Source organism: Apium graveolens, unplaced genomic scaffold (assembly GCF_009905375.1).
Source record: "Apium graveolens cultivar Ventura unplaced genomic scaffold, ASM990537v1 ctg617, whole genome shotgun sequence".
Lineage (NCBI taxonomy): Eukaryota > Viridiplantae > Streptophyta > Magnoliopsida > Apiales > Apiaceae > Apium > Apium graveolens.
Window position 1 is genome coordinate 81,788 of NW_027419250.1, and position 72,089 is coordinate 153,876.

Consider the following 72,089-nt stretch of genomic DNA (forward strand, 5'->3'; position numbering starts at 1 on the left):
CTTTACTCGGCAATTCTTATGGACCTAGGATTACAAATGAAATGTTAGATATCAGATTTTTTTATGACTTGATAAGGTAATAAAAAATTTAGATTTAAATTCTAATACAAACTATCATATCAAATTTGAATACAATTTATGGTTTCAATAACTTCACACCATATTCTGATAAAAAAGTTGCATGGGCCTAGTGAGGTCAAATTTTGATTTATTGTAGTATAATTCTGAACCTTTTCTACAAAAATAAAATTTGAAAGAAAAATCAAAGAAGCCAACAAATTTAATAAAAAATCTAAACTTAAATTTCAATATATATTTTAGCCTTATCAGTGTAACAACCATCTATCTCTTGTTTGTTCTTCCTTCTATTTCATATATTCTTGAGCCAACATTTCTCCATAAGCAAACATTATATCCCTAGGTATAAATTAACAATATCGTCAACCAAGACTAGAGGTTAGTTAAATTATGAATTTAAGCACGCGAGCTCAAACATACACACCTATACCCTTTAGATTTGTGTGATATACAAACATTTTATTTTATTTGACATTAGATAAAAATCATGTGTAAACTCAATATTTTTTGACATTTTGTTCACTGATTTTGATGACCGGCTGACTGCAGTGGAAAATGATGATGCTGATGAGGCTTCTTCTCAGAAGAGAAGAAAAAATACTCACCAAGTTGGCAGTAGCAGCAAAAGAGTAGCCCTAGAACTCCTACTCATAATAAATTAGGTAATCTTTCCCAATCCCCTGCACTTAATCATGATTCAAATCATGGTCACAATAGGATTTATTCTCCTTCTAATATTCACTTCAAGTTTGCTAAACAGTGGTCATAACCAAACACGTGTTCAATCAGTTGCGGTGAAAACACAGGAAGATCCTTTTGATAGATTATTCAAATCTCAGGTGTGTTTATGTGTAATTTCAGTTTTTGTAATTTTCACATTTATTTTCATTTAATTTGTTTTTTTGATAAAAAGCTTTGTATTTTTTTCTTCTTACTTTTTAAATCACATCTATTATAACAGTTCTTGTAAAAGTAAAAATTATTTTTCTACTTGTGCATGCAGTATGAAGAAATGAGAGAATCTTGCAAGCACTACTTGAAAAACAAGTACAATGATTTAATGAGACAAGCAGATGAGCGAGCCTGGATGATATGTATGGAGAAAGATGTGAAAATGGCTCGTATGAAGAGTAAAATATCTTTTCTTGAAGGAATGTTGGCTTCTAAGAATCAGTTGATAAACAACCAAAACACACAGTTGGACAACAGCAGAAGGAGAAACATAGAGCTGGAAGAGCAGGTAGTGCAGTGCAAATCTCAGGCAAAAGTTTGGAAAGAAAACGCCAGGGGTGCAGAAGAAGTGTTGTAGGCCAGGCCCCTTGCTTTGAAGAGGATGATGATATGGACCATGAGGCTATGTCTCTGTCTTCTGTTGGTGGGCCATGACAGGAGGTTAAAGTGGGTGGGCTAGTTATAATTAGGTGTGTTATTTGCAATTCTTTTGAGCCCAAGTAGGTTTTAATAAATAACAAGTAGGAATATCTATGTGTAATTCCAGTCCAATTATAATAGACATTAATTAGATTTTTGTTAAATATAAATGTAACTGTTGGAATAATCTTAAATTTAGTTATTAATTTTTTGGGTTATTTATTTAAGTTATGTTTTAAATAAGATGTGTTTTGTTTTATCTGTACCAAGACTAGGTCAAGTGGGAGTTAAGCACTATTAGGAGTATTTGAATAAGTCGGGAGGGATGGAGATAATGTGGGAGTGGATCCTATTTACTAGCCCATCACAGCATCTCCAAGGGTAAAATATAAAACTGTTAGCTAAAATAACTAAAATTTTATTGAACCTGTAAGCATTTTTACTCCAGTGGCATTAGCTATAACCATTAGCTATATTCATAATATTATTTTTTTATTAATTTTAAATATATAAATAAAAAAGTTTAATTATTTCTTTTTTTTTAAAAGGAGTTTAATTAATTATATTTTATATCAGTGGAAATAAAATAATATATTTAATAAATAGATATTTATTATAATATTATAACATTTTTATATTTATATCATTATTTTAAAGTAAACATTATAAAATAAAAATGAGTAATTATTATGAACATTACTTACATATAAAATAAAATATATGACTAGAACATATATTAATATATTAGAATTTTTATAAATTTAGTTAACAATAAATTATTTGTCACACTTAATATTACATAATATTTTTTTATTAAAAAAAATACATCTATACATCTATACATATAATAACTATGAAGATATATACATCATTTTCATATTATAATATTATAAACATGTTATAAAAAATTAAAAATAATAAAATTTAGAACAAAATTTAGGCTAGATTAGGATTAATATAGGCAGGAGATGAGGTGGAGTATTACAGATGATGGGTGAACAATCAACAAATGTGGGCTGCTTGTTTTTAGTTATTTAAAATTATACCTAACAGGTGTTCCCGTTGCAGTGTTGCATACCTGTTGGAGTGTTCCATTTTTTACCTGTTATGTATAATAGAGTGACACGTAGACATTATAGATGCTCTTAGCTCTGTTAGTTAGTTCTATCAGTTCTATATATTTTCTAGGCTTAGCATGAAAAAACTTTGCACGTATTAATTATGTTTTCTCTCAATTTCCATATATTAACAAAATGAGCATTTGCTCACAGCTGTCTCATATTTATATATTTATATAGTTTCAGAACTAATTTTCAACATGGTATCCTAGCTATGTTCCATTGAGTAACGGGGCGTCAAAAATTGCTGCTAATAAAAGAAGAAATGGAAGACAACAGATGGTAGTGCTGCTAGAGATTCATGACGAATGTGTCTCAAGGCCTAAAAAATACATATTTGTTTTGAGTTATTGGTGATTATGTGCACCATGAAGAAAAGTGGAGAGAGGGGCTCCAATGATGATGGGAAGTACATTGGTGAATAGGAGAGAAGTGTTCCTTGAAGAAAAGTGGAGAGAAGGGCTCCAATGGTGATGGGAAGTACATCAATAGGAGACAAGTGCTCCTTGAAGAAAAGTGGAAAGAAGGGCTCCGTGATGGGAAGTATATCACTAGTCAATAGGAAAGAAGTGCTCAAAATTATTTTGAATTAAGAGGGAGTGTTGGAAATAATAATTCAAAATTATTTGAATTATTTTTTGGATTAATTTTGATGAGGTTTTAGAAATAGTGTTTGAATAATTATTAGATAATGTATTATTTGAAATTGGGAGATGTTAGTGGGATACGGTTAGCTATTTGTTAGGTGTATTTGTTAAATGTCTATCCTATATAAATAAGGCTTACATAGTATTTTAATGTATGGCATCTGATAATAAAATTTAGTTTTGTTTTTAGTTTTACCCTTTTAGAATACTTTTATGAGTTATCATTTATTAATAAAAAAATATAGTAACTAGGTTTATTGGAACTTTTATAACTATGTATATGCTAAAAAATTTGTTGCTCCCATTAACTCATGTCACTGTTGGTTGGAACCACAATGTTGTTGTATAAATGTGTTTTAACTAGCAAGAAGAAAAAAGAAAAAATTGTAACTATTTTAAGATGATCACCTAAGCATTAAAGCATAGCTATTTCTAATTATTAGTTTAAAAAATAAATTTTAATGTTGGAACATAAGTCAAGTTAGCCAATTTTTAGTTACTAAACTTAAAGTGTATAATTTACATACATTAACCTATTTGATGCACAATATGTAGCAGCAAATGAGTTGATAAACAACAAAAACACAAAATTTTACAAAAGTAGGAGGAATAGTATATTAGAATTGGCAAAGGAGGTAGCAAACTACAAATCTCAGTCCTAGGATCGGAAAGAAAAGGTCCCAACAGCAAAAAAATTGTGTGCAAAGCGGGGGTGAGAATGCCAATCCAACCAACTTTTCTGGTGTTAAGACTAGGAGGGTTGCAGCTATTCCTCTAGACCTGAAGGATTAAGGTAATGAAGTGTAACTCAACCTGAAATATTTTTGGACCCTAATGGTTGGTTGTGCTTTTCTATGTATTTAAAAGAGCTATGTGTAACACAAATATTAAAATTGATATAGCTAGCTATTTTGTAATACTATTAAATAATTATTATTTCTAAAGAACTTGTGATCCATTTTCCTATGCATAGTTTGATTGAAATTAAAAAAATTCCAAATAAAAATTACTTAATTAATTATTTGACATCTATAATAAAATGAAATATATGTTTTTTGTTTATTTTTTATAATAACATATATGATAATAGTTTTTAATATATTATGATTTAAGAAATCTAGTCCTTAATATATCCTTCCGTATTTCATATATGCATCATAAAATCTTTTTTTTTAAGAATCGAATTACAACTTGAATTATCTTTTTATAAATAATTTTAATTGCTTATTTTTTGTTAGGATTGAAAATTGATTAGATGGGTATATTTATGTCTCCAAGTCCCCTCATTCTATCTTAATGACCAGTGAGCCACTCTCTTAATATAAGTGCTCTTGCTCAAAGTCATGTTAGCAAATCTATGGTTATAGTATTAAAAATACCTCCATGCAATTGAATTGTTGAACATATTTCAAATATTTTCTCACATAATTAGCATAATGTTATCAATGGATGGTGGGAGTATATGTAAAAGTGCATTAAGTAAGAAAGAATAACATACAAGAATTGATATAGCTACTATATTAAATAGTAAATCTTGTACAATCATGATAATTTGAAATTAAATGAGAGATGTCATGAGCCTTTTTAATCATGCACCTCATGCTATTCAAGAATATGTTTTAACTTTTAAAAAATATTTCACCATAAAGGATAAGAATAGAAAATATTTATGAATCATTTTTGTTATTATGGAAGGCAAACTATAATCTTTTTAACAAGATTTCAAAACAAAAAAATCAACTCAAATATAAAAATCTTTTTGATTGAAATTTATTAATTTCTTTTGTTTTGAAATAGTTCTTATGATAGTCAATTAATTTAGGGTTTGGATCACAAACCAAATGCGACCTAAGTGTTTTTTGTATGACTTAGTAAGATAATAATGAATTTAGATTTAAATTGGAATACAAACTATTATATCAAATTCAAATACAATTTATGATTTCATTAAATTCAAACCTAATTCTGATAAGAAGTTGCATTGGCTTAGTGAGGTCAAATTTTGATTATGTGTATATTTTTACAAAAAAAAATGTTTCATAGAAATTTTCAAGAAGCAAACAAATCTATGAAACCCTAAACTGAAATTTCAATGTTTGTCCTAACCAATGCTCTTTTCTAACTTTGAGGAGCTTATCTTCACTCATTTTTTCCTTTTCTACATACTACAACATATTTTCAATCACACAATGGTTGACGAACAACAGTTAAAAAATACAGTTGCCCTAAAAAATACAACAATGGTGAATTGGTTTTGCAAAAATAACTGTTGTGTGAGTTTGAGAACAAACAATAGTTACCCATCAGTTTAAAAACAGTTGTCTTCTTTGTGTCCTCCTATGGAATCAGACAACTGTTGTATTAGATTGCTAAGACAACACCCTAAAATCATTATTAAATAGCAATCATTTATCAGCTTAGAACAATGGTTTTGGTGTTTATGTTCTGTAATTTAGACAAGTGTTTATGGTTACCCATGTCTAATTAAGCATCAAACAACTGTGCATATATACCATTGTTAAAAGGAAAGGCCACAAACAATGGTCTTTCACAGCATTATATTTATAAGATTCACACAAGGGATTTGTAAGGCGTTATCTAAACACCACATTTAAAAAGATACTTTTAGAGGTTGTGATTTGAAATTGTTTTTTTTCATTCTCCCTCCTATTTTAATTTTATCTTCCCCAAAATGTTAATAACTCACGAGTTTAGTTTCTTCATCTCTCAAATAATAGACAACGTTTTGAGATGAAAAAAACTTGTTGAAAACTCAAATACACAATGGTTTGGTTCTTTTGGCATGTTGTCTAAACTCAAGGTAGAAGGCGATTTTATAGATTATTAAAGTAACTGTTGTCTCTGAGTAATGTTAAAAAGAAATATTGACTTGTATATGTCAAATCCCCTCAAAATTAATCCAAAAGCATCCATCCAATGACTAGCTAACAAAAATCATCCAACCAATATAGACCAGCAAAAAAACCTCAATCAAGTTGGCAAATAAGAATGTTTTCTCAAGTCAACAACTAATTTTAATTGGATAATTCACAAACCAAATTCTATTACAATTTGACAAGATAATTAATCGAAAAACATATAATCTGATTAAGCTCTCATGATGCCATATAAAGATTTCAGAACTAAGCGACCAAATATAACAATCTGTTGGCTAAGAAGAAGTAGTGTATCATATATTGTACACCTTATTCGATCCAGAATTCTCACCAAATCTCACTAAGTCCTCACACACAAATGCACAGTTCATATTGTAGCCGGTATTCGCATAACATCCATCCATCTCTTCATTGTTCTTCCGTATCTTTTATGTCCTGGAGCCAACATTTCTCGGTAAGCAAACATTGTATCTCTAGCTACAAACAATGTTGTTAGCCAACACCAGAGGTTAGTAAAGTTATGTATATAACGGCTAGCACAAGCATATACACATATACACTTTTGATTTGTATGATATATCAACATTTTAATTTATTTGACATTTGATAAAAAATATGTAAAGTCGAAATTTTTTGACATTTTTTATTGATTTTTATGACTGCAATGGGGAATGATGCTGATGGGGTGGCTTCTTCTCAGAAGAGAAGAAAGAATACTCACCAAGTTGGTCATATTAGCAAAAGACTAGCCCTCAAACTCTTTCCCACGATCATAACAAATTAGGTAATGTTTCCGAATCTCCTGCACTTGATCATGATTTAAATCATGGCAGATTTCGTCTCCGTGTAATATTAACTTGTGTTTACAAGTTTGCTAAACAGTGATCATAACCAAACTCATGTTCAATCAGTTTAGGAGGAAACACAAAAAACTCCATTTGATAGGTTTTTCAAATCTTGGGTGTGTTTATGTGTTTCAGTATTTGTAGTACATTTATTTTCAGTTAATTTGTGTTTTTTCTTGATTAAAAGCTCTGAATTTTTTCTTCATGCTTTTTAAATGACACGTATTATAACAATTCTTGTAAAAGTTATTTGTAAATTTGTGCATTAAGTAAGAAGAAATGAGAGAATCATGCAATAAGTACTCGAATAACAAGTACAATGATTGATAAACAACCAAAATACACAGTTGGATAATAACAAGAGGAGAAATATAGAGCTTGAAAATCCGGTTGTGCATTCCAAATCTGAGGCTGAACTTTGGAAAAAAAAAGGCCACGAGTGCAGAAGAGATGTCGTGGTTTATGAGTCGGGAGGCTAGGCCCCTTGCTATGAGAGGAAGAGGCTATGTCTCTGTCTGTTGGTGGGCCATGAGAGGAGGTTAAAATTGTGTGGGTTGGTTATGGTTAAGTGTTCTATTTGCAACTCTTTTAAGCCCACTTAGGGTTTAATTAATAACGGGGATCAAAATGAATATCTATACCTTGTTTGTGTCCAACTATAAGAGAAATTAACTAGATTTCACTACAAGAAATTTGCAATCACACAACACCTATGAAACAACGGTTGACAAAAAAATTGTTGCCCCAAATTCGTAGACAACTGTGAATTTCCTTTCCTCGAAAAACTGTTGTTGGAGTACATGTAGAACAACGGTTATAGCTATTTTTTGAAAGACTTGTCTCTGTGGCATCCTCTTACCGAGATAGACAACAGTTCGGATTATGCACTGTTGTCATAAATCTTTCACATAACAGTCAAAAACCGTTGTTAATAAGCTAACTTATGGTAGTGTGAGACTAAAGTTTTTGGCCTTATGTTGTGTAATTTAGACAAGTGTTTATTATAACACTTATCTTATTGAACATCAAACAATGGTTTTTACATACCATTATTAAAAGGAAAGCTCACAGACAATGGTTATTAGTAGTGTTGGGTAAATGAGGTTCAAACAACCGGTCTTGTGTCTTGTTGTCTGAACACCTTATTTAGATGATTGTTTTACACATTGTGACAGTAACCGTTGTCTGTTGAGTAATGGTAAAAAAAAATTGACTTGCAAATATGCAAGTCCCCACAAAACAGATCCAAAAACATTTAACCAAGAAATTTCCAAACCATGAATCATTCGACCAACAAACTAATAATCAAAAAATCATGAGCCAAATCAAAAACCAAAAATACTACCTCAAATGGACGAGTTCAAGTATTAAACTAAAAGTTTGGCGATAAATACATACAAATCAAAGTGTACTCTCTTTATAGTAATACAAAGCTGTAAAATGCAATCTCCATTTCATGGAGACCGCATTTTGCAGCTCTTGCATTACTATAAAGAGAGTAAACCTGGACACGTATACATTCATCAACAAACTAAATATTTTTACAAATTTACAAGTTCATCTATGAATTAAAAAATACACAAATTAATCACAATGCCATAATACTACAAGTCCAGTGAAGAGCCTCCGTGTAATATCCCGTAATTTTTTTAGAATTCGATTAATAATAGAATAATAGAAAAAAGTATTAAAATTTGATTAAGATTAGGATTTAAAATTGAATTAGAATAACATGCCTAAAATTTGGATCAGATTCTAATATGGATAACTTGTAGGTTAAGAAATAGGGTTTTGTATCGTTATAAATACACCATATTCGTATTCTTTGTTTTTATTCATAAAATTCGTAGGGCTCTTCTCAGCATAAATCAGCAATCTTGTAAAATTCGTAGAAAATTCATCGTAAGTCAGAATTCAGTGATCCTGGACTTTTCGGAGAGGTCTTTTCGTTCTCTACAACTTTCGTGTTTCGTGTTTTTCAAGAAAACGTCGTTTAGAGGGTCAAAAAGGCTATATTCAGATCTGGTCAGTTTTAGAGGTAAGTTTTCGATCGATCTTGCTAGATTTTCAAAATTATGTGATACGTGTATATTTGATTATCAAAATTTGGGCTGAGTGATTATATATTTGAGAGTATTATGTCTTAAGTTATATGTATCGAATATATATGTGATGTCTAGACGATAATTTGAGATCTTTGATTTGTGCCATGGTTTGTGAAAATATCGAATAAGAACTTAGGACCGCAGTCACCGGATTGTAGTGACAGTTTTTTTGAAAATTTAGGACCGTTATCACCGGGTTGTAGTGGTCTTGGCATGGATTAAGGATTTTGAATTATTGTTGTGTATGTGGTATGTGTATTGTGTGTATCGAATAGGAATAAGAATAAGAATATGTATCGAAAGTGTGTGTTTCGTATATCGTATCGTATAAAATATCATATTTTGTTATGTGTGTATAAGTTGCTTGGCCTACTAGTTGGATCGATTGATTTCTTGCTGGGCTGTATAGCTCATTACTTACAATTTCAGGTTTCGCCTAAGAGTTCGAGTTGGATAGCATTGAAGTTAGAGGACTTAGAATTGGAGTTGTTTGACTTTTAGACTTCTGTTAGCTGCGCTTTTGTAATAGTCTCCTTTGTAATTGAATTTTCGATTAGTAAATTGTATTTTTTTTTAGTTTTGATTTAGAATTAATAGTCCGGATGTGCGGGCTGTTACAGTTGGTATCAAGAGCAGGATGTTCTTCGGAGTGTATTAGGTATGGGACTAGTACATTCCCTAGGATTCGATCTTGTGAACCATAGTTTGACCTTTGGTAGATCAGGGGGTAGATGTGTCTCGAACTTTAGGATTGTTGTGAATTTGGGGACCAAATTCTTTTTAAGGAGGGAAGTATGTAATATCCCGTAATTTTTTTTAGAATTCGATTAATAAAAGAATAATAGAATAAAAAAGATTAAAATTAGATAAGGACTAGGATTTAAAATTGAATTAGACTAAAGGGCCTAAAATTTGGATCCAATTCTAATATGGATAACTTGTAGGTTAAGATATGGGGTTTTGTATCGTTATAAATACACCATATTCGTCTTTCTCGTTTTTTATATAAGAATTCGTAGGGCTCTTCTCAGCAAAAATCAGCAGTCTTGTAAAATTCGTAGAAAATTCATCGTAAGTCGGAATTCAGTGATTTTGGACTTTTCGGAGAGGTCTTTTCGTTATCTTCAACTTTCGTGTTTTGTGTTTTCCAATATAACGTCGTTTAGTGGGTCAAAAAGGCTATATTCAGATCTGGTCAGATTTTAGAGGTAAGTTTTCGATCGATCTTGCTAGATTTTCAAAATTATGTGATACGTGTATATTTGATTATCAAAATTTGGGCTGAGTGATTATATATTTGAGAGTATTATGTCTTAAGTTATATGTATCGAATATATATGTGATGTCTAGACGATAATTTGAGATCTTTGATTTGTGCCATGGTTTGTGAAAATATCGAATAAGAACTTAGGACCGCAGTCACCGGATTGTAGTGACAGTTTTTTTGAAAATTTAGGACCGTTATCACCGGGTTGTAGTGGTCTTGGCATGGATTAAGGATTTTGAATTATTGTTGTGTATGTGGTATGTGTATTGTGTGTATCGAATAGGAATAAGAATAAGAATATGTATCGAAAGTGTTTGTATCGTATATCGTATCGTATCGATTATCGTATTTTGTTATATGTGTTCATGTTACTTGGCCTGCTAGTTGGATCGATTGGTCTCTTGCTGGGCTTCGTAGCTCATTACTTACAATTTCAGGTTTTGTCCGAGATTCAAGTTGAATAGCATTGGAGTTCGAGGACCTTAGATTAGAGTATATTAAATTTTGGGCTTCCGCTTTTAGCTGCGCTTTTGTAATAGTGACCTCTGTAATAGACTTTTTAATCAAGAAATTGTATTTGCTTTTAGTTTCGATTTTAGAGTTAATGGTCCGGAAGTGCGGGCCGTTACAATACCCAACCTTAGGTTGATATTCTGGTACCGAATTGAAGAGGAAACTCAGGGCTTTGATATGGGATCAATATCGGAACGAACGGATCAGAAATCAGTAGTCAATCAGTCGATTTGGCTCAAGAACGAACCCTAGAACCCTAAATCCCCAATTTTGATTTTTCCTAAATTTTGGTTTTATTTTTAATAATTTCTAAAATAAAAATAAATAAAATACAATAAATATGCTATTTATACTTATAACAAATTATATCCCCAAAATTATTTAAGGGTGTTTTTATACTTAAATTACAATAATTAAGCCCCAAAATAATAATTACGGGGAATAATTTTAAAATTGATAAAATATAAAATTAATGTCAAAATTTCCCAAAAATTGGGAATAATTCGAAAATACAAAAATAATGGGTATTTGAAATACGAATAATTTTATAAAAATGAAAACGCGGATTTTGTGGGGTTTGATGTCCCGGTGGGGTCCCGGTCCGTTGATTTTTGAAAAACGGAAACAATCCCTAAATTACCAGAAAATCCCGAAAACACGTAAAATACAATCACACGTATAAAATCAAATAAAACAGGTATCCTAATGAAGATGCTGATAATTACGCGTCCCGATTGCAGATAGATTCATATAATTGCAGTTTAAGCATATTTTAATCAACCGAAAAATTTTCTGGCCCGTACAGAAACATACATAACAGTTATAACATCTCATATCATAGCAACAATTACTTTAAATTTATAAAACACACAATATTTATTTATTTAACATATAATATTCACATAATTTTCCGGATATTACAGCCAATACCGGAGGTAACTGGTAACATCATGAATATAAACACCCCAGTACACATAAAGATATATATACACTTTAGATTTGTGTGACATATTAAGATTTTAACTTGTTTGACAATTGATAAAAAATAAATGTATAGATATAATCTGTTATTTGCCATTTTTTCATCTATTTTTGTGATTGCAGCCGGCAGGGCTGCTCCCGTGACTTCTGGCAAGAGAAAAAGCACTGCGGATGAAGTTGGAAGTAGCTCCAAAAGAGTAGCGCTTGAACTCTTTCCTACTCATCCGAAACAAAATGAGCTTAATATTCAGTCCTTTGCAAGTTTGGTAAACAGAGGTCTTGATGACGATACCAACGTGCAATCAGTACCACAGGAAACACAAGAAGATCCCTTTGACATATTATTCAAATCTGAGGTGGGTTTACAATGTATAGCTAGGTTAGATATTACAATAATGTTGTAACACATAGTTATTTTTTACATAATGCATATGCAGTATGAGAAAATGAGAGAAACTTGCAAGCAGTACTTGAATAACAAATGCAATGACTTACTGAAGCAAGCAGAAGAACAAGCATCCCGGATATGTAGGGAGAAAGACATGAAAATGGCTCATATGAAGAGTACTATCTCTTCTATCCAAGAACAGTTGGCATCTCAGAATGAGGTTCTAAACAACAGAAACATAGAGTTGGACAACAGCAGGAGGAGAAGTATAGAGTTAGAAAAGCAGGTAGCATACAACAAATCTGAGGCCGAGTTTTGGAAAGAAAAGGTCCAGCGGGCAGAAGAGATGTTGGTGAATGCCACTGTGTGTAGGCAACGCCAGGCCCCTTGCTGCGAAGAGGAGGAAACGGCATCTTCCTCTGTGGGGGAGACAAAGGAATGAAGGAGGTGAAGGGTACAATTGTACCCTGAAATATTGTTGGGAGGGCGACATTGCACTTTTCTGTATGATGCATGTGCAATATTATGCTAAAAAATATGTTGTAATACTAAAAAGTGATTTTTATTGTGACATTTATGAGTGTTTGTATACAAAGAAACTTTTATTTTTATGTAGGTGCTTAGTATTTTATTACCTTGGTCATTGCACATGTACAAAATATCAAAGTTATAAACATGTATCATATTTATTTACAGAAATTTAGCTTAACTTTCAAATTTAAATAAATTACGCAACCGGAGTAAAATTAATGATATGGATATGTGTAGGAATATGAATATGCATTAATATTTATTTTAATTTTAGTCCAATAGTTCTTGGACATGTCGTATTCGCTCGAGTCATATTAAGTACATCGGCTGTATTTAGTATACGAGCGGCTAAACTCGACCGAAAACGGTCAAATTTGTTTTTCACCTAAAATTTGAATATCTCGCCCAAAAAATTGAATTTTTGGAAAAATTTGAAATGTCCACCCAGTATATATTTTAACCTTATATGGTTAAAAATATTGTTCTAAATTCGACCGAATGCGGTCGTATTAATGAGAACCAGTTTTTTTAAAAAAAAACTTGCCGAAAAATTATCAGATTCCGGTGAGCTTCAAAACATCAGCCAGCCATTCCGATAACTCCTTGCCAAATTCAACACTCCTAACTGACTATTACTACATGAACTCCTAACAGACTATTACTACTTCAACGTGTACACATTGATTTATTCAAATCAATATTAAACAAAACAAATAAATAAAATATGTTTTGAATTAAACCCAACAATATGTACATGCTCTAAGTGATAATATGGAAATAGTAATAATTTTTTTTCCATTTTTCTTTCTATAATATGGAATTAGTTACAGTTATTTTTTTTAATTTCTTCTTGCTAGTTAAACACATTTACACACCAATATTGTGGTTGGTTCCGACCAACCCTGACCCGACTAAGTGGAATTTTTTTAGCAAATACATAGCCATAAAAGTTTTAATAAACCTAGGTACATTTTAAGTAAACAAAATCTAGTTAATTTCTCTTGTAGTTGGACACAAATAAGATATAAATATTTATTTTGATCCCCGTAATTAATTAAACCTTAAGTGGGCTTAAAAGAGTTGCAAATAACACACTTAACCATAACCATCCCACGCAATTTTAACCTCCTCTCATGGCCCACCAACAGAAAGACACATAGCCTCCTCCTCTATGGCAAGGGGCCTGGCCTCCCGACTCATATACCACAACATCTCTTCTGCACTAGTGGCCTTTTCTTTCCAAAGTTCAGTCTCAGATTTGGAATGCACAATCGGATTTTCAAGCTCTATATTTCTCCTCTTGTTGTTATCTAACTGTGTGTTTTGGTCGATCATTGTAGTTGAGTTAATGGGAGCACCAAATTTTTTAGCATATGTATAGTTATAAAAGTTCCAATAAACCTAGTTACATTTTTATTTAACAAAAATCTAATTGATGTCTATTATAATTGGACTGGAATTAGACATAGATATTCCTACTAGTTATTTATTAAAACCTACTTGGGCTCAAAAGAGTTACAAATAGCACACCTAATCATAACTAGCCCACACACTTTAACCTCCTCTCATGGCCCACCAAAAGACAGAGACATAGCCTTACCAACAGAAGACAGAGACATAGCCTCATCGTCCATATCATCATCCTCTTCAAAGCACGGGGCCTGGCCTACCGGACTCATATTCCACAACACTTCTTCTGCACTCCTCGCCTTTTCTTTCCAAACTTTTGCCTGAGATTTGGACTGCACTACCTGCTCTTCCAGCTCTATGTTTCACCTTCTGCTGTTGTCCAACTGTGTGTTTTGGTTGTTTATCAACTCATTCTTAGAAGCCAACATTGGTTGAAGAAAAGATATTTTACTCTTCATACGAGCCATTTTCACATCTTTCTCCATACATATCATCGAGACCGGCTCATCTGCTTGTCTCATTAAATCATTGTACTTGTTATTCAAGTAGTGCTTGCAAGATTCTCTCATTTCTTCATACTGCATGCACAAGTATAAAAATAACTTTTACTTTTACAAGATTTGGTATAATAGATGTGATTTAAAAAGTACGAAGAAAAAATACAAACCTTTTTATAAAAAAAACTATTTAAATGAAAATAAATATGGAAATTACAAAAACTGAAATTACGCATAAACACACCTGAGACTTGAATAATATATCAAAAGGATCTTCTTGTGTTTTCACCGGAACTGATTGAACATCTGTTTGGTTATGACCACTGTTTAGCAAACTTGTGAATAAGTGAATATTACAAGGAGAATAAATCCTATTGTGACCATGATTTGAATCATGAGTAAGTGCAGGGGATTGGAAAAGATTACCTAATTCATTATTAGTGGGAAAGAGTTCGAGGGCTACTCTTTTGCTGCTCTTAACTTGGAGAGTATTCTTTCTTCTCTTCTGAGAAGAAGCCACATCAGCATCATCATTTCCCACTGCAGTCACCCAGTCTCCAAAATCAGTGAACTAAATGTCAAAAAATACTGAGTTTACATATGTTTTTTTATCGAATGTCAAATAAAATAAAATATTTGTATATCACACAAATCTAAAGTGTATAGGTGTGTATGCTTGCCCTGGCGTGCTTAAATTCATAATTTAACTAACCTCTAGTGTTGGTTAAAGACATTGTTAATTTATAGGTAGGGATACAATGTTTGCTTATGGAGAAATGTTGGCTCAAGAATATATGAAATAGAAGGAAGAACAATCAAGAGATAGATGGTTGTTACACTGATAAGGCTAATATATATATTGTTTGTTTGTGTGTGAGAAGTGTACAAAAGGAGTGATAAGTGAAGAGACGCCGACTGACTGTTGAAAAGGCACATCCCCGTTTGTTTGTTAGGTCAAAAATTGAAATTTAAGTTTAGAGTTTTATTAAATTTGTTAGCTTCTTTGATTTTTCTTTCAAATTTTATTTTTGTAAAAAAGGTTCAGAATTATACTACAATAAATCAAAATTTGACCTCAGTAGGCCCACACAACTTTTTATCAGAATATGGTGTGAAGTTATTGAAACCATAAATTGTATTCAAATTTGATATGATAGTTTGTATTCGAATTTAAATCTAAATTTAGTATTACCTTATCAAGTCAAAAAAAAATCTCATATATCACATTTCATTTGTGATCCTAGGTCCATAAGCATTGCGAGTAAAGTTGGGATAAATAATTTGTCAAGTATCATATATCATATATTTAGAGTTTTGTTTTGAAATTTTCAATTTTTTAATACAAGTAAAATTACTGTCCAGCAGTCCAAATAAATAAAGGGCTTTTAAAAAAAATACCTAATGTCAAAACTATTTTTGAAAAAAAACTGTTATTTTTAACAAAATTGCAAAAATATTTTTTCGATTCAACTAAATGCAACATTCGTTGAATTTCTGCAACTAATGCAAACTCAAATGCAACCAAAAAACTTTATTCAAATAGTTGCATATATGGATGATTTTGATTGCCCCGTATTTTTCCAAATATTTTGAGAAGATAGTAAAATCGCAAAAAAACTTAAAAAAATAGTATTTTTGATAATTTTTCAAACAAATTAAATTCAAAGGTTGAGACTATAACCAACTAAATTTGATACATGAGATAAATTTACATCTTAATAATAAGATGCTAATGAATTTAAATTTAAATTGGAATAATTAAAAAATGATGTCAAATTCAAATACAATTTCAAGTTTTATTCATTTTCACACCAAATTTTGGTAAAAAGTTGCATGGATTTAGGCTTATGCCAAATTTTAGATTATTTACATCATGAATTATTTTGCAAGAAAATAAAATGTTTGAAAGAAAAATTTAAAAAGCCAACTTAGGAAAGTTTGACACTTAGGAAAATTTGGCCTAAATAGCGTTTTTTAAACACAAAAGTGAAGATGCGTCTTTTCAAACTTAGGATGGGTCTATTCTCACATTTCCTTTTATACACTTCTCACCCAGAAAACACACGTCTCTTCTCACATTTCCTTTTATACACTTCTCACACAGAAAACACACAGTATGTATATATCATATCTTTGAAGCGGCATGGGCTTAGCATCCATCTATTTTTTCAGTATTCTTCCATCTCTTCCAATTCCTCCCCCAAACATTTCCCTGTAACCAAACATTACATTCCTATAAACAATGTCGTCCGCCAATACTGGAGGTATCTGGTAACATCATGAATCTAAACACCCCAGTACACATAAAGATATATATACACATTAGATTTGTGTGACATATAAAGATTTTAACTTGTTTGACAATTGATAAAAAATAAATGTATAGATATAATCTGTTATTTGCCATTTTTTCATCTATTTTTGTGATTGCAGCCGGCAGGGCTGCTCCCGTGACTTCTGGCAAGAGAAAAAGCACTGCGGATGAAGTTGGAAGTAGCACCAAAAGAGTAGCGCTTGAACTCTTTCCTACTCATCGGAAACAAAATGAGCTTAATATTCAGTCCTTTGCAAGTTTGGTAAACAGAGGTCATGATGACGATACCAACATGCAATCAGTACCACAGGATACACAAGAAGATCCCTTTGACAGATTATTCAAATCTGAGGTGCGTTTACAATGTATAGCTAGGTTAGATATTACAATAATGTTGTAACACATAGTTATCTTTTACATAATGCATATGCAGTATGAGAAAATGAGAGGAACTTGCAAGCAGTACTTGAATAACAAATGCAATGACTTACTGAAGCAAGCAGAAGAACGAGCATCCCGGATATGCAGGGAGAAAGACATGAAAATCGCTCATATGAAGAGTACTATCTCTTCTATCCAAGAACAGTTGGCATCTCAAAATGAGGTTCTAAACAACAGAAACATAGAGTTGGACAACAGCAGGAGGAGAAGTATAGAGTTAGAAAAGCAGGTAGCAAACAACAAATCTCAGGCCGAGTTTTGGAAAGAAAAGGTCCAGCGGGCAGAAGAGATGTTGGCGAATGCCACGGTGTGTAGGCAACGCCAGGCCCCTTGCTGCGATGAGGAGGAAAGGACATCTTCCTCTGTGGGGGAAACAAAGGAATGAAGGAGGTGAAGGGTACAATTATACCTTGAAATATTGTTGGGAGGGCGACATTGCACTTTTCTGTATGATGCATGTGCAATATTAATGCTAAAAAATATGTTGTAATATTAAAAAGTGATTTTTATTGTGACATTTATGAGTGTTTGTATACAAAGAAACTTTTATTTTTATGTAGGTGCTTAGTATTTTATTACCTTGGTCATTGCACATGTACAAAATATCAAGTTATAAACATGTATCATATTTATTTACAGAAATTTAGCTTAACTTTCAAATTTAAATAAATTACGCAACCGGAGTAAAATTAATGATATGCATTTGTGTAGGAATATGAATATGCATTAATATTTATTTTAATTTTCGTCCAATAGTTCTTGGACATGTTGTATTCGCTCGAGTCATATTAAGTAAATCGGCTGTATTTAGTATACGAGCGGCTAAATTCGACCGAAAACGGTCGAATTTGTTTTTCACCTAAAATCTGAAAATCTCGGCCAAAAAATTGAATTTTTGGAAAAATTTGAAATGTCCACCAAGTATATATTTTAACCGTATATGGTTAAAAATATTGTTCTAAATTCGACCGGATGCGGTCGTATTAATGAGAACCAGTTTTTTTTTAAAAAAACTTACCGAAAAATTATCAGATTCCGGTAAGCTTCAAAACATCAGCCAGCCATTCCGATAACTCCTTGCCAAATTCAACACTCCTAACTGACTATTACTACATGAACTCCTAACTCACTATTACTACTTCAACGTGTACACATTGATTTATTCAAATCAATATTAAACAAAACAAACAAATAAAATATGTTTAGAATTAAACCCAACAATATGTACATGCTCTAAGTGATAATATGGAAATAGTTATAATTTTTTTTTCCATTTTTCTTTCTATAATATGGAATTAGTTACATTTTTTTTTTAATTTCTTCTTGCTAGTTAAACACATTTACACACCAACATTGTGGTTGGTTCCATGACCTGACTAAGTGGAATTTTTTTAGCACATACATAGCCATAAAAGTTTTGATAAACCTAGGTACATTTGAAGTAAACAAAATCTAGTTAATTTCTCTTGTAGTTGGACACAAATAAGGTATAGATATTTATTTTGATGTCCGTTATTAATTAAACCTTACGTGGGCTTAAAAGAGTTGCAAATAGCACACTTAACCATAACCATCCCACATAATTTTAACCTCCTCTCATGGCCCACCAACAGAAAGACACATAGCTTCCTCCTCTCATGGCAAGGGGCCTGGCCTCCCGACTCATATACCACAACATCTCTTCTGCACTCGTGGCCTTTTCTTTCCAAAGTTCAGCCTCAGATTTGGAATGCACAATCGGATTTTCAAGCTCTATATTTCTCCTCTTGTTGTTATCCAACTGTGTGTTTTGGTCAATCATTGTAGTTGAGTTAATGGGAGCACCAAATTTTTTAGCAGATACATAGTTATAAAAATTCCAATAAACCTAGTTACATTTTTCTTTAACAAAAATCAAATTGATGTCTATTATAATTGGACTGTAATTTGACATAGATATTCCTACTAGTTATTTATTAAAACCTACTTTGGGCTCAAAAGAATTGCAAATAGCACACCTAATCATAAGTAGCCCACACACTTTAACCTGCTCTCATGGCCCGCCGACAGAAGACAAAGACATTACCTCATCGTCCATATCATCATCCTCTTCAAAGCAAGGGGCCTGGCCTACGGGACTCATATTCCACAACACTTCTTCTGCACTCCTGGCCTTTTCTTTCCAAACTTTTGCCTGAGATTTGGACTGCACTTCCTGCTCTTCCAGCTCTATGTTTCTCCTTCTGCTGTTGTCCAACTGTGTGTTTTGGTTGTTTATCAACTCATTCTTATAAGCCAACATTGCTTGAAGAAAAGATATTTTACTCTTCATACGAGCCATTTTCACATCTTTCTCCATACATATCATCGAGACTCGCTCATCTGCTTGTCTCATTAAATCATTGTACTTGTTATTCAAGTAGTGCTTGCAAGATTCTCTCGTTTCTTCATACTGCATGCACAAGTATAAAAAATAACTTTTACTTTTACAAGATTTGTTATGATAGATGTGATTTTAAAAGTACGAAGAAAAAATACAAAGCTTTTTATAAAAAAAACAAATTAAATGAAAATAAATATGGAAATTACAAAAACTGAAATTACGCATAAACACACCTGAGACTTGAATAATCTATCAAAAGGATCTTCTTGTGTTTTCACCAGAACTGATTGAACATTTGTTTGGTTATGACCATTGTTTAGCAAACTTGTGAATAAGTGAATATTACAAGGAGAATAAATCCTATTGTGACCATGATTTGAATCATGATTAAGTGCAGGGGATTGGGAAAGATTACCTAATTCATTATGAGTAGAAAAGAGTTCGAGGGCTACTCTATTGCTGCTACTCTTAACTTTGTGAGTATTCTTTCTTCTCTTTTGAGAAGAAGCCACATCAGCATCATCATTTCCCACTGCAGTCACCCAGTCACCAAAATCAGTGAACTAAATGTCAAAAAATACTGAGTTTACATATGTTTTTTTATCGAATGTCCAATAAAATAAAATGTTGGTATATCACACAAATCTAAAGTGTATAGGTGTGTATGCTTGCCCTGGCGTGCTTAAATTCATAATTTAACTAACCTCTAGTGTTGGTTGACGACATTGTTAATTTATATATAATGTTTCTTGAATATAAGAATGCCCTCCTGATATATATGTAAAGCTAACAGTAAGTTTGAAACGAGAAAAACAAAGTGTAGCTAAGTTCTTAATTTTTATTTCACTGCAGCATCACTAATATATATCGAATACAGAGATAAAACTAGATGCAAGAAAGAAGGAACTACTTTCCTATAACTACTCCACTATCTACCATTATTCAAAGAGACTCCTAATATGACTCCACAACTATATGACCAAGTCATAACTAGCTGTTAATACAAAACAAACTAACGTAAACATAAACAAGCTTATTCAGACAAGCTTATGATTAAAGTCAACAATCTCCCCCATAATCTAAGCTTGTTGAGTTAACTCTTTCACTCCCAACAGCTTCCTCATGCGTTCAAACTTCACTGTCGTGAGCGCCTTGGTTTGAATGTCAGCCTTCTGGTTTTCTGTTGCCACATGCTTCACCACTATTTCACCGCGATCAACACACTCTCTTATAAAGTGATAACGTATATCGATATGTTTGCTACGACCATGAAACATCGGATTCTTAGCCAAGTCTATGGCTGATTTATTATCGATATACAACGTGACTGGACCAACCTTCTCATCAGTAATCTGACTCAGCAAATTCCGTAACCAAATTCCCTGACATGCTGCTGCTGTCGCAGCCATGAACTCGGCTTCACATGAAGATAGCACACATTTCTGTTTCTGAGACATCCAGGTAATTAGACTATCGTTCAGATAAAAAGCCACTCCACCAGTGCTTTTCCGATCTTCTATATTACCCGCCAAATCACTATCAGAATATCCTGTCAAAACATTATTGCTATTCTCTCTTGAGTATACCAATCCATAATCTAACGTTCCCTTAATGTACCTGAGAACTCGTTTTGCTGCATTCATATGCATTACAGTGGGATGCTCCATAAATCGACTGATAATGCCCACAACAAAAGCTATGTCCGGTCGAGTATGTACTAAGTATCTCAAACCTCCGATCATGCTTTTAAATTGAGTCACATCGACCAATTTACCACCTTCATCCTTCGTGATTTGTTCTTTAGGATCTAGTGGATACTTTGTAGGATTGCAATCCGACAACCCCGCCTTTTCAAGAATTTTATGAGCATAAGCTGACTGTTTTAGCTTGATAAATCCGTTTCCCTGTTCAACCTCTATTCCCAAATAATATGTGAGTTTACCGAGATCACTCATGTCAAATTGTTTGTTCATCTCCTGCTTGAACTCCTCGATAATACTGATACTAGTCCCTGTAATCAAAAGATCATCAACGTAAACGCCAACTACCAGAATATTACCTTCAATTTTCCTTGTATACACAGCGTGTTCATATGGGCATCTCTGAAATCCAAGTCTTTCCAGGCACTTGTTTAGCTTCGAATACCATGCACGAGGGGCTTGCCGAAGACCATACAGTGCCTTGAGGAGTTTGTACACCTTTGATTCCTGGCCTTTTCTTTCAAAACCCTCCGGTTGCATCACATAGACTTCCTCGCATATCTCCCCGTTTAAAAACGCTGTCTTCACATCCATATGATGCACCTGCCATGAATTTTTTGCAGCAAGGGCCAACAACATACGCACTGTTTCGAGCCTTGTAACAGGTGCATATATTTCGTCATAATCAACGCCATATTCCTGTGTGTAACCCTTTACCACAAGTCGAGCTTTATGCTTCACTATATTACCACTTGCATCTCGCTTCAATTTGAATATCCACTTTAACCCGATGACTTTGTTCCCCTTTGGAAGTTCTGTCAGTTCCCATGTCCTGTTTTTTTCTATAGAATCGATTTCGTTTTTCATAGCCTGTCTCCAACACTTTTCTTTGTTTGCCTGACCAAAATTAACAGGTTCTTCGACTCCCATGAGTAATAGCTCCTCCTGCAGCTCAATAGGTTCTGTGTTGTTATAAATTTCAGTGACATTTCTATATTTTTTAGGCTCTGTACTTTCATCAACGTTTTCATCCTCAAAGTCTAGCTCTTCTCTTCGTTCTTCCCTCACAGGACTTTCATAACCATCACTTTCTCTCTGAGTTGTTTCGTCGTTCTCTTTTCCTCCCAACACAATCAACTTTTCTTGTTGCAACTGCTCTTCTCCGTTTTGTCCTTCCCATGGCCACGCTTCAGTTTCTACAAAAACAACATCTCGACTGACTAACACCGTGTTGCTTTCTGGGTTATACAGCCTGTACGCCTTTGTTCCTGGCTCTTTGCCTAAATTCACAACTTTCAAGCTTCGATCATCTAGCTTCTTAGTCAGCTTATCTTGCACCTTCATGTAAGCTTTACATCCAAACACCTTGATGTGCCCAATATTGGGTTTTTCATTTTTCCAGGCTTCATACGGAATCACCCCTGACAGTGCTCGAGTGGGCAACCTATTTAACACGTAGACAGCGTGACGCACTGCCTCACCCCAGAAGTTTGCCGGCATATGCATTTGCTTCAAGTAACTTCTCACCATCTCAACGACAGTACGGTTCCTACGCTCCACCACGCCATTTTGCTGTGGAGTGTATGGAGCCGTAAGATGTCTCACAATTCCATCATCTTCACAAAAGTCAGAAAAAACTTTGGAGTTGAACTCCCCCCCACGATCTGTTCGAAAGACTCTGATCCTTCGCTCTGTACCATTCTCAACTTTGGCCTTAAACTTCTTGAAGGCCTCAAACGCCTCATCCTTGCTCTTTAGCAAGTAAGCCCACATAATACGTGAATAATCATCAACAAGGAGCATGAAATAACGATTACCTGCGTGAGTGGAAGGAGTGATAGGTCCGCATATGTCACCATGAACAAGTTCAAGCACCTTACTAGCTGAGTACTTCGACTTAGTAGGAAATGGCTTTCGAGTCTGTTTCGACATTAAACAACCACTACATGTCATCTCCGGAGACACAATCTTTGGAAAACCACGAACCATGTCATTTGCTGACATCAATTCCATTGCCTTAAAATTGACATGTCCTAACCGAAAGTGCCACAACCAAGCATTTTCATTTGACCTTGACAATAAGCATTTTGGTTCACCACTTTCTATAATTATCTTATACAGTCGATTTGTCGATCTCTTAACTTTCATTAACAACTTTCCTTGTTTTTCATGGATCCACAAATATTCTCCATTCAAGACAACCTTATTTCCGGCTTCCGATAATTGTCCAAGACTAATTATATTGTTGCACAAGGAAGGAATGAAAAATACCTCGTGTAGTTCACGTTCCTCGCCCGTTTTACACTTCAAGCTCACAGTGCCCTTGCCTTTAATTTCAACCATCGAACCATCACCGAATTTTACTTGGCCTTTGATACATTCGTCCAGCATCTTGAATTTTGATCTCTGACCCGTCATATGGTTACTTGCACCATTGTCAAGGTACCAGATCTCAGAATCACTGGATTTTTCACTTCCATGCAACTTCAGTTTTGGTGTGACTTTCTCTTCTTTTAGCAACATCATGTTTACATCTTTGTCATCATGTTCAGTCAATAGCAATGCAGGCTCATCATCATCAAATTGGGCCATGTTAACTTCAGCCCTTTGAACCTTGTTACGCTTAGGTTTGTTGCACTCAACTGCGAAATGGCCATACAGATGACAGTTGAAGCACCTAACTCTAGACTTGTCTCGAACCAGTCGTCCCCCTTCTTTATTTGGAATTTTCTGATTTGTGAAAACGCCACCACTTTCTCTGTTATTTCTCCTTGACCATTCTTCTCGAGTCATCAACAGTTTACCCTCGTTAGCTTCTCTTCGTGTCCATTCCTCTTCCGTGAGAAGAAGTTGACTACCGCCCCCACCACCATTCTTGGATCCCTTCAATCTTTCCTCATGAATCTTCAAGGACCCAACAGTTTCTTCAACGGACATTTGCTCAATGTTCCCAAACTGTTCGATCGTCGAGGCTATTTGTAGGAATTTTGTTGGTATAGCTCGTAACAACTTCTTTACTACATAGCTCTCCGGAACCTCTTCTCCAAGAGCTCTAATGTTTGTCACCAGACCATTGAGTTTCATACAGAACTCGTCAATTGGCTCTATCTCACTCATACTCAATGACTCAAACTCCGCCTTCAGAGTTTGTATCGTAGCCGTTTTCACACAATCCGCACCGAGACACATGGTTTTAATCGCATCCCAGGCCTCTTTTGCTGTGTTTTTCTCCGCCAGTGACAGCAAAATGTCTTCAAGTACGCCTTGGTAAATGACTGCCAATGCTACCTTGTCAGTTCTTTCTTCGACCGATGACTTAGGGTTCTTAGGTTCAATAGCATCCCACACACCATGTGCCTGCATATTCACCTTCATCTTCATAGACCATGAAGCATAATTACTCTTAGCCAACATCGGATAACTCAGACCCACTCCGCCTTCTTTTATTTTGCTCGATTCCATCTCAGTAGCTTTCGACATATATTTTGGCATTCACCACGCAACCTTGCTCTGATACCAAATTCTTGAATATAAGAATGCCCTCCTGATATATATGTAAATCTAACAGTAAGTTTGAAACGAGAAAAACAAAGTGCAGCTAAGTTCTTAATTTTTATTTCACTGCAGCATCACTAATATATATCGAATACAGAGATAAAACTAGATGCAAGAAAGAAGGAACTACTTTCCTATAACTACTCCACTATCTACCATTATTCAAAGAGACTCCTAATATGACTCCACAACTATATGACCAAGTCATAACTAGCTGTTAATACAAAACAAACTAACGTAAACATAAACAAGCTTATTCAGACAAGCTTATGATTAAAGTCAACAATGTTTGCTTATGGAGAAATGTTGGCTCAAGAATATATGAAATAGAAGGAAGAACAATCAAGAGATAGATGGTTGTTACACTGATAAGGCTAATATATATATTGTTTGTTTGTGTGTGAGAAGTGTACAAAATGAGTGATAAGTGAAGAGCCGCGGCTGACTGCTGAAAAGGCACATCCCCGTTTGTTTCTTAGGTCAAAAATTGAAATTTAAGTTTAGAGTTTTATTAAATTTGTTGGCTTCTTTGATTTTTCTTTCAAATTTTATTTTTGTAAAAAAGGTTCTGAATTATACTACAATAAATCAAAATTTGACCTCACTAGGCCCATGCAACTTTTTATCAGAATATGGTGTGAAGTTATTGAAACCATAAATTGTATTCAAATTTGATATGATAGTTTGTATTTGAATTTAAATCTAAATTTAGTATTACCTTATCAAGTCATAAAAAAATCTCATATATCACATTTCATTTGTGATCCTAGGTCCATAAGCATTGGGAGTAAAGTTGGGGATAAATAATTTGTCTAAGTATCATATATAATATATTTAGAGTTTTCTTTCGAAATTTTCAATTTTTTAATATAAGTAAAATTACTGTCCAGCAGTCCAAATAAATAAAGGGCTTTTAAAAAAAATACCTAATGTCAAAAATATTTTTGAAAAAATAATGTCATTTTTTAACAAAATTGCAAAAATATTTTTTCGATTGAACTAAATGCAACATTCGTTGATTTTCTGCAACTAATGCAAACTCAAATGCAACCAAAAACTTTATTCAAATAGTTGCATATTTGGATGATTTTGATTGCACCGTATTTTTGCAAATATTTTCAGAAGATAGTAAAATCGCAAAAAAACTTAAAAAAAATAGTATTTTTGAGAATTTTTCAAACAAATTAAATTCAAAGGTTGAGACTATAACCAACTAAATTTGATAGAGGAGATAAATTTACATCTTAATAATAAGATGCTAGTGAATTTAAATTTAAATTGGAATAATTAAAAAATGATGTCAAATTCAAACACAATTTCAAGTTTTATTGATTTTCACACCAAATTTTGGTAAAAAGTTGCATGGATTTAGGCTTATGCCAAATTTTAGTTTATTTCTATCATGAATTATTTTGTAAGAAAATAAAATGTTTGAAAGAAAAATTTAAAAAGCCAACTTAGGAAAGTTTGACACTTAGGAAAATTTGGCCTAAAGAGCGTTTTTTAAACACAAAAGTGAAGATGCGTCTTTTCAAACTTAGGATGCGTCTCTTCTCACATTTCCTTTTATACACTTCTCACACAGAAGTTTCTTCTCACATTTCCTTTTATACACTTCTCACACAGAAAACACACAGTATCAGTATGTATATATCTTTGAAGCGGCATAGGCTTAGCATCCATCTATTTTTTCAGTATTCTTCCATCTCTTCCAATTCCTCCCCCAAACATTTCCCTGTAACCAAACATTACATTCCTATAAACAATGTGGTCCGCCAATACTGGAGGTAACTGGTAACATCATGAATCTAAACACCCCAGTACACATAAAGATATATATACACTTTAGATTTGTGTGACATATTAAGATTTTAACTTGTTTGACAATTGATAAAAAATAAATGTATAGATATAATCTGTTATTTGCCATTTTTTCATCTATTTTTGTGATTGCAGCCGGCAGGGCTGCTCCCGTGACTTCTGGCAAGAGAAAAAGCACTGCGGATGAAGTTGGAAGTAGCACCAAAAGAGTAGCGTTTGAACTCTTTCCTACTCATTCGAAACAAAATGAGCTTAATATTCAGTCCTTTGCAAGTTTGGTAAACAGAGGTCTTGAGGACGATACCAACGTGCAATCAGTACCACAGGAAACACAAGAAGATCCCTTTGACAGATTATTCAAATCTGAGGTGCGTTTACAATGTATAGCTAGGTTAGATATTACAATAATGTTGTAACACATAGTTATCTTTTACATAATGCATATGCAGTATGAGAAAATGAGAGAAACTTGCAAGCAGTACTTGAATAATGTTGGAAGCGTAGATTGGCCTTGAACAAATATATAAAAGCTTTGTATAACACAAACACACACCTGTATATATTAATAACAATAATAAACTACAGCTTATATACTCTTGACACAAACACAAGGCTCCTGCCTTTTTCTTTAACAAAGAGCTTCGGCTCTGATTTTTTTTCTCAACTACAACTCTTCTTTTTCTTTTCTTTTTGTACATATTACAATACCTATTTGCAGCCTTTTTATAGGCTTGAACAAACATAAGGTTACATCATTGCTTACAGCATCATATTTATTATAACAACTAAACCGTGTATTGAGAACATATGCAGCCTACCTTTATTTGCTCCACAATTTTCTCCACACTGTGTATGCATGCATGTGCTTTGGATTTTCCTGCCTACCATATTTTCAGGAAGCTGTATGTGTCTCTCATCTTATTCACACTTGTATTTTATTTATTATATTTATGGAGAGTTTGACTTCTAACACTCCCCCTCAAACTCGACTTTCCATTCCAAGCTTCTTTTTCATTTTTTGAAATACGCCCGGCTTCAACGGCTTTGTAAAAATATCTGCTAAATTTTCTTCAGTCCTACAATGTACCAACTCCACAATTTTTCCGTTCACCTGCTCTCGAATAAATGATATTTTATGTTGATGTGCTTGCTGCGACTGTGTGACACCGGATTTTTCGCGAGTGAAATAGCAGATTTATTATCCACAAAAATAGTAATTGGATCTTCTTTGGCAAGATTTAATTCGCCCAATATATAGCCTAGCCACATAGCTTGACATGCGCATGCTGCTGCTGCGATGTACTCTGCCTCACATGTTGAGAGGGCAACTGTCTGTTGTTTCTTTGATGACCAAGAAAATATTGCTGAACCGATATGAAAAACATATCCTGATGTGCTTTTCCCGTCATCCAAATCTCCACCATAATCACTATCTGAGTAGCCAACTAATTTTGAATTTTGAGAATGCGTGTAAAACAGACCATGATCAAGTGTACCTTTTATATACCGCAAAATTCTTTTAGCTGCCATGAAGTGATCTTGCTTCGGCTTCTCCATGTACCTACTAACCAATCCAACTGCATACATAATATCTGGACGAGTGAAAGTTAGGTACCTCAAACTTCCAACCAAACTTTTGAATAATGTCGGATTTACCGACTCCCTTGTTGAGTCAATTCTGAGCTTTATGCTTGACTCTGCTGGCGTACTCACTGGCTTGCATTTCTCCATTCTGAATTTCTTTAAAATCTCCTTCGGCATATTTTTTCTGCGACATAAAAATTCCATCTTTGCTTTGCTTCACCTCGACTCCAAGAAAGTAAGACATTTGACCAATATCTGTCATCTCAAATTCGTTAGTCATAACTTTCTTAAAATCATCGAACATACCAGGGTTGTTTCCAGTGAAGATCATGTCATCTACGTATAAGCAAACGATCATAATATCTCCCCCTGAATTTGTTTTTGTGTAGAGAGCATGCTCGTATGGACTCTTCACAAAACCATTTTTCTGAAAGTATTCATCAACCCTTGTGTTCCATGCTCGTGGGGCTTGTTTCAATCCGTACAATGCTTTCTTCAGTCTGTAGACTTTATTTTCTTGGCCTTTTCGAACATATCCTGGAGGCTGCTCAATATAGACTTCTTCTTCGAGGTAACCATTCAAGAATGCTGACTTGACATCCATCTGAAAAATCTTCCACTGATTCTGAGCTGCAATTGCTGTAAGAAGTCTTATAGTATCAACTCTTGCAACTGGAGCGAACACCTCATCATAGTCAATGCCATATCTCTGTTTGTAGCCTTTAGCCACCAACCTTGCCTTGTACTTTTCAACTTCACCATCTTGATTGGTCTTTGTCTTGTAGAACCATTTGACACCAATTGTTTTGTGTTCTTCTGGAAGAGTTGTGAGCTCCCAAGTATCATTCTTCTTCGATTGCACCAATTTCTTCATCCATTGCTTTATTCCATTTGCTTTCTTCAGAAGCTTCTTCAAATGTAACGGGATCACACTCAGCCATTAAGCAAAACAATGAATAATCAAAGGTAGTTTGTACCGGACTTGTTGCATCATAGATATCATTTAGACTCCGCATTTTTCTTGGTGCTCCCCCTGAACTGTTGCTATTGCTGCTTCCTGAACTCGATGGTGTCGAGGCAGGAGTTTGTTGGTTTGGACTTTGTGAAGGAGTTGGATCATTATTTCCATCATCTTGAACATTGGTGTCATCACCGTCATCATCTTCATCCTGAAAAAACAAACCAGCAACTTTTCTTTCTTCCTCGCTCCATCTCCAGTAATCTGATTCGTCAAACTCAACATCTCGAGAAATGATTAATTTCTTCGTGAGGGGATTATACAGTCTGTATGCCTTGCTTCTTTTGTCATATCCGGTAAAGATGCATTTCTCGCCTTTATCATCCAGTTTCTTCCTTTTCTGATCTGGAACATGTGCATATGCAATGCACCCAAAGATTTTGAGATGTCCAACTGATGGTTTGCTACCACTCCATGCTTCATTTGGAGTTTTGTTTCTAACACTTTTTGTTGGACAACGATTCAACAGATAAACAGCACATAACACGGCTTCAGCCCAAAAAGTTCTTGGCATATGCTTTGCTTTCACCATGCTCCTTGCCATGTCAAGAATAGTGCGATTTTTTCTTTCTGCAACGCCATTTTGTTGAGGAGTATACGCCGTTGTCAACTGATGATTGATGCCATGTGCTCTACAGAAACTTCTGAATAAGTTTGAAGTATACTCGCCTCCTCTGTCTGATCTGAGTGTCTTCAAATAATGTCCACTTTGTTTTTCAGCCAGTGCTTTGAACTCCTTGAATTTATCAAGAGCCTCTGCTTTTTCTTTAATGATATATACCCAACTTTTCCTGCTAAAATCATCAATAAATGTTAGGTAATATCTGTTACCTCCGAGTGATGGGATATCAAACGGACCAGCAATATCAGTGTGGACAATCTCCAATGGCCTTCTGGCTCTCCATGATTTTCCAACAGGAAAACTTTGTCTGTGTTGCTTTCCTTTGACACATGCTTCACACAAATTTTCTGGTTCATTAATTTCTGGCAAGCCATCCACCATCTTTGTCTTTGACAATAATTTTAAGCCAGAAAATCCAAGATGACCATATCTTAAATGCCATAACCATGAGTCATTTTTAATGACCGACTTCAAGCACTTCTGCATTTTCGTCTGCATATCAAGTGTGAACAGACGATTCTTTGACATCTCCACATCTGCAATTAATTCTCGAACATGATTTCTGATGATGAGAGAATTATCCTGCATCTGAATATTATATCCTTTCTCCACAAGTTGGCCAAGACTGATGATATTACTTTTCAAAGCAGGTATATAATAAACATCATTTATATACCTTTTCTCACCATTCTTTGATACAATCGTAATTGTACCTTTCCCTTTAACAGGAATTTTTGAAGAATCGCCAAATGTAACTTCCCCGCTGACGGTTTCATCTATCTCCATAAATAAATCTTTGTGGCCAGTCATGTGATTGCTGGCCCCTGAGTCAAGATACCAAACATTCTTCTTGCTTTCCTCGTTTCCTTTATAAGTGAGGAACATAGCAGTACCAACATCTTTATCTTCTTTTGCTGCTGCAAAATGACTAGTTTCTTCCACCTTCGGGGATCTACACTCATAACTGAAATGGCCAAATTTATTACAGTTATAACACTGAAATTGAGATTTATCACCTCGTTGTTGAAATCCACCTCTTCCTCGGCCTCTAAAATTTTGAACACGACCAGATGATTGATAACTTCCCGAATTCTGGCCTCTATTGAAGGACTGCCTTCCTCGTCCTCGTCCACCTCGGTAGCCACCTCGGTAGCCACCTCTAAAACCACCTCTTCCACGAACAGAACTGCTACTGCTTGAACTTTCACCAATGGACACCTTACTTTGCAATGCCTTTTCTAAATGGCTTGTATCATCATACTGGTTCATCCGCTGCTCATGGGCTTGAAGTGAACCAACTAGCTCATCAATAGAAATTGTGGACAAATCTTTTGACTCCTCGATAGAAGTAACGACATAGTCAAATTTTCTTGTCAATGAGCGGAGTAATTTTTCCATGACCCGAACATCATCGAGACTTTCTCCATTTCTCTTCATCTTATTTGTCATCGTTTTCAAACGCGTAACATATTCACCAATATTTTCTGAGGTCTTCATTTTTATATTTTCGAACTCCCCGCGTAGAACTTGGAGCCGCACCTTTTTTACTTTCTCCACGCCTTGGAATGATTTCTGCAAAATCTCCCACGCATCTTTTGCTGTTTTTGCTTCTGAAATTTTTTCAAAGGTAGATTCATCAACACCTTGAAAAATTGTGTACAACGCCTTTTTGTCCTTTTTTCGGGACTCCTTTAACGCCATCTTCTCGGCATTTGGAAGTGCTGCTTCAGCGGTTGCATCTGCGGGCTCGTTAAACCCACTTTCGACAATATCCCAATTGTCGTAGGAACCGAGTAACACCTTCATTTGGATACTCCAATTCCCGTAATTTGTGGACGTCAATTTTGGAATATTTGGTTGCACCATATTCGCCATTTTCTTGAACAGAACGCTGGCTCTGATACCACTTGTTGGAAGCGTAGATTGGCCTTGAACAAATATATAAAAGCTTTGTATAACACAAACACACACCTGTATATATTAATAACAATAATAAACTACAGCTTATATACTCTTGACACAAACACAAGGCTCCTGCCTTTTTCTTTAACAAAGAGCTTCGGCTCTGATTTTTTTTCTCAACTACAACTCTTCTTTTTCTTTTCTTTTTGTACATATTACAATACCTATTTGCAGCCTTTTTATAGGCTTGAACAAACATAAGGTTACATCATTGCTTACAGCATCATATTTATTATAACAACTAAACCGTGTATTGAGAACATATGCAGCCTACCTTTATTTGCTCCACAATTTTCTCCACACTGTGTATGCATGCATGTGCTTTGGATTTTCCTGCCTACCATATTTTCAGGAAGCTGTATGTGTCTCTCATCTTATTCACACTTGTATTTTATTTATTATGTTTATGGAGAGTTTGACTTACTTGAATAACAAATGCAATGACTTACTGAAGCAAGCAGAAGAACGAGCATCCCGGTTATGTAGGGAGAAAGACATGAAAATCGCTCATATGAAGAGTACTATCTCTTCTATTCAAGAACAGTTGGCATCTCAAAATGAGGTTCTAAACAACAGAAACATAGAGTTGGACAACTGCAGGAGGAGAAGTATAGAGTTAGAAAAGCAGGTAGCAAACAACAAATCTCAGGCCGAGTTTTGGAAAGAAAAGGTCCAGCGGGCAGAAGAGATGTTGGCGAATGCCACTGTGTGTAGGCAACGCCAGGCCCCTTGCTGCGAAGAGGAGGAAACGGCATCTTCCTCTGTGGGGGAAACAAAGGAATGAAGGAGGTGAAGGGTACAATTATACCCTGAAATATTGTTGGGAGGGCGACATTGCACTTTTCTGTATGATGCATGTGCAATATTAATGCTAAAAAATATGTTGTAATACTAAAAAGTGATTTTTATTGTGACATTTATGAGTGTTTGTATACAAAGAAACTTTTATTTTTATGTAGGTGCTTAGTATTTTATTACCTTGGTCATTGCACATTTACAAAATATCAAGTAATAAATATGTATCATATTTATTTACAGAAATTTAGCTTAACTTTCAAATTTAAATAAATTACGCAACCGGAGTAAATTAATGATATGCATTTAGGAATATGAATATGCATTAATATTTATTTTAATTTTAGTCCAATAGTTCTTGGACATGTCGTATTCGCTCGAGTCATATTAAGTAAATCGGCTGTATTTAGTATACGAGCGGCTAAATTCGACCGAAAACGGTCGAATTTGTTTTTCACCTAAAATTTGAAAATCTCGCCCAAAAAATTGAATTTTTGGAAAAATTTGAAATGTCCACCTAGTATATATTTTAACCGTATATGGTTAAAAATATTGTTCTAAATTCGACCGAATGCGGTCGTATTAATGAGAACCAGTTTTTTTTTTAAAAAACTTGCCGAAAAATTATCAGATTCCGGTGAGCTTCAAAACATCAGCCAGCCATTCCGATAACTCCTTGCCAAATTCAACACTCCTAACTGACTATTACTACATGAACTCCTAACTCACTATTACTACTTCAACGTGTACACATTGATTTATTCAAATCAATATTAAACAAAACAAACAAATAAAATATGTTTAGAATTAAACCTAACAATATGTACATGCTCTAAGTGATAATATGGAAATAGTTATAATTTTTTTTTTCCATTTTTCTTTCTATAATATGGAATTAGTTATAATTTTTTTTTTGATTTCTTCTTGCTAGTTAAACACATTTACACACCAACATTGTGGTTGGTTCCAACCAACCCTGACCTGACTAAGTGGAATTTTTTTAGCACATACATAGCCATAAAAGTTTTAATAAACCTAGGTACATTTGAAGTAAACAAAATCTAGTTAATTTCTCTTGTAGTTGGACACAAATAAGGTATAGATATTTATTTTGATGCCCGTTATTAATTAAACCTTACGTGGGCTTAAAAGAGTTGCAAATAGCACACTTAACCATAACCATCCCACACAATTTTAACCTCCTCTCATGACCCACCAACAGAAAGACACATAGCCTCCTCCTCTCATGGCAAGGGGCCTGGCCTCCCGACTCATATACCACAACATCTCTTCTACACTCGTGGCCTTCTCTTTTCAAAGTTCAGCCTCAGATTTGGAATGCACAATCGGATTTTCAAGCTCTATATTTCTCCTCTTGTTGTTATCCAACTGTGTGTTTTTGTCAATCATTGTAGTTGAGTTAAGGGGAGCACCAAATTTTTTAGCATATACATAGTTATAAAAGTTCCAATAAACCTAGTTACATTTTTATTTAACAAAAATCTAATTGATGTCTATTATAATTGGACTGTAGTTAGACATAGATATTCCTACTAGTTATTTATTAAAACCTACTTGGGCTCAAAAGAGTTGCAAATAGCACACCTAATCATAACTAGCCCACACACATTAACCTGCTCTCATGGCCCACCAACAGAAGACAAAGGCATAGCCTCATCGTCCATATCATCATCCTCTTCAAAGCAAGGGGCCTGGCCTACCGGACTCATATTCCACAACACTTCTTTTGCACTCCTGGCCTTTTCTTTCCAAACTTTTGCCTGAGATTTGGACTGCACTACCTGCTCTTCCAGCTCTATGTTTCTCCTTCTGCTGTTGTCCAACTGTGTGTTTTGGTTGTTTATCAACTCATTCTTAGAAGCCAACATTGATTGAAGAAAAGATATTTTACTCTTCTTATGAGCCATTTTCACATCTTTCTCCAAACATATCATCGAGACTCGCTCATCTGCTTTTCTCATTAAATCATTGTACTTGTTATTCAAGTAGTGATTGCAAGATTCTCCCATTTCTTCATAATGCATGCACAAGTATAAAAATAACTTTTACTTTTACAAGATTTGTTATAATAGAAGTGATTTAAAAAGTATGAAGAAAAAATACAAAGCTTTTTATAAAAAAAAACAAATTAAATGAAAATAAATATGGAAATTACAAAAACTGAAATTACGCATAAAAACACCTGAGACTTGAATAATCTATCAAAAGGATCTTCTTGTGTTTTCACCGGAACTATTGAACATTTGTTTGGTTATGACCACTGTTTAGCAAACTTGTGAATAAGTGAATATTACAAGGAGAATAAATCCTATTGTGACCATGATTTGAATCATGATTAAGTGCAGGGGATTGGGAAAGATTACCTAATTCATTATGAGTAGAAAAGAGTTCGAGGGCTACTCTATTGCTGCTGCTCTTAACTTGGTGAGTATTCTTTCTTCTCTTCTGAGAAGAAGCCACATCAGCATCATCATTTCCCATTGCAGTCACCCAGTCACCAAAATCAATGAACTAAATGTCAAAAAATACTGAGTTTACATATGTTTTTTTATCGAATGTCCAATAAAATAAAATGTTTGTGTATCACAAAAATCTAAACTGTATAGGTGTGTATGCTTGCCTTGGCGTGCTTAAATTCATAATTTAACTAACCTCTAGTGTTGGTTGACGACATTGTTAATTTATAGCTAGGGCTATAATGTTTGCTTATGGAGAAATGTTGGCTCAAGAATATATGAAATAGAAGGAAGAACAATCAAGATGGTTGTTACACTGATAAGGCTAATATATATATTGTTTTTTTGTGTGTGAGAAGTGTACAAAAGGAGTGATAAGTGAAGAGAAGCGGCTGACTGTTGAAAAGGCACATCCCCGTTTGTTTGTTAGGTCAAAAATTGAAAAAAATGTTTGTGTATCACAAAAATCTAAACTGTATAGGTGTGTATGCTTGCCTTGGCGTGCTTAAATTCATAATTTAACTAACCTCTAGTGTTGGTTGACGACATTGTTAATTTATAGCTAGGGCTATAATGTTTGCTTATGGAGAAATGTTGGCTCAATAATATATGAAATAGAAGGAAGAACAATCAAGATGGTTGTTACACTGATAAGGCTAATATATATATTGTTTTTTTGTGTGTGAGAAGTGTACAAAAGGAGTGATAAGTGAAGAGAAGCGGCTGACTGTTGAAAAGGCACATCCCCGTTTGTTTGTTAGGTCAAAAATTGAAATTTAAGTTTAGAGTTTTATTAAATTTGTTGGCTTCTTTGATTTTTCTTTCAAATTTTATTTTTGTAAAAAAGGTTCAGAATTATACTACAATAAATCAAAATTTGACCTCACTAGGCCCATGCAACTTTTTATCAGAATATTGTGTGAAGTTATTGAAACCATAAATTGTATTCAAATTTGATATGATAGTTTGTATTCAAATTTAAATCTAAATTTAGTTTTACCTTATCAAGTCAAAAAAAAATCTCATATATCACATTTCATTTGTGATCCTAGGTCCATAAGCATTGCGAGTAAAGTTGGGATAAATAATTTGTCAAGTATCATATATCATATATTTAGAGTTTTGTTTTGAAATTTTCAATTTTTTAAGACAAGTAAAATTAATGTCCAGCAGTCCAAATAAATAAAGGTCTTTTAAAAAAAATACCTAATGTCAAAACTATTTTTGAAAAAAAACTGTCATTTTTAACAAAATTGCAAAAATATTTTTTCGATTCAACTAAATGCAACATTGTTGAATTTCTGCAACTAATGCAAACTCAAATGCAACCAAAAAACTTTATTCAAATAGTTGCATATATGGATGATTTTGATTGCCCCGTATTTTTCCAAATATTTTGAGAAGATAGTAAAATCGCAAAAAAACTTAAAAAAATAGTATTTTTGATAATTTTTCAAACAAATTAAATTCAAAGGTTGAGACTATAACCAACTAAATTTGATACATGAGATAAATTTACATCTTAATAATAAGATGCTAATGAATTTAAATTTAAATTGGAATAATTAAAAAATGATGTCAAATTCAAATATAATTTCAAGTTTTATTCATTTTCACACCAAATTTTGGTAAAAAGTTGCATGGATTTAGGCTTATGCCAAATTTTAGTTTATTTCTATCATGAATTATTTTGCAAGAAAATAAACTGTTTGAAAGAAAAATTTAAAAAGCCAACTTAGGAAAGTTTGACACTTAGGAAAATTTGGCCTAAATAGCGTTTTTTAAACACAAAAGTGAAGATGCGTCTTTTCAAACTTAGGATGGGTCTCTTCTCACATTTTCTTTTATACACTTCTCACCCAGAAAACACACGTCTCTTCTCACATTTCCTTTTATACACTTCTCACACAGAAAACACACAGTATCAGTATGTATATATCTTTGAAGCGGCATGGGCTTAGCATCCATCTATTTTTTCAGTATTCTTCCATCTCTTCCAATTCCTCCCCCAAACATTTCCCTTTAACCAAACATTACATTCCTATAAACAATGTCGTCCGCCAATACTGGAGGTATCTGGTAACATCATGAATCTAAACACCCCAGTACACATAAAGATATATATACACATTAGATTTGTGTGACATATTAAGATTTTAACTTGTTTGACAATTGATAAAAAATAAATGTATAGATATAATCTGTTATTTGCCATTTTTTCATCTATTTTTGTGATTGCAGCCGGCAGGGCTGCTCCCGTGACTTCTGGCAAGAGAAAAAGCACTGCGGATGAAGTTGGAAGTAGCACCAAAAGAGTAGCGCTTGAACTCTTTCCTACTCATCCGAAACAAAATGAGCTTAATATTCAGTCCTTTGCAAGTTTGGTAAACAGAGGTCTTGATGACGATACCAACGTGCAATCAGTACCACAGGAAACACAAGAAGATCCCTTTGACAGATTATTCAAATCTGAGGTGCGTTTACAATGTATAGCTAGGTTAGATATTACAATAATGTTGTAACACATAGTTATCTTTTACATAATGCATATGCAGTATGAGAAAATGAGAGAAACTTGCAAGCAGTACTTGAATAACAAATGCAATGACTTACTGAAGCAAGCAGAAGAACGAGCATCCCGGATATGCAGGGAGAAAGACATGAAAATCGCTCATATGAAGAGTACTATCTCTTCTATCCAAGAACAGTTGGCATCTCAAAATGAGGTTCTAAACAACAGAAACATAGAGTTGGACAACAGCAGGAGGAGAAGTATAGAGTTAGAAAAGCAGGTAGCAAACAACAAATCTCAGGCCGAGTTTTGGAAAGAAAAGGTCCAGCGGGCAGAAGAGATGTTGGCGAATGCCACTGTGTGTAGGCAACGCCAGGCCCCTTGCTGCGAAGAGGAGGAAACGACATCTTCCTCTGTGGTAAAAACAAAGGAATGAAGGAGGTGAAGGGTACAATTATACCTTGAAATATTGTTGGGAGGGCGACATTGCACTTCTGTATGATGCATGTGCAATATTAATGCTAAAAAAATATGTTGTAATATTAAAAAGTGATTTTTATTGTGACATTTATGAGTGTTTGTATACAAAGAAACTTTTATTTTTATGTAGGTGCTTAGTATTTTATTACCTTGGTCATTGCACATGTACAAAATATCAAGTTATAAACATGTATCATATTTATTTACAGAAATTTAGCTTAACTTTCAAATTTAAATAAATTACGCAACCAGAGTAAAATTAATGATATGCATTTGTGTAGGAATATGAATATGCATTAATATTTATTCTAATTTTAGTCCAATAGTTCTTGGACATGTTGTATTCGCTCGAGTCATATTAAGTAAATCGGCTGTATTTAGTATACGAGCGGCTAAATTCGACGGAAAACGGTCGAATTTGTTTTTTACCTAAAATCTGAAAATCTCGGCCAAAAAATTGAATTTTTGGAAAAATTTGAAATGTCCACCTAGTATATATTTTAACCGTATATGGTTAAAAATATTGTTCTAAATTCGACCGAATGCGATCGTATTAACGAGAACCAGTTTTTTTTTTAAAAAAACTTGCCGAAAAATTATCAGATTCCGGTAAGCTTCAAAACATCAGCCGGCCATTGCGATAACTCCTTGCCAAATTCAACACTCCTAACTGACTATTACTACATGAACTCCTAACTCACTATTACTACTTCAACGTGTACACATTGATTTATTCAAATCAATATTAAACAAAACAAACAAATAAAATATGTTTAGAATTAAACCCAACAATATGTACATGCTCTAAGTGATAATATGGAAATAGTTATAATTTTTTTTTCCATTTTTCTTTCTATAATATGGAATTAGTTACATTTTTTTTTAATTTCTTCTTGCTAGTTAAACACATTTACACACCAACATTGTGGTTGGTTCCAACCAACCCTGACCTGACTTTCTGGAATTTTTTTAGCACATACATAGCCATAAAAGTTTTAATAAACCTAGGTACATTTGAAGTAAACAAAATCTAGTTAATTTCTCTTGTAGTTGGACACAAATAAGGTATAGATATTTATTTTGATGCCCGTTATTAATTAAACCTTACGTGGGCTTAAAAGAGTTGCAAATAACACACTTAACCATAACCATCCCACACAATTTTAACCTCCTCTCATGGCCCACCAACAGAAAGACACATAGCTTCCTCCTCTCATGGCAAGGGGCCTGGCCTCCCGACTCATATACCACAACATCTCTTCTGCACTCGTGGCCTTTTCTTTCCAAAGTTCAACCTCAGATTTGGAATGCACAATCGGATTTTCAAGCTCTATATTTCTCATCTTGTTGTTATCCAACTGTGTGTTTTGGTCAATCATTGTAGTTGAGTTAATGGGAGCACCAAATTTTTTAGCAGATACATAGTTATAAAAGTTTCAATAAACCTAGTTACATTTTTATTTAACAAAAAACAAATTGATGTCTATTATAATTGGACTGTAATTTGACATAGATATTCCTACTAGTTATTTATTAAAACCTACTTGGACTCAAAAGAGTTGCAAATAGCACACCTAATCATAAGTAGCCCACACACTTTAACCTGCTCTCATGGCCCACCGACAGAAGACAAAGACATAGCCTCATCGTCCATATCATCATCCTCTTCAAAGCAAGGGGCCTGGCCTACCGGACTCATAATCCACAACACTTCTTCTGCACTCCTGGCCTTTTCTTTCCAAACTTTTGCCTGAGATTTGGACTGCACTACCTGCTCTTCCAGCTCTATGTTTCTCCTTCTGCTGTTGTCCAACTGTGTGTTTTGGTTGTTTATCAACTCATTCTTAGAAGCCAACATTGCTTGAAGAAAAGATATTTTACTCTTCATACGAGCCATTTTCACATCTTTCTCCATACATATCATCGAGACTCGCTCATCTGCTTGTCTCATTAAATCATTGTACTTGTTATTCAAGTAGTGCTTGCAAGATTCTCTCATTTCTTCATACTGCATGCACAAGTATAAAAAATAACTTTTACTTTTACAAGATTTGTTATGATAGATGTGATTTCAAAAGTACGAAGAAAAACATACAAAGCTTTTTATAAAAAAAACAAATTAAATGAAAATAAATATGGAAATTACAAAAACTGAAATTACGCATAAACACACCTGAGACTTGAATAATCTATCAAAAGGATCTTCTTGTGTTGAACATTTGTTTGGTTATGACCATTGTTTAGCAAACTTGTGAATAAGTGAATATTACAAGGAGAATAAATCCTATTGTGACCATGATTTGAATCATGATTAAGTGCAGGGGATTAGGAAAGATTACCTAATTCATTATGAGCAGAAAAGAGTTCGAGGGCTACTCTATTGCTGCTGCTCTTAACTTGGTGAGTATTCTTTCTTCTCTTCTGAGAAGAAGCCACATCAGCATCATCATTTCCCACTGCAGTCACCCAGTCACCAAAATCAGTGAACTAAATGTCAAAAAATACTGAGTTTACATATGTTTTTTTTATCGAATGTCCAATAAAATAAAATGTTTGTATATCACACAAATCTAAAGTGTATAGGTGTGTATGCTTGCCCTGGGGTGCTTAAATTCATAATTTAACTAACCTCTAGTGTTGGTTGACGACATTGTTAATTTATATATAATGTTTGCTTATGGAGAAATGTTGGCTCAAGAATATATGAAATAGAAGGAAGAACAATCAAGAGATAGATGGTTGTTACACTGATAAGGCTAATATATATATTGTTTGTTTGTGTGTGAGAAGTGTACAAAATGAGTGATAAGTGAAGAGCCGCCTCTGACTGCTGAAAAGGCACATCCCCGTTTGTTTGTTAGGTCAAAAATTGAAATTTAAGTTTAGAGTTTTATTAAATTTGTTGGCTTCTTTGATTTTTCTTTCAAATTTTATTTTTGTAAAAAAGGTTCAGAATTATACTACAATAAATCAAAATTTGACCTCACTAGGCTCATGCAACTTTTTATCAGAATATGGTGTGAAGTTATTGAAACCATAAATTGTATTCAAATTTGATATGATAGTTTGTATTCGAATTTAAATCTAAATTTAGTATTACCTTATCAAGTCATAAAAAAATCTCATATATCACATTTCATTTGTGATCCTAGGTCCATAAGCATTGGGAGTAAAGTTGGGGATAAATAATTTGTCTAAGTATCATATATAATATATTTAGAGTTTTGTTTCGAAATTTTCAATTTTTTAATATAAGTAAAATTACTGTCCAGCAGTCCAAATAAATAAAGGGCTTTTAAAAAAAATACGTAATATCAAAAATATTTTTGAAAAAATACTGTCATTTTTTAACAAAATTGCAAAAATATTTTTTCGATTGAACTAAACGCAACATTCGTTGATTTTCTGCAACTAATGCAAACTCAAATGCAACCAAAAAAATTTATTCAAATAGTTGCATATATGGTTAATTTTGTTTGCACCCTATTTTTGCAAATATTTTCAGAAGAGAGTAAAATCGCAAAAAAACTTTTAAAAAAAAGTATTTTTGATAATTTTTCAAATAAATTAAATTCAAAGGTAGTGACTTAGGTTGAATAACCAACTAAATTTGATACATGAGATAAATTTACATTTTAATAATAAGATGCTAGTGAATTTAAATTTAAATTGGAATAATAAAAAATGATGTCAAATTCAAACACAATTTCAAGTTTTATCCATTTTCACACCAAATTTTGGTAAAAGGTTGCATGGATTTAGGCTTATGCCAAGTTTTAATTTATTTCTATCATGAATTATTTTGCAAGAAAATAAAATGTTTGAAAGAAAAATTTAAAAAGCCAACTTAGGAAAGTTTGACACTTAGGAAAGTTTGACCTAAAGAGCTTTTTTTAAACACTAAAGTGAAGATGCGTCTTTTCACACTTAGGATGCGTCTCTTCTCGCATTTCCTTTTATACACTTCTCACACACAAAACACGTCTTTTCTCACATTTCCTTTTATACACTTCTCACACAGAAAACACACAGTATGTATATATCTTTGAAGCGGCATGGGCATAACATCCATCTATTTTTTCCTAATATAGATATCAGTATGTATATATCAGTATGTATATTTTGAAGTAGCACCAAAAGAGTAGCGCTTGAACTCTTTCCTACTCATCCGAAACAAAATGAGCTTAATATTCAGTCCTTTGCAAGTTTGGTAAACAGAGGTCTTGATGACGATACCAACGTGCAATCAGTACCACAGGAAACACAAGAAGATCCCTTTGACATATTATTCAAATCTGAGGTGGGTTTACAATGTATAGCTAGGTTAGATATTACAATAATGTTGTAACTCATAGTTATTTTTTACATAATGCATATGCAGTATGAGAAAATGAGAGAAACTTGCAAGCAGTACTTGAATAACAAATGCAATGACTTACTGAAGCAAGCAGAAGAACAAGCATCCCGGATATGTAGGGAGAAAGACATGAAAATGGCTCATATGAAGAGTACTATCTCTTCTATCCAAGAACAGTTGGCATCTCAGAATGAGGTTCTAAACAACAGAAACATAGAGTTGGACAACAGCAGGAGGAGAAGTATAGAGTTAGAAAAGCAGGTAGCATACAACAAATCTGAGGCCGAGTTTTGGAAAGAAAAGGTCCAGCGGGCAGAAGAGATGTTGGTGAATGCCACTGTGTGTAGGCAACGCCAGGCCCCTTGCTGCGAAGAGGAGGAAACGGCATCTTCCTCTGTGGGGGAGACAAAGGAATGAAGGAGGTGAAGGGTACAATTGTACCCTGAAATATTGTTGGGAGGGCGACATTGCACTTTTCTGTATGATGCATGTGCAATATTATGCTAAAAAATATGTTGTAATACTAAAAAGTGATTTTTATTGTGACATTTATGAGTGTTTGTATACAAAGAAACTTTTATTTTTATGTAGGTGCTTAGTATTTTATTACCTTGGTCATTGCACATGTACAAAATATCAAGTTATAAACATGTATCATATTTATTTACAGAAATTTAGCTTAACTTTCAAATTTAAATAAATTACGCAACCAGAGTAAAAGCAGGAGGAGAAATATAGAGTTAGAAAAGCAGGTAGCATACAACAAATCTGAGGCCGAGTTTTGGAAAGAAAAGGTCCAGCGGGCAGAAGAGATGTTGGCGAATGCCACGGTGTGTAGGCAACACCAGGCCCCTTGCTGCGAAGAGGAGGAAACGGCATCTTCCTCTGTGGGGGAGACAAAGGAATGAAGGAGGTGAAGGGTACAATTGTACCCTGAAATATTGTTGGGAGGGCGACATTGCACTTTTCTGTATGATGCATGTGCAATATTATGCTAAAAAATATGTTGTAATACTAAAAAGTGATATTTATTGTAACATTAATGAGTGTTTGTATACAAAGAAACTTTTATTTTTATGTAGGTGCTTAGTATTTTATTACCTTGGTCATTGCACATGTACAAAATATCAAGTTATTGTTGTATAACTCACTAACAAATATAGCAACATAGAAGCAAGTGTATAAAGAACTTAATAAGTTTAGGCCAAGACCACAGTTAACAAAACAAAACATGCAGGTAAACAAAATCAGTAACTGAAATAACGAAGAGAGAAAGAAAGATGTACCCGAAACCATAGCTTTTAATAGTGACTGAAATAAAGGTTCACGTAATACAAAATGCCAAGAAAAATGATCACAGCTGAGTCACCAGGCCTTGCTCGAAGTCCTGGCTGCTCTTGAAGAGAATATTGCCCCTACCTGTTGCGTTTGGGATGCGCACAAAATCTCCACCAGGATAAAACAGCTCGGAGTTTATGTTAACAGCAGCAACAAAAGCTCCACTTCGACCAGCACCTCAGTCGCCGGAAAATATCAGCACTTCAGGACTTTTGGGAGAGAAATGCAGAGAGGTTGAAGAGAAGTGAAGAGAATGTAGTGTGTTCTATTTTTTTATTCATTCAGTTTAGCCTTTATTTATAGGAGAGGAAAATGAAACTGTCCACACACTTAATGTCTAAATTAAACTGCTTCATTAATGAAAAAATCAAAACTGATCAGATTTTGAATTCATTAATGAAAAAATCAAAACTGAACAGCTTTTGAATTTAAATTATTTGTAACAGCTTTTCACATTAACACCCACATTATTATCAGAACTTAAGTTAAGTTCTGATTTGATCCATCAGTACTTAAGTTCTGATTCTGATATCAGAACTTGTTAAGTTCTGATTTTATTCATCAGTTCTGATTCTGATATCAGAACTTGTTACAGATCAGATTATTTGCAGGTTCAATATATTTAGACTAAGCCCACTAACAAAGTGACTTAGCCTATTTCAGAGTACCCAGCCCAATAATCCAGTCACCGATAAATAAATTCGAATTAAAATAATTCTCAAATAAATAAAATCCTCGCCCAGGTCGCCACGCGAGACGCCGAGACATTCGCCCAAATCGCCCTTCGACCCGACCCGACCCGCCCGGCCCGGCCCGGCCCGGTACGGTGCGTGGCGGGGCGGGGCGCGCGCGCGTGTGTTTGTGCGCGCGCGTGAAGCACACAACAACATAATGGACCATCACACACCTTAGTAGTTGTATACTACTCATGTGGGTAATACCATATAAAGCACACACCCTCCTTTATTTATTTCAATGTGGGACAAACATTCTCAAATTTTTCCAAGCTTTTCCAAGCTACTTTCAACTCTCATTTCATATGGATTTCATTAAGAAAATTCTTAAAACCATACATGAAAATTTAAGTTCAAATATCATTGAATAATTTCCAATCATTAGATTTTAGGATTAACATCAAGAACATAATTAAATTAAGCTCTAAAATCCTAATTTTCTAACAATCCCCCACAAATCCATACAGAAATGTGATCAATTTCCCATCATGACTTATTTTTCAGAGTCGGTACCCTTCCGGGTTTGAACCCTCCTAATTCCTCTACTTCAATGGCTATCGGACTCAGATGGAATGTTTCACCTTGAATCTTAATCCGTTTAGTATAACCATATTCCATAGACGACGACAAGTCAAAGGTTATGGTGCCAATCTACGGCTTTGAGACATTAATGGTCATGTCTCGATCCTGTTCGTCGAATGCTTCAAGGATTAACCCTATCCTCTAATTGCGACCACACAATTACATTCGCTTAGGTGGACATCTCCAGAGATATACTGCCTCTATCTCGTCAAATGACTTGATCCCATTCAGAGTTTTAACACTCTTGCTTTTCTGGCAGTGTCAGTACCTTCTAGGTTTACAGGGAATAGACTCAGATACTATAGTATCATCTATGTAGCAAAGGTACTACCAACTCATCCTTACAGCTTGTTATTACCCATTGAATACACTTCGAGGGATCTCCTCTCATGTGTATTGGGTTCCCACTGTTGATGAATTATGATGGGTTGACAGTCCCATCCCCAACCTTGACTTAAGGACCACTGCAGGTTCCAGTCCTTTAGTAAGAGGATCAGCTATATTATTCTGAGTTCCTATGAACTCTATAGCTATGATCCTATCAGTCACTAAACCCCTTATAGACTTGAGTCTAACTTGGATGTGTCTCTTAGTTTTAGCATTATGCTTTTTACTGCTAATTTTGTCGATAGTTGTTCGACTATCACAGTGAATAGCAATAGCAGGAAGCGGTCTGCTTACTACAGGTATTGCAGACATAAGTCCGTGTAACCATTCAGCCTCCGTCCCTGTGGCATCAAGTGCACACAACTCAGCCTCAAAAGTAGACCGAGTAACTATAGTCTGTCTGCTTGACTTCCAGGATATTGCTCCACCAGCCAAGGTGAACACGTATCCAGTCACTCCATTGGAACCAGACTTCTTAGCTATCCAACTTGCATCACTGTACCCTTCAAGCACACCAGGAAATCTCCTGTAGTGTAAACTAAGGTACATTGTGCCTTTTAGATATCTAAGTACTCTATCAAGAGCATCCCAATGAGTTCTGTCTGGACAGCTTGTATATCTAGCCAATTTAGACACAGAATATGAAATATCTGGTCTAGTACAGTTAGCAAGATACTGCAAGCTCCCAATAATCTGAGAATACCTTAACTGAGACACAGGCACTCCTGAAGTATTCTTGACAAGGACAACTTTCGAATCATAAGGTGTACTAGCGATTCTACACTGTGAATAACCATATTTCTCAAGTATAGATTTCTCTATATAATGAGATTGAGTCAGGGTTATTCCTTCAGTGGACTGAACCAGTTTGATTCCAAGAATCACACTTGCCTCACCCATATCCTTCATTTCAAAATGTCTTTTCAAGAATTCTTTAGTCTCGTTAATAATCTCAATATTAGTTCCAAACAATAAAATGTCATCCACATATAGGCACAAAATAACACACTCATTACCTTTAACTTTAGTGTAGACACACTTATCACTTTCATTAATCTTATAACTGAAAGGCAATATGGTTTCATCAAACTTTTTATGCCAATCTCTGGGAGCTTGTTTCAAGCCATAGATGGACTTGATCAACTTACATACTTTCCTTTCATTGCCTGATGCAACAAATCCATCAGGATGATCCATATAAATCTCTTCTTCAAGTTCACCATGAAGAAAAGCCGTCTTTACATCCATCTGATGGATGATAAGACCATGGACTGAAGCCAATGCTATAAGCATTCGGATTGTTACCATTCTTGCAACCGGAGAGTATGTATCAAAATAATCAATTCCTTCCTTTTGCTTAAAACCCTTAGCTACCAGTCTAGCTTTGTACTTATCTATTGAGCCGTCAGGGTTCAACTTCCTTTTAAAGACCCATTTGCACCCAATAGTAGAACACCCAGGAGGGAGATCAACCAACTCCCATGTTCCATTAGAAACAATAGAGTCAATTTCACTCTTGACAGCGCCCTTCCAGAGCCTTGACTCAGAAGAATCCATAGCTTGCCGGAAAGTTAAAGGTTCGTCCTCGATATTGTAAGTGATGAAATCACCTCCAAAATCCTTGACTACCTTTGCACGCTTACTTCTCCTTGGTTCCTCTAGTTCCTTAGGAATAGAGCTACTACTAGGTTCCGCCCCCACATTTGTCATCTTTTCCACATGATCAGGAATAGAACTTGATGTATGAGTAGGATCTTCCTCAGAAGTCGTTTCAGGTATTCCAGTCTTCATAGGGTAGACATCCTCAAAGAATGTCGCATCTCGAAATTCAACTATCGTGTTTGCCACTATACCATCTATGTCAGATTTTAACACTAAAAATCTCATAGCTGTAGTGGTTTCAAGATAGCCCAGAAAGATACAGTCAACAGTCTTTGGACCTAGTTTCTTTCTCTTGTGTTCAGGAACAAGTACCTTAGCAAGGCACCCCCACACACGAAGATACTTAAGACTAGTCATCCTGCCTTTCCATAACTCCAAGGGTGTTTTATCCATGTGTTTCAGAGGGACTCTATTCAAAATATGGCAAGCCGTATTTAGAGCCTCCCCCCACATGTATTTAGGCAACCCAGAGTTAATAAGCATACTATTAATCATATCTTTAAATGTTCTGTTCTTTCGCTCAGCAACCCCATTAGACTCAGGTGTGTATGGTGGAGTAACTTCATGAACTATACCATTGTTTGCACAAAATTCATTAAAAGCATTACTCGTATACTCACCACCTCTATCAGATCTCAATCTTTTAAGTAACTTACTAGTTTGTTTTTCTACTTCAGTTTTATATATAATGAATTTACTAAGTGCTTCATCCTTATGTCTAAGTAAATAAACATAAAAGTATCTACTACTATCATCTATAAAAGTAATGAAGTATCTAAACTGGTCCTTGGTCAACACACCACCAAATTCACAAATATCAGTGTGTACTAAATCTAACAAGTCTGAATCCCTAACAATGTTATGAAAAGGTTTCCTTATCTGTTTAGCAGACACACATACTTGACATTTAGAATTCTTTTCTATGGTATATTTTGGAATCAACTCTAAGTTCATCATGTTCTTAAGAGCACCAAAGTTTAAATGACCTAGTCTAGCATGCCATATATTTGAGGACTCAATACAGTTAACAGTAGGAATAACATTATTATTCAAATTTCCCAAAACGGGATCCGCATTAATAACAAATAAACCATTTGACAAGTAACCCTTGCCAAAGAATGTACCAGTGTGAATAAGAACTACTTTATTACACTTGAACGAAATTTCAAAACCACTAGAAACTAAACAGCTTCCACTTATTATATTTCTACGCATGTTGGGAACATGATGCACTCTCGTCAGAGATATAATACGTCCTGAAGGGAACTTCAGATCCACGTTTCCAACTCCATGTACTTGAGCAACACTAGCATTCCCCATCTTCATAGTCAGGCTATGACTCTGTTGATAAGATACAAATAAACTAATATCAGCACAAATATGTACATTAGCTCCAGTATCTATCAACCATTCATTTGACAGATAGGTAGAAAATATCACAGGGTTGTAGGATACATACTGGTCAACGTCGGTTTCAGAAGCCGTAGCCTCACCAACGACCATGTTCACTACAGGCCCACTTGCGGTTCCAAGCACAACATTTGCTTGCGCTACCTCGGTTTTCTTCGCTTTCTTCGTAGGGCAGTCCTTACTCCAGTGCCCAACCTGCCCACAAGACCAGCATGGTTTGTTTGCCTTGGGTTTCTTGGCCTTATCCTTGTCACTCTTAGGTTTATTACTATTAGCTTTCTTAGCAAAAGCCTTCCTCTTTTGTCCTACAGTTGCTATGTTTACCTTCGAGGTACCGTGTTCAGTTGGCATCACATGTCCCTGTTTGGACTTGTGTTGTTCTTGTACCGAGATGTCCAGCATAAGGTTGGTCCAGGTGATCTCTCCTTTCTGTCTTTTCAGGGAGAGAGAGAACTCTTCCCAAGACTTCGGGAGTTTTTCAATCACACTCATCACCTTGAACTTCTCCGGGAGATTCATTCCAGACTCCTTCAAAGCATGCACTATCATCTCGAACTCATGCACCTGCTCAGTCATGGACTTATTGTCCACCAGCTTGAACTCGAGGAACCTTGCCACATAATACTTTTCTAGACCTTGTGAGTCAGTATTATGTGTCTGGTCCAGCTTCTCCCATAAGAGTTTTGCAGAGTAGACATCAGAAGAATAGACATCAAACAAAGTGTTTGTTAGTGCCGCCAGAATGGCCGCTCTAGCCACTCCATCCTTCTCAGCCCACTTCGCAAAAGCCTTAACTGTGTCAGCCTTCTCTTGATCCACTACTGGTTTCTCATATTCCACAACCGGCCACAGACCCTTTATAGTCAACCACAACTTCATCCTTTTCTGCCAGCGAGAAAAGCCAATGCCACCGTTGAATTTCTCCGGTAAACTGGTTAGTTCAACAGCTTGTGGGAAACTATAGGTGGTCCAATCAATGGCCCCAGCAGTTGCACCCGAACTGCTACCACCACCAACGATCCTCACTTTCGTTAACCATTATGCTAAATTCTATATAACTATTATTCTCTTCAAGAATGTTGTATAACTCACTAACAAATATAACAACATAGAAGCAAGTGTATAAAGAACTTAACGAGTTTAGGCCAAGACCACAGTTAACAAAACAAAACATGCAGGTAAACAAAATCAGTAACTGAAATAACGAAGAGAGAAAGAAAGATGTACCCGAAACCATAGCTTTTAACAGTGACTGAAATAAAGGTTCATAGATACAAAATGGCAAGAAAAATGATCACAGCTGAGTCACTAGGCCTTGCTCGAAGTCCTGGCTGCTCTTGAAGAGAATATTGCCCCTACCTGCTGCGTTTGGGATGCGCACAATATCTCCACCAGGATAAAACAACTCGGAGTTTATGTTAACAGCAGCAACAAAAGCTCCACTTCGACCAGCACCTCAGTCGCCGGAAAATATCAGCACTTCAGGACTTTTGGGAGAGAAATGCAGAGAGGTTGAAGAGAAGAGAAGAGAATGTAGTGTGTTCTATTTTTTTATTCATTCAGTTTAGCCTCTATTTATAGGAGAGGAAAAATGAAACTGTCCACACACTTAATGTCTGAATTAAACTGCTTCATTAATGAAAAAATCAAAACTGATCAGATTTTGAATTCATTAATGAAAAAATCAAAACTGAACAGCTTTTGAATTTAAATTATTTATAACAGCTTTTCACATTAACACCCACATTATTATCAGAACTTAAGTTAAGTTCTGATTTGATCCATCAGTACTTAAGTTCTGATTCTGATATCAGAACTTGTTAAGTTCTATTTTATTCATCAGTTCTTAAGTTCTGATTCTGATATCAGAACTTGTTACAGATCAGATTATTTGCAGGTTCAATATATTTAGACTAAGTCCACTAACAAAGTGACTTAGCCTATTTCAGAGTACCCAGCCCTATAATCCAGTCACCGATAAATAAATTCGAATTAAAATAATTCTCAAATAAATAAAATCCTCGCCCAGGTCGCCACGCGAGACGCCGAGACATTCGCCCTTCGACCCGACCCGGTGCGGTGCGTGGCGGGGCGGGGCGCGCGCGCATGCAATGGACCATCACACACCTTAGTAGTTGTATACTACTCATGTGGGTAATACCATATAAAGCACACACCCTCCTTTATTTATTTCAATGTGGGACAAACATTCTTAAATTTTTCCAAGCTTTTCCAAGCTACTTTTAACTCTCATTTCATATGGATTTCATTAAGAAAATTCTTAAAACCATACATGAAAATTTAAGTTCAAATATCATTGAACAATTTCCAATCATTAGATTTTAGGATTAACATCAAGAACATAATTAAATTAAGCTCTAAAATCCTAATTTTCTAATAGTTATAAACATGTATCATATTTATTTACAGAAATTTAGCTTAACTTTCAAATTTAAATAAATTACGCAACCGGAGTAAAATTAATGATATGGATTTGTGTAGGAATATGAATATGCATTAATATTTATTTTAATTTTAGTCCAATAGTTCTTGGACATGTCGTATTCGCTCGAGTCATATTAAGTAAATCGGCTGTATTTAGTATACGAGCGGCTAAACTCGACCGAAAACGGTCAAATTTCTTTTTCACCTAAAATTTGAAAATCTCGCCCAAAAAATTGAATTTTTGGAAAAATTTGAAATGTCCACCTAGTATATATTTTAACCTTATATGGTTAAAAATATTGTTCTAAATTCGACCGAATGCGGTCGTATTAATGAGAACCAGTTTTTTTAAAAAAAAACTTGCCGAAAAATTATCAGATTCCGGTAAGCTTCAAAACATCAGCCAGCCATTCCGATAACTCCTCGCCAAATTCAACACTCCTAACTGACTATTACTACATGAACTCCTAACAGACTATTACTACTTCAACGTGTACACATTGATTTATTCAAATCAATATTAAACAAAACAAACAAATAAAATATGTTTAGAATTAAACCCAACAATATGTACATGCTCTAAGTGATAATATGGAAATAGTTATAATTTTTTTTCCATTTTTCTTTCTATAATATGGAATTAGTTACAGTTATTTTTTTTTTTAATTTCTTCTTGCTAGTTAAACACATTTACACACCAATATTGTGGTTGGTTCCAACCAACCCTGACCTGACTAAGTGGAATTTTTTTAGCAAATACATAGGCATAAAAGTTTTAATAAACCTAGGTACATTTTAAGTAAACAAAATCTAGTTAATTTCTCTTGTAGTTGGATACAAATAAGATATAGATATTTATTTTGATCCCCGTAATTAATTAAACCTTAAGTGGGCTTAAAAAAGTTGCAAATAACACACTTAACCATAACCATCCCACGCAATTTTAACCTCCTCTCATGGCCCACCAACAGAAAGACAAATAGCCTCCTCCTCTCATGGCAAGGGGCCTGGCCTCCTGACTCATATACCACAACATCTCTTCTGCACTAGTGGCCTTTTCTTTCCAAAGTTCAGTCTCAGATTTGGAATGCACAATCGGATTTTCAAGCTCTATATTTCTCCTCTTGTTATCTAACTGTGTGTTTTGGTCAATCATTGTAGTTGAGTTAATGGGAGCACCATATTTTTTAGCATATATATAGTTATAAAAGTTCCAATAAACCTAGTTACATTTTTATTTAACAAAAATCTAATTGATGTCTATTATAATTGGACTGGAATTAGACATAGATATTCCTACTAGTTATTTATTAAAACCTACTTGGGGTCAAAAGAGTTGCAAATACCACACCTAATCATAACTAGCCCACACACTTTAACCTCCTCTCATGGCCCACCAACAGAAGACAGAGAAATAGCCTCATCGTCCATATCATCATCCTCTTCAAAGCAAGGGGCCTGGCCTACCGGACTCATATTCCACAACACTTCTTCTGCACTCCTCGCCTTTTCTTTCCAAACTTTTGCCTGAGATTTGGACTGCACTACCTTCTCTTCCAGATCTATGTTTCACCTTCTGCTGTTGTCCAACTGTGTGTTTTGGTTGTTTATCAACTCATTCTTAGAAGCCAACATTGGTTGAAGAAAAGATATTTTACTCTTCATACGAGCCATTTTCACATCTTTCTCCATACATATCATCGAGACTCGCTCATCTGCTTGTCTCATTAAATCATTGTACTTGTTATTCAAGTAGTGCTTGCAAGATTTTCTCATTTCTTCATACTGCATGCACAAGTATAAAAATAACTTTTACTTTTACAAGATTTGGTATAATAGATGTGATTTCAAAAGTACGAAGAAAAAATACAAACTTTTTATAAAAAAAAACAAATTAAATGAAAATAAATATGGAAATTACAAAAACTGAAATTACCCATAAACACACCTGAGACTTGAATAATATATCAAAAGGATCTTCTTGTGTTTTCACCGGAACTGATTGAACATCTGTTTGGTTATGACCACTGTTTAGCAAACTTGTGAATAAGTGAATATTACAAGGAGAATAAATCCTATTGTGACCATGATTTGAATCATGAGTAAGTGCAGGGGATTGGAAAAGATTACCTAATTCATTATGAGTGGAAAAGTATTGCTACTCTTTTGCTGCTGCTCTTAACTTGGTGAGTATTCTTTCTTCTCTTCTGAGAAGAAGCCTCATCAGCATCATCATTTCCCACTGCAGTCACCCAGTCTCCAAAATCAGTGAACTAAATGTCAAAAAATACTGAGTTTACATATGTTTTTTTATCGAATGTCAAATAAAATAAAATGTTTGTATGTCACACAAATCTAAAGTGTATAGGTGTGTATGCTTGCCCTGGCGTGCTTAAATTAATAATTTAACTAACCTCTAGTGTTGGTTAAAGACATTGTTAATTTATAGGTAGGGATATAATGTTTGCTTATGGAGAAATGTTGGCTCAAGAATATATGAAATAGAAGGAAGAACAATCAAGAGATAGATGGTTGTTACACTGATAAGGCTAATATATATATTGTTTGTTTGTGTGTGAGAAGTGTACAAAAGGAGTGATAAGTGAAGAGACGCCGGCTGACTGTTGAAAAGGCACATCCCCGTTTGTTTGTTAGGTCAAAAATTAAAATTTAAGTTTAGAGTTTTATTAAATTTGTTGGCTTCTTTGATTTTTCTTTCAAATTTTATTTTTGTAAAAAAGGTTCAGAATTATACTACAATAAATCAAAATTTGACCTCAGTAGGCCCACGCAACTTTTTATCAGAATGTGGTGTGAAGTTATTGAAACCATAAATTGTATTCAAATTTGATATGATAGTTTGTATTCGAATTTAAATCTAAATTTAGTATTACCTTATCAAGTCATAAAAAAATCTCATATATCACATTTCATTTGTGATCCTAGGTCCATAAGCATTGGGAGTAAAGTTGGGGACAAATAATTTGTCAAGTATCATATATAATATATTTAGAGTTTTGTTTTGAAATTTTCAATTTAATATAAGTAAAATTACTGTCCAGCAGTCCAAATAAATAAAGGGCTTTTAAAAAAAAATACCTAATGTCAAAAATATTTTTGAAAAAATACTGTCATTTTTTAACAAAATTACAAAAATATTTTTTCGATTCAACTAAATGCAACATTTGTTGAATTTCTGCAACTAATGCAAACTCAAATGCAACCAAAAAACTTTATTCAAATAGTTGCATATATGGTTAATTTTGTTTGCACCGTATTTTTGCAAATATTTTCAGAAGAGAGTAAAATCGCAAAAAAACTTTAAAAAAAAAGTATTTTTGATAATTTTTCAAATAAATTAAATTCAAAGGTAGAGACTTAGGTTGAATAACCAACTAAATTTGATACATGAGATAAATTTAAATCTTAATAATAAGATGCTAGTGAATTTAAATTTAAATTGGAATAATTAAAAAATGATGTCAAATTCAAACACAATTTCAAGTTTTATTCATTTTCACACCAAATTTTGGTAAAAAGTTCCATGGATTTAGGCTTATGCCAAATTTTAATTTATTTCTATCATGAATTATTTTGCAAGAAAATAAAATGTTTGACAGAAAAATTTAAAAAGCCAACTTAGGAAAGTTTGACACTTAGGAAAGTTTGACCTAAAGAGCTTTTTTTAAACACTAAAGTGAAGATGCGTCTTTTCAAGCTTAGGATGCGTCTCTTCTCACATTTCATTTTATACACTTCTCACACAGAAAATACACGTCTTTTCTCACATTTCCTTTTATACACTTCTCACACAGAAAACACACAGTATCAGTATGTATATATCTTTGAAGCGGCATGGGCTTAGCATCCATCTATTTTTTCAGTATTCTTCCATCTCTTCCAATTCCTCCCGCAAACATTTCCCTGTAACCAAACATTACATTCCTATAAACAATGTCGTCCGCCAATACTGGAGGTATCTGGTAACATCATGAATCTAAACACCCCAGTACACATAAAGATATATATACACTTTAGATTTGTGTGACATATTAAGATTTTAACTTGTTTGACAATTGATAAAAAATAAATGTATAGATATAATCTGTTATTTGCCATTTTTTCATCTATTTTTGTGATTGCAGCCGGCAGGGCTGCTCCCGTGACTTCTGGCAAGAGAAAAAGCACTGCGGATGAAGTTGGAAGTAGCACCAAAAGAGTAGCGCTTGAACTCTTTCCTACTCATCCGAAACAAAATGAGCTTAATATTCAGTCCTTTGCAAGTTTGGTAAACAGAGGTCTTGATGACGATACCAACGTGCAATCAGTACCACAGGAAACACAAGAAGATCCCTTTGACATATTATTCAAATCTGAGGTGGGTTTACAATGTATAGCTAGGTTAGATATTACAATAATGTTGTAACTCATAGTTATTTTTTACATAATGCATATGCAGTATGAGAAAATGAGAGAAACTTGCAAGCAGTACTTGAATAACAAATGCAATGACTTACTGAAGCAAGCAGAAGAACAAGCATCCCGGATATGTAGGGAGAAAGACATGAAAATCGCTCATATGAAGAGTACTATCTCTTCTATCCAAGAACAGTTGGCATCTCAGAATGAGGTTCTAAACAACAGAAACATAGAGTTGGACAACAGCAGGAGGAGAAGTATAGAGTTAGAAAAGCAGGTAGCAAACAACAAATCTCAGGCCGAGTTTTGGAAAGAAAAGGTCCAGCGGGTAGAAGAGATGTTGGCGAATGCCACGGTGTGTAGGCAAAGCCAGGCCCCTTGCTGCGAAGAGGAGGAAACGGCATCTTCCTCTGTGGGGGAGACAAAGGAATGAAGGAGGTGAAGGGTACAATTGTACCCTGAAATATTGTTGGGAGGGCGACATTGCACTTTTCTATATGATGCATGTGCAATATTAATGCTAAAAAAATATGTTGTAATACTAAAAAGTGATTTTTATTGTGACATTTATAAGTGTTTGTATACAAAGAAACTTTTATTTTTATGTAGGTGCTTAGTATTTTATTATCTTGGTCATTGCACATGTACAAAAGATCAAGTTATAAAAATTTATCATATTTATTTACAGAAATTTAGCTTAACTTTCAAATTTAAATAAATTACGCAACATGAGTAAAATTAATGATATGCATTTGTGTAGGAATATGAATATGCATTAATATTTATTTTAATTTTAGTCCAATAGTTCTTGAACATGTCGTATTCGCTCGAGTCATATTAAGTAAATCGGCTGTATTTAGTATACGAGCGGCTAAACTCGACCGAAAACGGTCAAATTTGTTTTTCACCTAAAATTTGAAAATCTCTCCCAAAAAATTGAATTTTTGGAAAAATTTGAAATGTCCACATAGTATATATTTCAACCGTATATGGTTAAAAATATTGTTCTAAATTCGACCGAATGCGGTCGTATTAATGAGAACCAGTTTTTTTTAAAAAAAACTTGCCGAAAAATTATCAAATTCCGGTGAGTTTCAAAACATCAGCCCGCCATTCCGATAACTTCTTACCAAATTAAACACTCCAAACTGACTATTACTACAAGAACTCGTAACTGACTATTATTACTTCAACGTGTACACATTGATTTATTCAAATCAATGTTTAACAAAACAAACAAATAAATTATGTTTAGAATTAAACCCAACAATATGTACATGCTCTAAGTGATAATATTGAAATAGTTATAATTTTTTTTCCATTTTTCTTTCTATAATATGGAAATGGTTACAATTCCTTTTTTTTAATTGCTAGTTAAATACATTTACACACCAACATTGTGGTTGGTTCCAACTAACCCTGACCTGAGTAAGTGGAATTTTTTTAATTTTTTTAGCACATACATAGCCATAAAAGTTTTAATAAACCTAGGTACATTTTAAGTAAACAAAATCTAGTTAATTTCTCTTGTAGTTGGACACAAATAAGGTATAGATATTTATTTTGATCTCCGTTATTAATTAAACCTTATGTGGTTTTAAAAGAGTTGCAAATAGCACACTTAACCATAACCATCCCACACAATTTTAACCTCCTCTCATGGCCCACCAACAGAAAGACACATAGCCTCCTCCTCTCATGGCAAGGGGACTGGCCTCCCGACTCATATACCATAACATCTCTTCTGCACTGGTGGACTTTTCTTTCCAAAGTTCGGCCTCAGATTTGGAATGCACAATCAGATTTTCAAGCTCTACGTTTCTCCTCTTGTTGTTATCCAACTGTGTGTTTTGGTCAATCATTGTAGTTGAGTTAATGGGAGCACCAAATTTTTTAGCATATACATAGTTATAAAAGTTCCAATAAACCTAGTTACATTTTTATTTAACAAAAATTTAATTAATGTCTATTATAATTGGACTGGAATTAGACATAGATATTCCTACTAGTTATTTATTAAAACCTACTTGGGCTCAAAAGAGTTGCAAATAGCACACCTAATCATAACTAGCCCACACACTTTAACCTCCTCTCATAGCCCACCAACAGAAGACAGAGACATAGCCTCATCGTCCATATCATCATCCTCTTCAAAGCAAGGGGTCTGGCCTACCGGACTCATATTCCACAACACTTCTTCTGCACTTCTGGCCTTTTCTTTCCAAACTTTTGCCTCAGATTTGGACTGCACTACCTGCCCTTCCAGCTCTATGTTTCTCCTTCTGCTGTTGTCTAACTGTGTATTTTGGTTGTTTATCAACTCATTCTTAGAAGCCAACATTGGTTGAAGAAAAGATATTTTACTCTTCATACGAGCCATTTTCACATCTTTCTCCATACATATCATCGAGACTTGCTCATCTACTTGTCTCATTAAATCATTGTACTTGTTATTCAAGTAGTGCTTGCAAGATTCTCTCATTTCTTCATACTGCATGCACAAGTATAAAAATAACTTTTACTTTTACAAGATTTGTTATAATAGATGTGATTTAAAAAGTACGAAGAAAAAATACAAAGCTTTTTATAAAAAAAAAAATTAAATGAAAATAAATATGGAAATTACAAAAACTGAAATTACGCATAAACACACCTGAGACTTGAATAATCTATCAAAAGGATCTTCTTATGTTTTCACCGGAACTGATTGAACATCTGTTTGGTTATGACCACTGTTTAGCAAACTTGTGAATAAGTGAATATTACAAGGAGAATAAATCCTATTGTGACCATGATTTGAATCATGATTAAGTGCAGGGGATTGGGAAAGATTACCTAATTCATTATGAGTAGGAAAGAGTTCGAGGGCTAGTCTTTTGCTGCTGCTCTTAACTTGGTGAGTATTCTTTCTTCTCTTCTGAGAAGAAGCCACATCAGCATCATCATTTCCCACTGCAGTCACCCAGTCACCAAAATCAGTGAACTAAATGTCAAAAAATAATGAGTTTACATATGTTTTTTTATCGAATGTCCAATAAAATAATATGTTGGTATATCACACAAATCTAAAGTGTATAGGTGTGTATGCTTGCCCTGGCGTGCTTAAATTCATAATTTAACTAACCTCTAGTGTTGGTTGACGACATTGTTAATTTATAGCTAGGGATATAATGTTTGCTTATGGAGAAATGTTGGCTCAAGAATATATGAAATAGAAGGAAGAACAATCAAGAGATAGATGGTTGTTACACTGATAAGGCTAATATATATATTGTTTTTTTTGTGTGTGAGAAGTGTACAAAATGAGTGATAAGTGAAGAGAAGCGGCTGACTGTTGAAAAGGCACATCCCCGTTTGTTTGTTAGGTCAAAAATTGAAATTTAAGTTTAGAGTTTTATTAAATTTGTTGGCTTCTTTGATTTTTCTTACAAATTTTATTTTTGTAAAAAAGGTTCAGAATTATACTACAATAAATCAAAATTTGACGTCACTGGGCCCATGCAACTTTTTATCAGAATATGGTGTGAAGTTATTGAAACCATAAATTGTATTCAAATTTGATATGATAGTTTGTATTCGAATTTAAATCTAAATTTAGTATTACCTTATCAAGTCATAAAAAAATCTCATATATCACATTTCATTTGTGATCCTAGGTCCATAAACATTGCGAGTAAAGTTGGGGATAAATAATTTGTCAAGTATCATATATAATATATTTAGTAATTTAGTTCTTGGGCCAATGATAAAATTTATAATTTAGTTGATCCATCTCTCATGTGTGATGTATAAGAAAATGTGGTTATAGTAGAATGAGACTTTGACATAGTAGCTCTACAAAATTTGTTTTACACATGTTCTTACAAATGCATAATAACGTATTGGCTGGTGAGAGCTCAAATTTTTTTTAGGTTGGGCACCCTTCATAACCTTAATCCATTGTCTTCACAAGAGAAAAGTGGTGTCTTCGCATTCTCACCTGGACGTTGCAAAACATCTCTTCTTCCTTGTGGGCCTTTTCTTTCCAATATTGGGACTGAGATTTTTAGTTTGCTACCTCCTTTTTCAATGTTATATTTCTCCTCCTATTTTTGTCACTTTTGTCAAATTATGTGTTTTTGTTGTTTATCACCTCATTTGCTGCTATTTATTTAGAAATGCATCAAATTATGTAATATGCAGTTTAAGTTTAGTAACTAGAAATTGAGTAACTTGAGTTCTACTCTAACATTAAAATTAATTTTTTTAAATCTAGTAATTTAGAAATAGCTATATGTGTTAGAACCAAACTGATGCGATATGAATCAGAGTAATGATAATCGTCTGAAAATGCAACTGGGATTACTTGATATAAACTGAAAGCATTACAGGGATAATAAAGAAAGCAACTAACGTCTATGACACCTAAAAACCATGCCACACTCCTGATTTATCTACATGAACTCCTAACTGACTATTACTACTTCAACATGTACACGTTGATTTATTCAAATCAATATTAAACAAAACAAACAAATAAAACATGTTTAGAATTAAACCCAACATGCTCCCCCTTAATCTAAACATGTTCCAGATTCTGAACTCCAAGTAAACTCCTCATCTGTTCAAATTTTGTTGCGGGCAAGGCCTTGGTTAAAATATCTACTCGTTGCTTGCTAGTTCTGAGGTGCTTGATTAGATCAAACCCTGCTCAACACAATCTCTTATGAAGTGATAACGCACATCAATGTGCTTACTCCTACCATGGAAGACTGGATTTTTGGCAAGGTCTATAGCAGATTTATTATCGATATAAAGAACAACTGGACCGGCCTTAACATCCATGACCTGACTTAGCACTCTCTGAAGCCATATTCCTTGACACGCTGCAGTGGTAGCAGCCATAAACTCTGCTTCACATGATGACAAGGCAACACATCGTTGCTTCTGCGAGACCCATGTAATCAAGCTTTCGTCGAGATAAAAAGCCACGCCACCTGTATTTTTTCGATCCTCAACACTTCCAGCAAGATCAATGTCAGAGAAACCAGATAGTAGATAGTTGCCACGACCTTTTGTGTACACCAAACCATAGTGTAAAGTACCCTTCAAGTAGCGACAAATCCGTTTGATGGCGTTCAAGTGCATAGCAGTGGGCCTTTACATATATCGACTAACTATACCCATAGAATAAGCGATATCAGGCCGAGCATAAACCAAATAACGTAATCCTCCCACTATACTTTTGTACTGAGTCGAGTTTACAGCTTCTCCATTCTTGTCAGCATCGATTTGCAGCTTTAATTCCATAAGATACTTGACTGAATTGCATTCACTTAAGCCAACTTTTTGTAAAACTTTCTTTGCATATGTCGTTTGCTTGATCTGAATGCAGCCACTTGCTTGTTCAACCTCCAAACCCAGATAGTACGAAAGCTTTCCTAGATCAGTCATGTCAAATTCATGTCTCATCTCCCCTTTGAATTTGACAATGGCTGAAATAGTAGTCCCTATAATAATTAGGTCATCAACGTAAACTCCCACAATTATGAAATCATTTGCAGCCTTAGGAGTATAGACAACATGTTCGTAAGGACATTTGATAAATCCTAGACGAAGCAAGCATTTATTTAATTGAGAATACCATACTCGAGGGACTTGACATAAGCCATATAGTGCTTTTAAAAGTTTGTAGACCTTCGCTTCGTGCCCTGGTTTGACATAGCCATTTGGTTGAGAGACGTAGACCTCTTCGTCAAGTACTCCATTGAAAAATGCCGATTTAACATCGAGGTGTTGAACCTCCCATTCTTTTTTGGCAGCAAGGGCTAAGATAAGACGGACTGTTTTGAGGGGAGTGACAGGAACAAAGACCTCAGTGTAGTCAATACCGGGCTGTTGAGCGTATCCTTTCACCACAAGGCGAGATTTATGCTTAATAACAGCGCCAGATGTATCCCGTTTCAACTTGAAAACCCACTTAAGGTCAATGGCTTTGTGACCATGTGGTAAGTCCATGAGTTGCCAAGTGTGATTCTTTTCGATAGTGGCAATCTCGGTATCCATAGCTGCTCTCCAGGCCTCATCTTTAAGGGCTTGATCGAATGTAACAGGTTCATTGATCCAAGATAAAAGTAACTCTTCTTCGAGCTCAACCACATCAGTTGTGTCATAGATGTCCGTAAGGAGCCTGAAACGCTGTGATCACAATCACTGGTAGTAAAACTCAAGGCAAGGTTAGGAGTGACTGACTGAGGAGTGACTGAGCTGAGAATGGAAGTGGCATTTCTGGCATATCCCTGGTCATCTCGGGGTCAGATTCAACATTAAACTCAGGAATGTCAAGTGTGATGGTTGGAGAGACTTCTTTCACTGGAGAACTCTGCTCTGTCCAGTCCCAACCTTTTGTTTCATCAAACACGACATCTGGGGAGATATGAATACGACCTATGGTTGGATCGTATAGGCGATAAGCCTTTATACCTGCTGCTCGTCCAAAATACACCAATAATTGACTTCTATCATAAAGCTTACGAGTGAAAACAGAGGGTATATATGATAGAAAGCCAAATACTTTCAAGTCAGCAACACTCGATTTTTGATCAAACCCCACTTCATGAGGAGTCATGTGACAGAGCACGGGTGGGTAATTTGTTAAGAATGTAAACAGCATGTGTGACTGCCTCTCCCCAGAATAGGGCTGGTACGCTTCGTTCTTTCAACAAGCTCCGTGTCATGGCTGCCACAGTACGATTACGGCATTTTACAACACCATTTTGTTGTGGTGTGTAGGGCGTTGTATAGTGTCTGAGTATGCCTGAGTCAACACAAATTTTTTCAAAATCTCGAGAGCAAAATTCCCCTCCACGGTCAGTCCGAAAAACTGCACAGTTTTCTTGCCATTCTCGACTTAACGTTTAAACCTTTTAAAACAATCAAGGGCTTCATCCTTAGTTTTCAACAAATAGACCCACATCATACGACTAAAATCATCAACTAAAAGCATGAAATACTTATTACCAGCAGGGGTGGGTGGTGAAATTGGACCACAAAGGTCACCATGTATCAGTTCTAATACATGTTTAGCAACAAAATTTGAATGAGGGAAAGGCTTACGCTGCTGTTTCGATAAAAGGCATCCACTGCATAATTCTTCTGGCTGGCAGATTGAAGGGAAATCGTATGCCATATTGTTTTGTGCCATCAGTTGCATTACTTTAAAATTGACATGCCCAAGCCTTGAAGTCCAGAGCCAAGCCTCCACTTCTGCCTTTGTTAACAGACACACTCCTTTACTAGTTTCAATATGGATTTTGTAGAGACGGTTTGCAGATCTTTTCACGTGCATCAAGAGACGTCCACAGCTATCATAAACCCACAAGCTTTCCCCGTTCAACACCACTCGATTTCCTTCTACTGAGAGTTGTCCCAAAATGATAATGTTGCTATGCAATGTCATTATATAGTAGAATCCGTGGAGTGTTCTGTTCTCGCCATTTTTACATACCATGTTGATTATGCCTTTGCCCTCAATTTGTAATAGAGACCCGTCACCAAATTTCACCTGTCCTCGCATTGACCTGTCCAAACTTTCAAATTTTTCACGACACCCAGTCATATGGTTACTCGCTCCGTTCTCGAGATACCACATACTGTCTACTACCTCCTTTGTGTTCGAGTTTGGACCTTCACTGAGCAAAATCACACCGTTTGTTATTTCATTACTCATTGCCATTAGGAGGGAAAGTTCATCGTCAGTGGTTTGTGCCAAATTTACTTCTCCACGGTGCACTTTGTCCTTCTTTGGTTTTCTATACTCGGTAGCAAAATGCCCATATGCTCCACAGTTGAAACACTTTACTTTACTTCGATCGATTCTGTCACGACCTCCCTGGTTATCCCTTCCACGAAAACCATTTCCACCTCGATTAGATCTTTGCAGCCACTCTTCACGTGTAAGTAGAAGCTTCCCACTATTGGCTTCATATTTTGACCACTCTTCTTCAGTCATGAGTAGTTGTTTCCCTTCTTTGCTCTTACCTTGTCTCGAAAGACGTTCTTCATAAGCTTTCAACGAGCCAATTACCTCCTCAACAGACATCGTTTCTAAATTTCCAAATTGCTCAAGTGCTGAGGCAATTTGTAGAAACTTTGTTGGGACTGCACGTAGAATTTTCTTCATAACGTACTCCTCTCCAATTGATTCTCCAAGTGCCCTGATCTTCGCAACCAGGCCATTCAATTTCAGACAAAAATCATCCAACTGCTCCGACTCATTCATCTTTAGCGACTCAAACTCAGCCTTGAGAGTTTGGGCCTTAGCTTTCTTCACCCTATCAGCACCTAAGGACGCCGTTTTAATGGCTACCCAGACTTCTTTGGCAGTTGTACATTCCGCTCGTGTCAACAACAATTCTTCTGAGATCGGTTGATAGATTATCGCCATTACACGTTTATCCGCCTTGTCCTCAATGGCTGCTTTTGGGTCCTTAGGAGCTACTCCTTCCCATACGTTTTATGCCTGCAAATATACTTTCATTTTTATAGCCCAGGCAGTATAGTTTGTTTTTATTAGCATTGGGTAGCTAGGTCCAATTTTCCCGTCTTTGCCTTTGCCTGAGTCTGCCATTGTTGCGTGTCTCAGTAGTATATTTCTTTAGGTGTTTATAGTGCTCTGATACCAGATGTTGGAACCAAACTGATGCGATATGAATCAAAGTAATGATAATCATTTGAAAATGCAACTAGGATTACTTGATATAAACTAAAAGCATTACACGGATAATAAAGAAAGCAACTAACGTCTATGACACCTAAAAACCAGGCCACACTCCTGATTTATCTCCATGAACTCTTAACTGACTATTACTACTTCAACGTGTATACGTTGATTTATTCAAATCAATATTAAACAAAACAAATAAATAAAATATTATTAGAATTAAACCCAACAATATGTACATGCTCTAAGTGATAATATGGAAATAATTATATTTTTTTTCATTTTTTATATCTATAATATGGAAATAGTTACAATTATTTAATTTTATTTTTTTAAATTTTTTCTTGCTAGTTAAACACATTTACACACCAACATTGTGATTCCAACCAACCCTGACCTGAGTAAATGAATTTTTTTTTAAATTTTTTTAGCACATACATAGTCATAAAAGTTTTAATAAACCTAGGTACATTTTAAGTAAACAAAATCTAGTTAATTTCTCTTATAATGTGATACAAATAAGGTATAGATATTCATTTTGATCCCCGTTATTAATTAAACCCTACGTGGGCTTAAAAGAGTTACAAATAGCACACTTAACCATAACCAACCCACACAATTTTAACCTCCTCTCATGGCCCACCAACAGACAGAGACATAGCCTCATCCTCTCACGGCAAGGGGCCTGGCCTCCCGACTCATATACCACAACATCTCTTCTGCACTCGTGGCCTTTTCTTTCCAAAGTTCAGCCTAAGATTTGGAATGCACAACCGGATTTTCAAGCTCTATATTTCTCCTCTTGTTGTTATCCAACTGTATGTTTTGGTTGTTTATCAATCATAGTACTTGTTATTCGAGTACTTATTGCATGATTCTCTCATTTCTTCGTACTTAATGCACAAATTTACAAATAACTTTTACAAGAATTGTTATAATACGTGTCATTTAAAAAGCAAGAAGAAAAAATTCAGAGCTTTTAATCAAGAAAAAACACAAATTAAGTGAAAATAAATGTACTACAAATACTGAAACACATAAACACACCCAAGATTTGAAAAACCTATCAAATGGAGTTTTTTGTGTTTCCTCCTAAACTGATTGAACATGAGTTTGGTTATGATCACTGTTTAGCAAACTTGTAAACACAAGTTAATATGACACGGAGACGAAATCTGATTGTGGCCATGCTTTAAATCATGATCAAGTGGAGGAGATTCAGAAAGATTACCTAATTCGTTATGATCGTGGGAAAGAGTTTGAGGGCTAGTCTTTTGCTAATATGACCAACTTGGTGAGTATTCTTTCTTCTTTTCTGAGAAGAAGCCACCCCATCAGCATCATTCCCCATTGCAGTCACAAAAATCAACAAAAAATGTCAAAAAATTTCGACTATACATATTTTTTTATCAAATGTCAAATAAATTAAAATGCTTACAAAATTCAAATTTTTAACAGCCTATTATCTACATAAAACATTATCCATAATTTTGAATTCTAAAATCAATTAATAAATATTTACTAAGTTATTGCACCAACAATGTACCAAATAAAATATGGGGTATTATATTCTTCCCTCCTTAAAATAATTTCGTCCTCGAAATTCTCGTGAAGTACCTGATTCGAAGAGGTACGGATATCTTGCACGAACTGAATCCTCGGTTTCCCAAGTAGCTTCCCGAACATCATGATTTTTCCATAAAACTTTAACAAAAGGGATCGTGTTCTTGCACAACACTCTCTCCTCCCTCGCCAATATAGCTTCAGCTTCTTCTTCACAAGACAAATCTTCACGAAATGCATCTAAGGGATACTGAACAACATGATTAGGATGATATACATACTTCCTTATAACCGATGCATGAAACACATTGTGCACTCGTGACAATTGTGGCGGTAAAGCAACTCTATATGCCACAGCTCCAACCCTCTCAAGAATCTCAAAAGGTCCTATATACCTCGGACTTAGCTTACCCTTCTGACCAAATCGCTAAATGCCTCTCTGAGGAGATACCTTAAGGAAGACCTTGTCTCCTACTTTAAATTCATATTCTCGCCTACCCTTATCAGCATAACTCTTCTACCTAGATCGAGCTTGTTCAAGTCTTTCTCGAGCAACTGCTACCTTATCTGTAGTGACTTGGACTAGATCGGGACCTTCTAAAAGCTTTTCTCCTACTTCATTCCAACAAATAGGTGTTCTACACTTGCGCCCATATAGTGCCTCAAAAGGAGCCATAACAATGCTGCTCTGCCAACTGTTATTATAAGCAAATTCAACCAAAGGCAAATAGTCATCCCAATTTCCATACCACTCTAATGCACATGCTCGCAACATGTCCTCCAAGGTCTGAATTGTCCTCTCTGACTGCCCATCCGACTGTGGATGAAAAGCTGTGCTATAGTTCAACTTGGTGCCCCATGCCTTTTGAAATCCTTTCCAAAATCTTGAAGTGAATCTGGGATCTCTGTCGGACACGATCGAAACTGGAATCCCGTGTAGTCTAACAATCTCATTCCTGTATAATAGCGCTAAGCTCTCCAAGTTCATATTCTCACGGATTGCCAAAAAGTGAGCAGATTTAATGAGTCTGTCTACAATCACCCATATCGCATCATGCTTCTTAAAAGTCTTAGGCAGTCCTATGACAAAATCCATGCAAATATTCTCCCACTTCCAAGTAGGTAACTCCAATGGTTGTAATAAGCCACTTGGCCTCTGGTGCTCAATCTTCACCTGTTGACAAGTCAAACACTTCGAAACAAAATCGGCAATATCTCGTTTCATGCCGCTCCACCAAAAGTGTTCCTTTAAATCTCGATACATCTTTGTCTCACCTGGATGAATAGAAAATGGTGATCTATGGGCCTCTTCCATCAATTCCTCCCTGAGTTCCTTGTTAGCAGGCACACATAGACGATTATACATCCATAGAATGCTATGATCATCAAAATGAAATCCTGGTTGCTTTTCAGGATCAATATTCTGGACAAAAGACCATAATTCTCCATCTCCATCCTGAGCTGCCTTAATCCTAGTGATAAGACTAGGCTCGACATGCAAACTTGCTACCATACCAACTGTATTCTGATGATAAAACTCCAAACCAAATTTCTCAATCTCACGCTGAAGAGGTTGTTGTTGCATCACCAAAGCGGCCAAATTTCCAAAATCTTTCCTGCTTAAAGCATCTGCAACCTTATTAGCCTTGCCGGGATGATACTGAATGCTCACATCATAGTCTTTCAATAATTCAATCCATCGTCTTTGCCTCATATTAAGCTCCTTCTGCGTGAATATGTACTTCAAACTCTTGTGGTCAGTAAAGATCTCACACTTATCACCATACAAATAGTGTCTCCATATCTTCAATGCAAAAATGACGGCTGCAAGCTCTAAGTCATGTGTCGGATAATTCAACTCATGAGGCTTTAATTGTCTTGAAGCGTAGGCAATCACATTTCCATGTTGCATCAATACACAGCCAAGTCCCTTCTTCGAAGCATCGCTATAAATCACATAGCCTCCCAATCCTGATGGTAGTGTCAATACTGGTGATGTCACAAGTCTCTTCTTCAATTCTTGAAAACTAGTCTCACACTCATCGGTCCATATGAACTTGTTGCTTTTTCGAGTCAACTGTGTCAATGGTTACTCGCATTGACCTGTCCTCACTTTCAAATTTTTCACGACACCCAGTCATATGGTTACTCGCTCCGTTCTCGAGATACCACATACTGTCTACTACCTCCTTTGTGTTCGAGTTTGGACCTTCACTGAGCAAAATCACACCGTTTGTTATTTCATTACTCATTGCCATTAGGAGGGAAAGTTCATCGTCAGTGGTTTGTGCCAAATTTACTTCTCCACGGTGCACTTTGTCCTTCTTTGGTTTTCTATACTCGGCAGCAAAATGCCCATATACTCCACAGTTGAAACGCTTTACTTTACTTCGATCGATTCTGTCACGACCTCCCTGGTTATCCCTTCCACGAAAACCATTTCCACCTCGATTAGATCTTTGCAGCCACTCTTCATGTGTAAGTAGAAGCTTCCCACTATTGGCTTCATATTTTGACCACTCTTCTTCAGTCATGAGTAGTTGTTTCCCTTCTTTGCTCTTACCTTGTCTCGAAAGACGTTCTTCATAAGCTTTCAACGAGCCAATTACCTCCTCAACAGACATCGTTTCTAAATTTCCAAATTGCTCAAGTGCTGAGGCAATTTGTAGAAACTTTGTTGGGACTGCACGTAGAATTTTCTTCATAACGTACTCCTCTCCAATTGATTCTCCAAGTGCCCTGATCTTCGCAACCAGGCCATTCAATTTCAGACAAAAATCATCCAACTGCTCCGACTCATTCATCTTTAGCGACTCAAACTCAGCCTTGAGAGTTTGGGCCTTAGCTTTCTTCACCCTATCAGCACCTAAGGACGCCGTTTTAATGGCTGTCCAGACTTCTTTGGCAGTTGTACGCTCCGCTCGTGTCAACAACAATTCTTCTGAGATCGGTTGATAGATTATCGCCATTACACGTTTATCCGCCTTGTCCTCAATGGCTGCTTTTGGGTCCTTAGGAGCTACTCCTTCCCATACGTTTTATGCCTGCAAATATACTTTCATTTTTATAGCCCAGGCAGTATAGTTTGTTTTTATTAGCATTGGGTAGCTAAGTCCAATTTTCCCGTCTTTTCCTTTGCCTGAGTCTGCCATTGTTGCGTGTCTCAGTAGTATATTTCTTTAGGTGTTTATAGTGCTCTGATACCAGATGTTGGAACCAAACTGATGCGATATGAATCAAAGTAATGATAATCATTTGAAAATGCAACTGGGATTACTTGATATAAACTAAAAGCATTACAGGGATAATAAAGAAAGCAACTAACGTCTATGACACCTAAAAACCAGGCCACACTCCTGATTTATCTCCATGAACTCCTAACTGACTATTACTACTTCAACGTGTATACGTTGATTTATTCAAATCAATATTAAACAAAATAAACAAATAAAATATTATTAAAATTAAACCCAACAATATGTACATGCTCTAAGTGATAATATGGAAATAATTATATTTTTTTTCATTTTTTATATCTATAATATGGAAATAGTTACAATTATTTAATTTTATTTTTTTAAATTTTTTCTTGCTAGTTAAACACATTTACACACCAACATTGTGATTCCAACCAACCCTGACCTGAGTAAATGATTTTTTTTTTAAATTTTTTTAGCACATACATAGTCATAAAAGTTTTAATAAACCTAGGAACATTTTAAGTAAACAAAATCTAGTTAATTTCTCTTATAATGTGATACAAATAAGGTATAGATATTCATTTTGATCCCCGTTATTAATTAAACCCTACGTGGGCTTAAAAGAGTTACAAATAGCACACTTAACCATAACCAACCCACATAATTTTAACCTCCTCTCATGGCCCACCAACAGACAGAGACATAGCCTCATCCTCTCACGGCAAGGGGCCTGGCCTCCCGACTCATATACCACAATATCTCTTCTGCACTCGTGGCCTTTTCTTTCCAAAGTTCAGCCTAAGATTTGGAATGCACAACCGAATTTTCAAGCTCTATATTTCTCCTCTTGTTGTTATCCAACTGTATGTTTTGGTTGTTTATCAATCATAGTACTTGTTATTCGAGTACTTATTGCATGATTCTCTCATTTCTTCGTACTTAATGCACAAATTTACAAATAACTTTTACAAGAATTGTTATAATACGTGTCATTTAAAAAGCAAGAAGAAAAAATTCAGAGCTTTTAATCAAGAAAAAACACAAATTAAGTGAAAATAAATGTACTACAAATACTGAAACATATAAACACACCCAAGATTTGAAAAACCTATCAAATGGAGTTTTTTGTGTTTCCTCCTAAACTGATTGAACATGAGTTTGGTTATGATCACTGTTTAGCAAACTTGTAAACACAAGTTAATATGACACGGAGACGAAATCTGATTGTGGCCATGCTTTAAATCATGATCAAGTGGAGGAGATTCAGAAAGATTACCTAATTCGTTATGATCGTGGGAAAGAGTTTGAGGGCTAGTCTTTTGCTAATATGACCAACTTGGTGAGTATTCTTTCTTCTCTTCTGAGAAGAAGCCACCCCATCAGCATCATTCCCCATTGCAGTCACAAAAATCAACAAAAAATGTCAAAAAATTTCGACTTTACATATTTTTTTATCAAATGTCAAATAAATTAAAATGTTTATATGTCATACAAATCAAAAGTGTATATGTGTATATGCTTGTGCTAGCCGTTATATATATAACTTTACTAACCTCTGGTGTTGGCTAACAACATTGTTTGTAGCTAGAGATACAATGTTTGCTTACCGAGAAATGTTGGCTCCAGGACATAAAAGATACGGAAGAACAATGAAGAGATGGATGGATGTTATGCGAATACCGGCTACAATATGAACTGTGCATTTGTGTGTGAGGACTTGGTGAGATTTGGTGAGAATTCTGGATCGAATAAGGTGTAAAATATATGATACACTGCTTCTTCTCTACCAACAGATTGTTATATTTGGTCGCTTAATTCTGAAATCTTTATATGGCATCATGAGAGCTTAATCAGATTATATGTTTTTCGATTAATTATCTTGTCAAATTATAATAGAATTTGGTTTGTGAATTATCCAATTGAAATTAGTTGTTGACTTGAGGAACATTCTTATTTGCCAACTTGATTGAGATTTTTTTGCTGGTCTATATTGGTTGGATGATTTTTGTTATCTAGTCATTGGTTGGATGCTTTTGGATTAATTTTGCGGGGATTTGACATATACAAGTCAATATTTCTTTTTAACATTACTCAGAGACAACAGTTACTTTAATAATCTATAAAACCGGCTTCTACCTTGAGTTTAGACAACATGCCAAAAGAACCAAACCATTGTGTATTTGAGTTTCCCACAAGTTTTTTCATCTCAAAACGTTGTCTATTATTTGAGAGATGAAGAAACTAAACTGGTGAGTTATTAACATTTTGGGGAAGATAAAATTAAAATAGGAGGGAGAATGAAAAAAAAATCATTTCAAATCACAACCTCTAAAAGTATCTTTTTAACTGTGGTGTTTAGATAACGTGTTACAAATCCATTGTGTGAATCTTATAAATATAATGCTCTGAAAGACCATTGTTTGTGGCCTTTCCTTTTAACAATGGTAAATTACACAACATAAACACCAAAACCATTATTCTAAGCTGATAAATGATTGCTATTTAACAATGATTTTAGGGTGTTGTCTTAGCAATCTAATACAACAGTGTAGTTTACTAACTGTTGTTTGATTCCATAGGAGGACACAAAGAAGACAACAGTTTTTAAAATGATAGGTAACTATTGTTTGTTCTGAAACTCACACAACAGTTATTTTTGCAAAACCAATTCACTATTGTTTTATTTTTTAGGACAACGGTCCGTCAACCGTTGTGTGATTGAAAATATGTTGTAGTATGTAGAAAAGGAAAAAATGAGTGAAGAGAAGCGCCTGAAAGTTAAAAAAGAGCATTGGTTAGGACAAACATTGAAATTTCAGTTTAGGGTTTCATAGATTTGTTTGCTTCTTGAAAATTTCTATGAAATTTGTTTTTTTGTAAAAATATACACATAATCAAAATTTGACCTCACTAAGCCAATGCAACTTTTTATCAGAATTAGGTTTTAATTTAATGAAATCATAAATTGTATTTGAATTTGATATAATAGTTTGTATTCCA

The 72,089-nt window shown here is 34.8% G+C and overlaps 2 protein-coding genes across 2 annotated transcripts; both read right to left on the reverse strand.

Annotated features, from left to right (window-relative positions):
- Nucleotides 1-30,564: 30,564 nt before the first annotated feature.
- On the reverse strand, nt 30,565-31,940 carry LOC141703066 (uncharacterized). Its single transcript, XM_074506677.1, has 2 exons — nt 30,742-31,940; nt 30,565-30,601 (listed from the first exon to the last, which is right to left on the reverse strand). The coding sequence occupies exons 1-2, from the start codon at nt 31,938-31,940 to the stop codon at nt 30,565-30,567; spliced, it is 1,236 nt and encodes a 411-aa protein (XP_074362778.1).
- A 35,988-nt stretch (nt 31,941-67,928) lies between these two features.
- LOC141703067 (uncharacterized) lies at nt 67,929-68,858 on the reverse strand. Its single transcript, XM_074506678.1, has one exon. The coding sequence runs from the start codon at nt 68,856-68,858 to the stop codon at nt 67,929-67,931; it is 930 nt and encodes a 309-aa protein (XP_074362779.1).
- Between the last annotated feature and the right edge of the window lie 3,231 nt (nt 68,859-72,089).

Coding starts and splice junctions, on each gene's coding strand:
- LOC141703066 (XM_074506677.1), bottom strand. CDS start 31,940: ATGGCGAATATGGTGCAACCAAATATTCCAAAATTGACGTCCACAAAT. Junction 30,602..30,741: donor TCAAAGAATGGTGAGAAAAG/GTATATAAATGA, acceptor AATTAATTGCAG/ATGTGGAGATGTCAAAGAAT.
- LOC141703067 (XM_074506678.1), bottom strand. CDS start 68,858: ATGGCGATAATCTATCAACCGATCTCAGAAGAATTGTTGTTGACACGA.